This window comes from Arachis stenosperma, chromosome 2 (genome assembly GCF_014773155.1).
Source record: "Arachis stenosperma cultivar V10309 chromosome 2, arast.V10309.gnm1.PFL2, whole genome shotgun sequence".
Classification (NCBI taxonomy): domain Eukaryota; kingdom Viridiplantae; phylum Streptophyta; class Magnoliopsida; order Fabales; family Fabaceae; genus Arachis; species Arachis stenosperma.
This window is the reverse complement of record NC_080378.1, coordinates 96580003-96652091: the sequence shown is the minus strand read 5'-3', so window position 1 is coordinate 96652091 and position 72089 is coordinate 96580003. Positions and strand designations below refer to the sequence as shown.

Sequence of the window (72089 nt, the reverse complement as noted above, 5' to 3'; positions counted from 1 at the left end):
ATGCATAAAACCCTTTTCAAGCCCTCCCACGCGAACGCGTGCCCCACGCAGCCGCGTCGTTTTTCAAAAATGGCCATCCACGCGATCGCGTCACCCACGCGATCGCGTCACCCAGATTTTTGGCAAAATGCAATTCAAACAGAGAGTTGTGCGAATGCGAAGCTGCACTAACGCCACTAGCACAAATCAAGTGACGCGATCGCGTGACCAACGCGTCCGCGTCACCTGACCTTATCGCGCACAACGCGACTGCGTCACTCACGCGTCTGCGTCACCTGCACCGCACAGCTTATCCAGATCAGCCAAAAATCCTATATTTTCTTCCCCAATCCTAATTTTTCCTCCCTCCTTTCTTCCTTAATTCTTCTTCCATTCTTTCCCTTCTCATTCTTCTTATTTTTCTTTTTATTTTATTTTAATTTATTTGTATTTTTCATTCATTACATTTTAATTTTGTGCATTTTTTTATTTTCTTTTCTAAATTTTTTATTTTTCCATTGGAGATAAAAAATTTTTTTTCTTATTCAACTGTTGCATCTTTTTCTTGAATTTATTTTGGTAACTTGTTTTACACTGTGGGATGATATTAATTATCTGCCAATGCCAATCTTTTATGATACTTGCACTCCATTTGCATTGACATGAGCTTGTACTGATACTTCCATTACCCACACTCTCCTCCCCTTTGTTGCAAATTTTGCACCACTGGTATGCCATGGCTTCTATTGTTTTCTCACGTACATGTTGAAGCTTCCATGTAAATGAGACCCTTATCATTTTGGCATTAACCCACCCATACTTCATTTATTTTCTTATCTTTATTTCCGAGTTACTTCTCTTCCCTTTTTCTTTCAGGATGGCCACCCGGAAGGAAACTGGAAGACTTTTACATGAGGAGATAAACAAGTCTGCCACACATTCTTTGTAGAGAAAAGCATCAGTTGTAGCAGCCCATCCACTTATACATCCCAGCATGCACCGAGGACGGTGCAATCTTTAAGTGTGGGGAGGTCGATACCGATTTCCATGGGTTAGTTACTCTTCTATCTCAACACCAATGGTTTATTTTTCTTGTTCATCGTTGTATTTGCATGATTGATTGCATGATTATTTGATTTTGTGCATATTTTACCACTTGGTTAAAGTAATATTTTTTTTTTCAAGAAAGCTTTTAAAGTATTTCACTAATTTGAATAAAAATTTAATATTACACTTGTTTGAAGAAATATTATTTTGGAACATGGTTTAGAGTTCGAACACACAAAACCAGTGAGATTTTTTTAGCCTAATTGATTGGTTGCATTTGTCAACCAATAATTTATTTTTTATGTGTGTTTTTCTCTCTAAAATTGTGATCTTTGTCTTGCTTGATTCTATATTTCCATTATTTAATGTATGCATGCACTTATATGATTGAGGCCTTTGTTTTACTAAGCTTACATACCCATATGACCTTAACCCTTCATTATCCCTTGCAAACCAATTTGAGCCTATTTTTACCCCTCTGTTCTTTATTTTAGCACATCATTAACTCTAAGCGAAAAACAATAATGTCCTTAATTTGAATCCTTGGTTAGCTTAGACTAGTGAGAGTGCTCATGAATTAAGTGTGGGGAAAAGTGGGTTTGGAAATATTTGGTTTAAGAATTGGGCATTGTATATCTCTATGAAAATGTGAAAGAAATGTTTAGGACATGTTCATGCATTCGATAAAGAAAAGAAAAGAAAAGAAATATAGCAAATAATAAGGGGACAAAATGCCCCAAAGTAAGTGGTGAAAGCAATGCATATGTACTGTACTTGAAATTAGAATGCATGAATATGTGAAAAACATGGTTAATGGACAGTTAGGTTTTGTATTTTGATTACATGGATTGTCTAAAGTTAGGTGGAAAGTTTAAGTTAATTGAGGATTCAGATTTTAGTCCACTTGGCCAAATACAATCCTAGCTTGACCCTAACCCCATTACAACCCTTAAAAGACCTCTTGATATGTGTATCTGTGCATTAAATTTATGTTGATTGTTAGATGAAGAGCAAGCCTTAGAAAACAAGATTAGTAGAGAACTGAGAGATCGAACCTTAAACACTTGAGTGATTAGAGTGTATACACTTCCGGTGAGGGTTCGATGCTCGATTCTTTGTTCCCGGCTTTCATGAGCTATTTTCTTCTGCAAGTTTACTTGTACTTTATTTTGTGATTTGAATTAGTGAAATCCAGTTCATATTTATTCTTGGAGAATTTATTTACTTTTAAACCAAGTAGGGAAAAAGCATTCTGCATTTACCTACATTTAGAATAGATTGCATTGCATGAGATTCCACCACTTTAACCTTACCTTACTCTTTATCTTGTATTTAGCATGAGGACATGCTATTGCTTAAGTGTGGGGAGGTTGATAAACCTATCTTTTATGATATATTTTGTGCCTAATTTGAGTGATTTATTCAATCCTTCACTCACTTATCCATGTTAATTGCATGGTTTTACTTTCCCTTCCTTATTATGTGATGTTTGTGAAAAACATGTTTCCTATGCTTTAAAATTAATTATTTTAATTATCCCTTTTATTACCATTCGATGCCGTGATTCGTGTGTTGAGTAATTTCAGATCTTCTAAGGCAGGAATGACTAAAAGGATGGAAAGAAAACATACAAAAATGGAAGGAAAGCATAAAACGGAGTTTTTGGAGAAACTGGCAGTGACGCGATCGCATGGACGACGCGGCCGCATGCCAGTGCGAAGAGAGCGCGACGCAAAGACGTGACTGACGCGATCGCACGCCTTGAGCGAAATGCATATGACGTGGACGCATGACTGACGCGACCGCGTGACACAGAAAACTCCAGACGACGCGACCGCGTGACCCACGCGGACGCGTGACAGAGGCCACGCACCAAAAATTACAGAAAATGCTCCCAGTGATTTCTGAAGCCCTTTTGGCCCAGATCCAAGTACAGAAAGCATAGATTAGAGGTTATAAAGTGTGGGAATGCATCCATTCAAAGAGAGCTCGCCAATTTAGTTACTTTCCATGATTTAGATTTAGTTTTAAGGGAGGTTCTCTCCTCTCTCTTTAGGATTAGTATTTAGATTTAGGATTTTATTCGCTTTCAGGATTATCTTTTTATCCGATTCAACATTCCTTTTTAATTACTTGTTTTCTTAATCTAATTTATGAATTCTTCTATGTTTCAGATTATTATTTGAATTAATGTTATTTGAGGTATTTCAGTTTATTATTGCTTTCTTTTATTTATGCTACTATTGCTTTCAATATGAAGACATTTTTATTTCAGTAGATTTACTTTTTCCCCTTTTGGTCTTGGTTAAGAAATCAGTAACTCAGGAGTTATCAATCTCAACATAATTGATAATTGATATCTTTGCTAATTGACTTGAACTTCAATAATCACAATCTTTTCTTAGGAAATAAATAGGATTCGAAGATCAAACTAATTAGTTGCTTGACCTTCCTTTGCTTTAGTAAAGGTTAACTAAGTGAAATTAAGACTCAATTTTCATTATTCTTGATAAGGATAACTAGGCTAGGACTTCCAATTTCTCATACCTTGCCAAAAGTTTGCTTTACAGTTATTTATTTATTCTAATTTCCATTTAAATTATTTGTCATATTTATTCCTCATTCACAAAACCCCAATTTACAATCTTCATAACCAATAATAAAAACATACTTCCCTGCAGTTCCTTGAGAAGACGACCCGAGGTTTGAATACTTCGGTTATCAATTTTTAAGGGGTTTGTTACTTGTGACAACCAAAACGTTTGTAAGAAAGGTTGATTGCTTGGTTTAGTAACTATACTTACAACGAGAGTTTACTATAACTTCTAAACCATCAATCTTCAGTTCTTCAAAATGGCGTCGTTGTCGGGGAACTGCAATCATGTGCCTTATTATTGGTTATTGTAAATACTTTTCTTTCACTTGTTTATTTATTTTTGTTTTTCCTTTTTAATTTTTATTTGCTACTATGAATTCTCACCCCTCTCGCTTTGAGTTTGGTTCTAATTTTGTTGAAAGGAATGGAAGTTATAACAGGAATATGCATCAAGGTCTAAGCAATCAAAGATGGATGGAGCCAAGAGGATCTGATCAACCCTTTAGGCAACAACACCCTCCAAGTTATCATGGACAAAGACCATTCTACAATGCATATCAAGCTGATAGATATGGTGGACCCCCTTGTAGGCACCAACAAGCCCCACCCTATGCTCATAGACCATCCTCTCAACACGGCTTCAAATCACCACACTCACAATTACCTTTTCACCATTCACCGCCGTATGATCCTTCCTTACCCCAGTTCCAATCCAATCACTCCCAAGCACCACCACTTCCCTATGTATCACGTCCAAATCCATTACCCCGAGAGTCAGAGGTTCGCCTCAAGGAAACAGTAGATAAACTTCAAACAACCATTCGTCAACTGGAGCAAGCAGTAAGTCAATTATCTGCTAGATGTTCGAACATTCAAGGACCAACCACAGCCCCATGTGGACAATCTAATGAAGAGCGTAGCATGAAGGAGATACTAGAAACTCCAGTGTACAAGACAAAGCATGACTTCGTACTAGAACAAGTAGAGGAAGCTGTCATTATGCAAGAAGAAGAGTTGGTTGAAGATTTAGGAGACGTTGAACCTCCATGGGAATCCAGAACTGAGGAGAACTCCGTCAAGGACGTTACAGTTGATGCTAAGGAGGATAGTGCACAATCCCCCAGGCAAGTCGTTTATGAAGAACTAGACGGAATAACCCAGGACACAAATTCCCTTGATGATGATAGTCACAAGTCAAGTTCTCTTAGTAATGAACTTGCATTCGCAAGTGAATTCTCTGAGATCGAAGAATCTTCCTCAAGTGAGCACGAAGATGATGCAGAGGTAGATTTCTCTCAATCTCCAGTCAATGACTTAAGTGATGATGAAGACATAGAAGACTTTGATCAGGACACAGTTACAATTGAAGAATCTTGCAAGGAAGTGGAGGAATCCACAGAAGATTACCAGGGAGTAAAACTTACAGAACCACTGGAAACACCTACCCCAAGGCCATTACCACCTAATACAAGCTTCAAGTGGGTACAATCCTTAACCTTTAACTTTACTTTTCCACTTGAATATGGTTTGCTTGAAATAGATGGCCAGCTTAGAGCTCTCTGCGGCTTTAAGAGTAAGAGGGAATTGGCTCGTACTCAGAACTGGTGCACAAGGTTCAATAAGGTTCCACGCTTCAACTCGAAGTGCACGGATTGGCATCATGATCAATCGAATGGATCACGGAAAATGTTTGGTCACCATGGTGAGAATCTACTTTTTAAACTGCCCGAATGGAAACATATAGATCAAGACGAAGGCGGATTTACAAGCAAAGTTTGGGATCTTGGAATCTATTCTGACATTCGTCACCCCGGGAGCCTGAGAATTTGTCCGAAGCTGCTCAGAAGCTTCACATGCCTGGTTTGGGACCCCGGAGGCTACTGGAGATACAAACATTGGTGGAGATTCCTGGATGAGTTCAAGCACAAGCCACTATAACAGGAAGCTCATCCAATGTCCAACTTAAGGACTTTAACCAAAAGTGCTAGGTGGGAGACAACCCACCATGGTATGGTCGTTTCTTTTTCAGTTTTATTTCGTTTTCTTTATTTTATATTGTTTTATTTTGAACCTGGATGCTATTCATAACATTTGAATTTAGCACTACATACTGCATAATTACATACCTGCATATCTGAAAAAAAAATTTTGCACGCGACGCGACAGCGTCGACGACGCGTCCGCGTCACCAGTGCATTGGGAAGATAAGAAAAGTGAACAGAAAGTCACGCGAGAGCGTGGCTGGAGGCGTGCCTTTGGCACAAATCATCCCACGCGACCGCGTCGCTGACGTGCCCGCGTCATATGGGAGAATTGCCTCCCACGCTGGTGCACGAAATTGTGATCACTACAACTTCGCACAACTAACCAGCAAGTGCACTGGGTCGTCCAAGTAATACCTTACGTGAGTAAGGGTCGATCCCACGGAGATTGTTGGTATGAAGCAAGCTATGGTCACCTTGTAAATCTTAGTCAGGCAGACTCAAATGTATATGGTGGTAAACGAATAAAGCAATAAGATAAAGATAGAGATACGTATGCATATCATTGGTGAGAGCTTCAGATAAGTGTATGAAGATGCCTTCCCTTCCATCTCTCTGCTTTCCTACTGTCTTCATCCAATCCTTCTTACTCCTTTCCATGGCAAGCTTGTGTAGGGTTTCACCGTTGTCAATGGCTACCTCCCATCCTCTCATTGGAAATACGTCCCTGATGCTCTGTCACAGCATCGGCTATCCATCTGTCGGTTCTCAATCAGGCCGGAATAGAATCCAGTGATTCTTTTGTGTCTGTCACTAACGCCCCGCCCTCAGGAGTTTGAAGCACGTCACAGTCATTCAATCATTGAATCCTACTCAGAATACCACAGACAAGGTTAGACCTTCCGGATTCTCTTGAATGCCGCCATCAGTTCTTGCCTATACCACGAAGATTCCGGTTAAAGAATCCAAGAGATATTCACTAAGCCTCAGATGCTTGTAGAACAAGAATGGTTGTCAGTCACCTTGTTCATAGGTGAGAATGGTGATGAGTGTCACGGATCATCACATTCATCAAGTGAAAGAACAAGTGATATCTTGGACAAAGAACAAGCGGAATTGAATAGAAGAACAATAGTAATTGCATTAATACTCGAGGTACAGCAGAGCTCCACACCTTAATCTATGGTGTGTAGAAACTCCACCGTTGAAAATACATAAGAACAAGGTCTAGGCATGGCCGAATGGCCAGCCTCCCAATGATCTAAGAACTAGATGTCCCCAGATGATCAAGGGATCAAAAACAATCCAAAGATGAAAAATACAATAGTAAAAGGTCCTATATATAGAGAACTAGTAGCCTAAGGTGTACAAAGATGAGTAAATGACATAAAAATCCACTTCCGGGCCCACTTGGTGTGTGCTTGGGCTGAGCAATGAAGCATTTTCGTGTAGAGACTTGTCTTGGAGTTAAACGCCAGCTTTTATGCCAGTTTGGGCGTTTAACTCCCATTTAGGTGCCAGTTCCGGCGTTTAACGCTGGAATTTCTTGAGGTGACTTTGAACGCCGGTTTGGGCCATCAAATCTTGGGCAAAGTATGGACTATCATATATTGCTGGAAAGCCCAGGATGTCTACTTTCCAACGCCGTTGAGAGCGCGCCAATTGGGCTTCTGTAGCTCCAGAAAATCCACTTCGAGTGCAGGGAGATCAGAATCTAACAGCATCTGCAGTCCTTTTGAGTCTCTGGATCAGATTTTTGCTCAGATCCCTCGATTTCAGCCAGAAAATACCTGAAATTACAGAAAAACACACAAACTCATATTAAAGTCTAGAAAAGTGAATTTTAACTAAAAACTAATAAAAATATAATAAAAACTAACTAAAAGATACTAAAAACATACTAAAATCAATGCCAAAAAGCGTACAAATTATCCGCTCATCACAACACCAAACTTAAATTGTTGCTTGTCCCCAAGCAACTGAAAATCAAATAAGATAAAAAGAAGAGAATATACTATAGACTCCAAATTATCAATGAAACATAGCTCCAAATTAGATGAGCGGGACTAGTAGCTTTTTGCCTCCGAACAGTTTTGGCATCTCACTTTATCCTTTGAAATTCAGAATGATTGGCTTCTTTAGGAACTCAGAATCCAGATAGTGTTATTGATTCTCTTAGTTAAGTATGATGATTCTTGAACACAGCTACTTTATGAGTCTTGGCCGTGGCCCAAAGCACTCTGTCTTCCAGTATTACCACCGGATACATACATGCCACAGACACATAATTGGGTGAACCTTTTCAGATTGTGACTCAGCTTTGCTAAAGTCCCCAATTAGAGGTGTCCAGGGTTCTTAAGCACACTCTTTTTGCCTTGGATCACAACTTTATTTCTTTCTTTTTCTTTTCTTTTTCTTTCTCTCTTTTTTTTTCGTTTTTCTCCTTCTTTTTCTCTTTTTTCTTTTTTTGTATTCACTGCTTTTTCTTGCTTCAAGAATCATTTTTATGATTTTTCAGATCCTCAGTAACATGTCTCCTTTTTCATCATTCTTTCAAGAGCCAACAAATTTTAACATTCATGAACAACAAATTCAAAAGACATATGCACTGTTCAAGCATACATTCAGAAAACAAAAAGTATTGTCACCACATCAAACTAATTAAGCTAGTTTTAAAGATGAATTTGAAATCCTGTACTTCTTGTTCTTTTGTGATAAAAACAGTTTTCTTTTAAGAAAGGTGATGGATTTATAGGACATTCATAACTTTAAGGCATAGACACTAAGACACTAATGATCATAAGACACAAACATAGATAAACATAAGCACTAAAATTCGAAAAAACAGAAGAATAAAGAACAAGGAAATCAAGGAACGGGTCCACCTTAGTGATGGCGGCTCTTCCTTTCTCTTGAAGGTCCTATGGAGTGCTTGAGCTCCTCAATGTCTCTTCCTTGCCTTTGTTGCTCCTCTCTCATGATTCTTTGATCTTCTCTTATTTCATGGAGGAGAATGGAGTGTTCTTGGTGCTCCACCCTTAGTTGTCCCATGTTGGAACTCAATTCTCCTAGGGAGGTGTTTAGTTGCTCCCAATAGTTTTGTGGAGGAAAGTGCATCCCTTGAGGCATCTCAGGGATCTCATGATGAGAGGGGTCTCTTGTGTGCTCCATCCTTTTCTTGGTAATGGGCTTATCCTCATCAATGGTGATGTCTCCCTCTATGTCAACTCCAACTGAATAACAGAGGTGACAAATGAGGTGAGGAAAGGCTAACCTTGCTAAGGTAGAGGACTTATCCGCCACCTTGTAGAGTTCTTGGGCTATGACCTCATGAACTTCCACTTCTTCTCCAATCATGATGCTATGAACCATGATGGCCCGGTCTAGAGTAACTTCGGACCGGTTGCTAGTGGGAATGATTGAGCGTTGGATAAACTCCAACCATCCTCTAGCCACGGGTTTGAGGTCATGCCTTCTCAATTGAACCGGCTTGCCTCTTGAATCTCTCTTCCATTGTGCGCCCTCTTCACATATGACTGTGAGGACTTGGTCTAACCTTTGATCAAAGTTGACCCTTCTAGTGTAAGGATGTTCATCTCCTTGCATCATGGGCAAGTTGAATGCAAACCTTACATTTTCCGGACTAAAATCCAAGTATTTCCCCCGAACCATAGTAAGATAATTCTTTGGATCCGGGTTCACACTTTGATCATGGTTCTTGGTGATCCATGCATTGGCATAGAACTCTTGAACCATCAAGATTCCGACTTGTTGAATGGGGTTGGTAAGCACTTCCCAACCTCTTCTTCGGATCTCATGGCGGATCTCCGGATATTCACCCTTTTTGAGTGAAAAGGGGACCTCGGGGATCACCTTCTTCAAGGCCACAACTTCATAGAAGTGGTCTTGATGCACCCTTGAGATGAATCTATCCATCTCCCATGACTCGGAGGTGGAAGCTTTTGCCTTCCCTTTCCTCTTTCTAGAGGTTTTTCCGGCCTTGGATGCCATAATGGTTATGAAAAAACGAAAAAGCAACGCTTTTACCACACCAAACTTAAAGGTTTGCTCGTCCTCGAGCAAAAGAAGGAAGAAGAGAGTAGAAGAAGAAGAAATGAGGGAGAAGGGAATGGCTTAGTGTATTCGGCCAAAAGAGGGGGAGAAGTGTTTTGAAGGTTGTGTGAAGATGAAGGAGTGAAGAAGGGTTTATATAGGAGAGGGGGGAGATGGGGTTCGGCCATTATGGGTGGGTTTGGGAGGGAAAGTGGTTTGAATTTGAAGGGTGAGGTTGGTGGGGTTTTATGAAGGATGGATGTGAGTGGTGAAGAGAAAGATGGGATTTGATAGGTAAAGGGGTTTTGGGGAAGAGGTAATGAGGTGATTGGTGAATGGGGGAAGAAGAGAGAGAGTGGTGGTGGGGTAGGTGGGGGTCCTGTGGGGTCCACAGATCCTGTGGTGTCAAGGAAAAGTCATCCCTGCACCAAATGTTGCTCAAAATCACGTTTTGAGCCATTTCTGGCGTTAAACGCCGGGCTGGTGCCCATTCCTGGCGTTTAACGCCAGGTTCTTGCCCTTTTCTGGCGTTTAACGCCAGTCTGGTGCCCCTTTCTGGCGTTAAACGCCCAGAATGGTACCAGACTGGGCGTTAAACGCCCAACTGCTAGGCTTACTGGCGTTTGAACGCCAGCAGCATCTTCCTCCAGGGTGTGCTGTTTTTCTTCCTGTTTTTTCATTCTGTTTTTGCTTTTTCAATGGATTTTGTGACTTCTTATGATCATCAACCTACAAAAGACATAAAATAACAAAGAGAAATATATAAAATATAATCATTGGGTTGCCTCCCAACAAGCGCTTCTTTAATGTCAGTAGCTTGACAGAGGGCTCTCATGGAGCCTCACAGATACTCAGAGCAATGTTGGAACCTCCCAACACCAAACTTAGAGTTTGAATGTGGGGGTTCAACACTAAACTTAGAGTTTGGTTGTGGCCTCCCAACACCAAACTTAGAGTTTGACTGTGGGGGCTCTGTTTGTCTCTGATTTGAGAGAAGCTCTTCATGCTTCTTCTCCATGATGACAGAGGGGTATCCTTGAGCCTTAAACACAAAGGACTCTTCATTCACTTGAATGATCAGTTCACCTCCATCAACATCAATCACAGCCTTTGCTGTGGCTAGGAAGGGTCTGCCAAGGATGACGGTTTCATCCATGCACTTCCCAGTCTCTAGGACTATGAAATCAGTAGGGATGTAATGGTCTTCAACTTTTACCAAAACATTCTCTACAAGTCCATGAGCTTGTTTTCTTGAGTTGTCTGCCATCTCTAATGAGATTCTTGTAGCTTGCACCTCAAAGATCCCTAGCTTCTCCATTACAGAGAGAGGCATGAGGTTTACACTTGACCCTAAGTCACACAGAGCCTTCTTGAAGGTCATGGTGCCTATGGTACAAGGTATGGAAAACTTCCCAGGGTCTTGTCTCTTTTGAGGTAATTTCTGCCTAGACAAGTCATCCAGTTCTTTGGTGAGCAAAGGAGATTCATCCTCCCAAGTCTCATTTCCAAATAACTTGTCATTTAGCTTCATGATTGCTCCAAGGTATTTAGCAACTTGCTCTTCAGTGACATACTCATCCTCTTCAGAGGAAGAATACTCATCAGAGCTCATGAAAGGCAGAAGTAAGTCCAGTGGAATCTCTATAGTCTCATTTTGAACCTCAGATTCCCATGGTTCCTCATTGGGGAACTCAGAGGAGGTTGGTGCACGCCCATTGAGGTCTTCCTCAGTGGCGTCCACTTCCTCTCCATCCTCTCCAAATTCGGCCATGGTTATGGCTTTGCACTCTCCTTTTGGATTTTCTTCTGTATTGCTTGGGAGAGTACTTGGAGGGAGTTCAGTAACTTTCTTGCTCAGCTGTCCCACTTGTGCCTCCAAATTTCTGATGGAGGACCTTGTTTCATTCATGAAACTTTGAGTGGTTTTAATTAGATCAGAGACCATGGTTGCTAAGTCAGAGGGGTTCTGCTTAGGATTCTCTGTCTGTTGCTGAGAAGATGATGGAAAAGGTTTGCCATTGCTAAACCTATTTCTTCCACCATTATTGTTATTGAAACCTTGTTGAGGTTTCTCTTGATTCTTCCATGAGAAATTTGGGTGATTTCTCCATGAAGAATTATAGGTGTTTCCATAGGGTTCTCCTAGGTAATTCACCTCTTCCATTGAAGGGTTCTCAGGATCATAGGCTTCTTCCTCAGATGAAGCATCCTTAGTACTGCCTGGTGCATTTTGCATTCCAGACAGACTTTGAGAAATCAAATTGACTTGTTGAGTCAATATCTTGTTCTGAGCCAGTATGGCATTCAGAGCATCAATCTCAAGAACTCCTTTCTTCTGACTTGTCCCATTGTTCACAGGATTTCTCTCAGAAGTGTACATGAATTGGTTATTTGCAACCATTTCAATGAGCTCTTGAGCTTCTGTAGGCGTCTTCTTCAGATGAAGAGATCCTCCAGCAGAGCTATCCAAAGACATCTTAGATAGTTCAGAGAGACCATCATAGAAAATACCTATGATGCTCCATTCAGAAAGCATGTCAGAAGGACATTTTCTGATCAATTGTTTGTATCTTTCCCAAGCTTCATAGAGGGATTCTCCATCCTTCTGTCTGAAGGTTTGGACTTCCACTCTAAGCTTACTCCATCTTTGTGGTGGAAAGAACTTTGCCAAGAAGGCATTGACTAGCTTTCCCCAAGAGTCCAGGCTTTCTTTAGGTTGAGAGTCCAACCATATTCTAGCTCTGTCTCTTACAGCAAAAGGGAATAGCATCAGTCTATAGACCTCAGGGTCTACCCCATTAGTCTTGACTGTGTCACAGATTTGCAAGAATTCAGCTAAGAACTGATGAGGATCTTCCATTGGAAGTCCATGGAACTTGCAATTCTGTTGCATTAGAGAAACTAATTGAGGTTTAAGCTCAAAGTTGTTTGCTCCAATGGTAGGGATAGAGATGTTTCTCCCATAGAAGTCGGGAGTAGGTGCAGTAAAGTCACCCAGCACCTTCCTTGCATTGTTTGCATTATTGTTGTTTTCGGCTGCCATGTCTTCTTCTTCTTTGAAGAATTCGGTCAGGTCCTCTAAAGAGAGTTGTGTTTTGGCTTCTCTTAGCTTTCTCTTCAAGGTCCTTTCGGGTTCAGGGTCAGCTTCAACCAGAATGCCTTTGTCTTTGCTCCTGCTCATATGAAAGAGAAGAGAACAAGAAAATGTGGAATCCTCTATGTCACAGTATAGAGATTCCTTGAGGTGTCAGAGGAAAAGAGAAGTAGAAAGAAGAAGGAGAAGAAGAATTCGAACTTTAATTAGATAAGGTTCGAATTGTGCATTGAGAAGGAGTGGTACTCCATAAATAGAAGGATGTGAGAAGGAGGGAAGTAATTTTTCGAAAATTAATTAAAATATTTTGAAAACATTTTTGAAAAACACTAATTGATTTTCGAAAATAAAAGTAAGAAAGAAATCAAGTGATTTTTTGAAAAAAATTTGAAATTAGAAGTTAAAAAGATTTGATTAAAAACTTATTTTGAAAAAAATGGAATTAAGAAGATATGATTGAAAAGATATGATTTGAAAACAATTTTAAAAAGATATGATTTGAAAAACATTTTAAAAAGATTTGATTTTAAAAATTGATGACTTGCCTAACAAGAAAAGATATGATTCAAACATTAAACATTTCTTAACAGAAAAGGCAACATATTTGAAATGTTCAATCAAATCATTAATTGTTAGCAAGTATCTTTGAAAAAGGAAAGAAATTAATTTTGAAAACATTTGATTGAAAGGATATGATTTGAAAAAGATTTGATTTTGAAAAACTTTGAAAACTTGAAAAAAAATTGATTTGAAAACAAAATCTTCCCCCTAGCACCATCCTGGCGTTAAACGCCCAGAATGGTATACATTCTGGCGTTTAACGCCCAAAATGCTACCTTTTTGGGCGTTAAACGCCCAACCAGGTACCCTGGCTGGCGTTTAAACGCCAGTCTGTCTTCTTCACTGGGCATTTTTGAATGCTCAGCTTTTTCTGTGTAATTCCTCTGCAGTATGTTCTGAATCTTCAATTCTTTGTATTATTGACTTGAAAAGACACAAATTAAAAATATTTTTGGATTTTTAATAATGAGGAATAATCAAATAACAATGCATGCAAGACACCAAACTTAGCAATTTGTATACTATTGACACTAACCAAATAAGAATGCATATGAGAAACAACAAAACACTCAAGTCAATAGAATTCAAAGATCAAAAACAAGGAAATCATCAAGAACAACTTGAAGATTAATGAAGACACATGCATAAATTCGAAAAATGCAAGAAGAACAGAAACATGCAATTGACACCAAACTTAAAATGAGACACTAGACTTAAACAAGAAACATAAAATATTTTTGGTTTTTATGATTTTGTAAATTTTTTTGTGCTTTTTCGAAAATTAAGTGGAAAAGAAAATAAAGGTATCAAAATTCTTAATGAGAATTCCAGGAATCATGCAATGTTAGTCTAAAGCTTTAGTCTAAAGAAATTAGACATGGCCGGCCAAGCTTCAGCAGGACACTGCATTCAAGGGCTAAATTTGATGAGAATCAATCAGCCTTGGTGATGATAAGAACATCATCTTGAAACACTAGAATTCATTCTTAAGAACTCTGAAGAAAAATACCTAATCTAAGCAACAAGATGAACCGTCAGTTGTCCATACACAGAACAATCCCCGGCAACGGCGCCAAACACTTGGTGCACGAAATTGTGATCACTACAACTTCGCACAACTAACCAGCAAGTGCACTGGGTCGTCCAAGTAATACCTTACGTGAGTAAGGGTCGATCCCACGGAGATTGTTGGTATGAAGCAAGCTATGGTCACCTTGTAAATCTTAGTCAGGTAGACTCAAATGTATATGGTGGTAAACGAATAAAGCAATAAGATAAAGATAGAGATACTTATGCATATCATTGGTGAGAGCTTCAGATAAGCGTATGAAGATGCCTTCCCTTCCGTCTCTCTGCTTTCCTACTGTCTTCATCCAATCCTTCTTACTCCTTTCCATGGCAAGCTTGTGTAGGGTTTCACCGTTGTCAATGGCTACCTCCCATCCTCTCATTGGAAATACGTCCCTGATGCTCTGTCACAGCATCGGCTATCCATCTGTCGGTTCTCAATCAGGCCGGAATAGAATCCAGTGATTCTTTTGCGTCTGTCACTAACGCCCCGCCCTCAGGAGTTTGAAGCACGTCACAGTCATTCAATCATTGAATCCTACTCAGAATACCACAGACAAGGTTAGACCTTCCGGATTCTCTTGAATGCCGCCATCAGTTCTTGCCTATACCACGAAGATTCCGATTAAAGAATCCAAGAGATATTCACTAAGCCTCAGATGCTTGTAGAACAAGAATGGTTGTCAGTCACCTTGTTCATAGGTGAGAATGGTGATGAGTGTCACGGATCATCACATTCATCAAGTGGAAGAACAAGTGATATCTTGGACAAAGAACAAGCGGAATTGAATAGAAGAACAATAGTAATTGCATTAATACTCGAGGTACAGCAGAGCTCCACACCTTAATCTATGGTGTGTAGAAACTCCACCGTTGAAAATACATAAGAACAAGGTCTAGGCATGGCCGAATGGCCAGCCTCCCAATGATCTAAGAACTAGATGTCCCCAGATGATCAAGGGATCAAAAACAATCCAAAGATGAAAAATACAATAGTAAAAGGTCCTATATATAGAGAACTAGTAGCCTAAGGTGTACAAAGATGAGTAAATGACATAAAAATCCACTTCCGGGCCCACTTGGTGTGTGCTTGGGCTGAGCAATGAAGCATTTTCGTGTAGAGACTTGTCTTGGAGTTAAACGCCAGCTTTTATGCCAGTTTGGGCGTTTAACTCCCATTTAGGTGCCAGTTCCGGCGTTTAACGCTGGAATTTCTTGAGGTGACTTTGAACGCCGGTTTGGGCCATCAAATCTTGGGCAAAGTATGGACTATCATATATTGCTGGAAAGCCCAGGATGTCTACTTTCCAACGCCGTTGAGAGCGCGCCAATTGGGCTTCTGTAGCTCCAGAAAATCTACTTCGAGTGCAGGGAGGTCAGAATCCAACAGCATCTGCAGTCCTTTTGAGTCTCTGGATAAGATTTTTGCTCAGATCCCTCGATTTCAGCCAGAAAATACCTGAAATCACAGAAAAACACACAAACTCATAGTAAAGTCCAGAAAAGTGAATTTTAACTAAAAACTAATAAAAATATAATAAAAACTAACTAAAAGATACTAAAAACATACTAAAATCAATGCCAAAAAGCGTACAAATTATCCGCTCATCACACGCGCCCGCGTCAGTCACGCGGACGCGTGACCTGAAAATCGACGTCAAAAAGGTGTATGGTCGAAAGTTGTGCTGGAATTGGGCTGGACTCGTGCTAGAAGCCCAAGCCCTCCCACGCGAACGCGTGCTCTATGCGGCTGCGTCGTTTTTCAAAAATGGCCATCCACGCGATCGCGTCACCCATGCGACCGTGTCACCCAGATTTTTGGCAAAATGCAATTCAAACAGAGAGTTGTGCGAATGCGAAGCTGCACTCGCGCCACTAGCACAAATCAAGTGACGCGATCGCGTGACCCACGCATCCGCGTCACCTGACCTTATCGCGCACGATGCGACCACGTCACTCACGCGTCCGCGTCACCTGCACCGCACAGCTTATCCAGATCAGCCAAAAATCCTATCTTTTCTTCCCCAATCCTAATTTTTCCTCCCTCCTTTCTTCCTTACTTTTTCTTCCCTTCTTTCCCTTCTCATTCTTCTTATTTTTCTTTTTATTTTATTTTAATTTATTTGCATTTTTCATTCATTGCATTTTAATTTTGTGCATATTTTTATTTTCTTTTCTGAATTTTTTATTTTTCCATTGGTGTTAAAAAGTTTTTTTCTTATTCAATTGTTGCATCTTTTTCTTGAATTTATTTTGGTAACTTGTTTTACACTGTGGGATGATATTAATTATCTACCAATGCCAATCTTTTATGAGACTTGCACTCCATTTGCATTAACATGAGCTTGTACTGATACTTCCATTACCCATACTCTCCTCCCCTTTGTTGCAAATTTTGCACCACTGGTGTGCCATGGCTTCTATTATTTTCTCACGTACATGTTGAAGCTTCCATGTAAATGAGACCCTTATCATTTTGGCATTAACCCACCCATACTTCATTTATTTTCTTATTTTTATTTCCGAGTTACTTCTCTTCCCTTTTTCTTTCAGGATGGCCACCCGGAAGGAAACTGAAAGACTTTTACATGAGGAGACAAACAAGTCTGCCACACATTCTTTGTAGAGAAAAGCATCAGTTGTAGCAGCCCATCCACTTGTACATCCCAGCATGCACCGAGGACGGTGCAATCTTTAAGTGTGGGGAGGTCGATACCGATCTCCATGGGTTAGTTACTCTTCTATCTCAACACCAATGGTTTATTTTTCTTATTCATCGTATCATTTGTATGATTGATTGCATGATTATTTGATTTTGTGCATATTTTACCACTTGGTTAAAGTAATATTTTTTTTTCAAGAAAGCTTTTAAAGTATTTCACTAATTTGAATAAAAACTTAATATTACACTTGTTTGAAGAAATATTATTTTGGAACATGGTTTAGAGTTCGAACACACAAAACCAGTGAGATTTTTTTAGCCTAATTGATTGGTTGCATTTTGTCAACCAATAATTTATTTTTGATGTGTGTTTTTCTCTCTAAAATTGTGATCTTTGTCTTGCTTGATTCTATATTTCCATTATTTAATGTATGCATGCACTTATATGATTGAGGCCTTTGTTTTACTAAACTTACATACCCATATGACCTTCACCCTTCATTATCCCTTGCAAACCAATTTGAGCCTATTTTTACCCCTCTGTTCTTTATTTTAGCACATCATTAACTCTAAGCGAAAAATAATAATGTCCTTAATTTGAATCCTTGGTTAGCTTAGACTAGTGAGAGTGCTCATGAATTAAGTGTGGGGAAAAGTGGGTTTGGAAATATTTGGTTTAAGAATTGGGCATTGTATATCTCTATGAAAATGTGAAAGAAATGTTTAGGACATATTCATGCATTCGATAATTTAATCATATGCATTGAGAAAAAATATATATATATAAAGAAAAGAAAAGAAAAATAGCAAATAATAAGGGGACAAAATACCCCAAAGTAAGTGGTGAAAGCAATGTATATGTACTGTACTTAAAATTAGAATGCATGAATATGTGAAAAACATGGTTAATGGACAGTTAGGTTTTGTATTTTGATTACATGGATTGTCTAAAGTTAGGTGGAAAGTTTAAGTTAATTGAGGATTCAGATTTTAGTCCACTTGGCCAAATACAATCCTAGCTTGACCCTAATCCCATTACAACCCTTAAAAGACCTCTTGATATGTGTATCTGTGCATTAAATTTATGTTGATTGTTTGATGAAGAGCAATCCTTAGAAAGCAAGATTAGTAGAGAACTGAGAGATCAAACCTTAAACACTTGAGTGATTAGAGTGTATACACTTCCGGTGAGGGTTCGATGCTCGATTCTTTGTTTCCGGCTTTCATGAGCTATTTTGTTCTGCAAGTTTACTTGTACTTTATTTTGTGATTTGATTTAGTGAAATCCAGTTCATATTTATTCTTGGAGAATTTATTTACTTTTAAACCAAGTAGGGAAAAAGCATTCTGTATTTACCTGCATTTAGAATAGATTGCATTGCATGAGATTCCACCACTTTAACCTTACCTTACTCTTTATCTTGGATTTAGCATGAGAACATGCTATTGTTTAAGTATGGGGAGGTTGATAAACCCATATTTTATGATATATTTTGTGCCTAATTTGAGTGATTTATTCAATCCTTCACTCACTTATTCATGTTAATTGCATGGTTTTACTTTTTCTTCCTTATTATGTGATGTATGTGAAAAACATGTTTCCTATGCTTTAAAATTAATTATTTTAATTATCCTTTTTATTATCATTCGATGCCGTGATTCGTGTGTTGAGTAATTTCAGATCTTTTAAGGCAGGAATGACTAAAAGGATGGAAAGGAAACATACAAAAATGGAAGGAAAGCATAAAACGGAGTTTTTGGAGAAACTGGCAGTGACGCGATCGCATGGACGACGCGGCCGCATGCCAGTGCGAAGAGAGCGCGACGTGAACGCGTGACTGACGCGATCGCGCGCCTTGAGCGAAATGCATATGACGCGAACGCATGACTGACGCGACCGCGTGACACGAAAAACTCCAGACGACGCGACCGCGTGACCCACGCGGACGCGTGACAGAGGCCACGCACCAGAAATTACAGAAAACGCTCCCAGCGATTTCTGAAGCTTTTTTTGCCCAGATCCAAGTACAGAAAGCACAGATTAGAGGTTATAAAGTGTGGGAATGCATCCATTCAAAGAGAGCTCGCCAATTTAGTTACTTTCCATGATTTAGATTTAGTTTTGAGGGAGGTTCTCTCCTCTCTCTTTAGGATTAGTATTTAGATTTAGGATTTTATTCGCTTTCAGGATTATCTTTTTATCAGGTTCAACATTCCTTTTTAATTACTTGTTTTCTTAATTTAATTTATGAATTCTTCTATGTTTCAGATTTTTATTTGAATTAATGTTATTTGAGGTATTTCAATTTATTATTGCTTTCTTTTATTTATGCTACTATTATTTTCAATCTGAAGACATTTTTATTCCAGTAGATTTACTTTTTCCCCTTTTGGTCTTGGTTAAGAAATCAGTAACTCAGGAGTTATCAATCTCAACATAATTGATAATTGATATCTTTGCTAATTGACTTGAACTTCAATAGTCCCAATCTTTTCTTAGGAAATAAATAGGAGTCGAAGATCAAACTAATTAGTCGCTTGACCTTCCTTTGCTTTAGTAAAGGTTAACTAAGTGAAATTAAAACTCAATTTTCATTATTCTTGATAAGGATAACTAGGCTAGGACTTCTAATTTCTCATACCTTGCCAAAAGTTTGCTTTACAGTTATTTATTTATTCTAATTGCCATTTAAATTATTTGTCATATTTATTCCTCATTCACAAAACCCCAATTTACAATCTTCATAACCAATAATAAAAACATACTTCCCTGCAGTTACTTGAGAAGACGACCCAAGGTTTGAATACTTCGGTTATCAATTTTTAAGGAGTTTGTTACTTGTGACAACCAAAACGTTTGTAAAAAAGGTTGATTGCTTGGTTTAGTAAACTATACTTACAACGAGAGTTTACTATAACTTCTAAACCATCAATCTTCAGTTCTTCACTTATCCTATAGTTCTCTAGCCTAAGTTTTCACACAACTTTACATATTAAACACACGAAACCTAAACCATACCTTGGCCGACCACCGCGTTTGCTCCAAGGCAGCCACACTAGCTATACATATAGCCCCCACAAGCTTGAAAAATCAACCTCAATCTTAGTTCCAATCACCACCAAGCTTCCAAATGCCCACAATTCAATTCCAATGCATATATATGTACTTAATTCGCACCTAATACACATGTATATCTCAATTTCAGGTTTCACATAATTAATTCAAGATTTGGCTGGGATTTAGGTTGTCCTTACCGTATCCACACGCATAGCAACTCAAACCCGATAAGCTCCATAAGCTAAATTGAACCTAAAACACCAAATTGGCAAAATCTCACTATAAGGGTTCAATTTCAAGAATAGAAAAGGGGGTAGAAAATCTGAGATATAATTGGAGTTTACCGGTGAAGTTAATCCAACAAAAATGTAGAGCTCGACGCGTTGGACGCGTGACCACGACCGGTGCGGCGATCGGAACTCGGAGCCGAAAGTTATGGTAGTTTGATTAAAGGGGCTAAGATTTGGAAAGCTCTCCCTTCCTCCCTTCAAGTTGCAGCGTGGATCTCCTTTTGGAGAAGAAGGAGACGCCATTAATAAGGGCTTGTTGGGCCCATGGGTCCGATTTGGGTCCGGTTCAACTAGTTCGGCCCATTCGATTCAATCTTGGACTAAATTTTTTGAAATTGATATCAAAATTCTCGTTTTGAAGAGCTCTATCCTATTTTATTATAAAATTCACATTTTTAATTTTCTTTACTAAAATTTAATTTATTGACTAATTATTCGCTAATTTTATGGGGTTTACATCTCTTCCGACCGAAATATTGAACGGAAAGATTACAATAGTGATAATGAGGAAGAATTTGAAAGCAATTATAAAGTTGTTGGTCCAAACAGAGACGAACATCAAGGTAACGGCACTATGGAGGCAAATGTGACAGACGTGGCAAATGCACTCGCAAACGAACATCCGTTTGAGGAGCCATCTTTCATGCGAACTTTGGATTTGGAAGTCATGCATGCTCCGGAATTTCCAGAATATATGAATGCAGGTACGTAATTGCCTATATTTATATAAAGGATTAGAATTTCGTAATAATTTATATTGATCGATAGACTAAATAGTTACGTGACATGTGAAAATATACTTAATTAGCATTTGTTTATATGTTTATTTAGTTAAATTTAAGATAATATTCTTTTTAGTTAGTTATTGATTTAGTTAAATATTAATTAGTATTTATTAATTAGTATTTATTTATGTATTTATGTTTTTATTTTATTAAAATTGAGATAATAACTTGACATAAATTTTTTTATATTAATATTGATGTAGTGAGTATTGATTTTTTATATTAATATTAAAATAAATATTAATTTTGTGAACATTCATTCGACATATGAATATTGTACCTAGGTGAGTATATATATGTCACATTCGGTAAACTCTACAAAAACATAACAAACTATCAGTAAATTAATAATAATTACTAATTTATTATTAAAAAGTTAATAATTTTTTAATAATAGTAACTAATTTATTAGACTAATGCTAAACTTACCATAAATTTAGCTAATTTAATAACTAGCATGGATAAATACAATTAACCTACTAATTATTTAACTATTATTATTAAAAAAATTTTAAATTTAACTACACAAACCATGTTAATTAAGTATCTAACAATAATCATTAATTATTAAAAATACCAAAAAAAAATTGACTTTACTAAAATCCAGTTTACTAAACTCCACAATAATACTCATGTAACTTCTAAATTTTATTAATAATACTAATAAATCAACTGTTTGCATCCAGAATAATAATAATTAATAATAATACTAATAATTTAATTCCAAAATATTAATAATTCTACTGTTTCTTAAATTTTTATTCAATCGTGTTTCTTACATAATTATTTATTTATTTATTCATTTATAGTTTACCGGATAATAATTCCTATATCACTAATAATAAATACTAACTTACTGTTAATAATAACTAATAAATAAATCCAATTTTTATTTCACTAATAATGTATCACTTTATTAAAACTTCAACTACAATAATATATTTATGTCAATTAAATATCTAACAATAAATAAATAATTATTGCCAGAGCAAAAATATATTATATTTTACAAGATCTAATTATTAATCATAATTTTTAAAATTATTACAAAAAATTATACAACAATTAATATAACTCTAAAGTTAATTAATTATAATTCTCAAAATTATTACAAAAAATTCTAAATATATATTTTTTACTAATTTATCATATTAGTCTAATTTAAACCAGTACAAGAAAAAGTGTATTTTTCGACGCTAAAAATCGACAGCTATCTCTTCCGTCGATATTTTTCGATGGCTTGCTGTCGATTTATTAAAAACGATAATTAAAAATAAAATATTAAAATCGACAGCAAAGTCGTCGATTTTTTTGGTAATCCTTTAACCATTTTCTTATTATTGACACATTGTCGACGGAGTGTGAGCCGAGAATACTATTATTTTAAAATCGACGAACGTAGCGTCTATTTTATTATTTAAAATATCGACACATTTTGCCGTCGATAAATTTAAACAGTCTTAATCAATTTTCCAAATTAAATGGATGGCACAGATTTAATGTATAAAATCGACGTCAAAGACGTCGTTTTTTTTCAAATTAAAATCGACGGGTATGTTGTCGATTTTTATCAATAAAATAAATTTTCTCCCACTCACTCCTGCGTTTCCTTCATTTCCCCAAATTCACCATTTCACCAACCCTTATTTTACCCTTAATTCATCTCGCATACTTCAACCCTCCTTCTCCATCGTTGCCGCGCCGCCATCGCTCCGCTCCGCCGTCGCATCAGGATGATCTCTCCCTCCTCCTCCGCCTCTCCTCCGATGATCTCCTCAAATAATCAGGTTTTCCTTCTCTCTCTCTCTCTCTCTCTCTCTCTCTCTCTCTCTCTCTCTCTCTCTCTCTCTCTCTCTCTCTCTCTCTCTCTCTCTCTCTCTCTCTCTCTCTCTCTCTCTCTCTCTCTCTCTCTCTCTCTATATATATATATATATATATATATATATATCAATTCAAATCTTAAATTCACTTCAACTTTTTCTCTGTCTCGCGTTTTGAAATTTGTAAACAGAGGAGCTTCGGACATTGATTTCTAAAGGCTTTGAAGTAATTGGAGCGCGTGCTTACGGAGCCGGCGTCGACGCTCAAGCGGCAGTTCATGCTACTCACAGACTGAGGAAGCTTCTATACGGTGAAGAGGAAGGGGATAATCGACCGGTGATCAGAGCAGTCGCTGCCGGTTCTGCGAGCTGAAATTTTTCGTGTCGGAGAGTGGAAAATCGAATAGCCTACTCGAAGAGGTTGATTCAGTTGTTGAAGAAGAACATTCGGAGAAATGTGTGGGAGAATGGTTGCTTGATTCGTTGTGAACTTCCGATCAAGCTGCCAGTATATTATCCTCTCAAGAATACGAGTGGTTAGTGATGCACCACTATTTTGTGGTACACCTTGTGTTTAATTGAGTGGATTTTATCCACTATTCTCACACTTATTCATGTAAATTGTATGTTTTATATTTTCCTTCCCGATTTTGTGCTAAGATTGAAAACATGCTTCTTTGGTCTTAATTTAGCTAATCTTAATCAACTCTTATTACCATTCGATGCCATGATATGTGTGTTAAGTGATTTCAGGGATTACAGGGCAGGAATGACTTGGAGGATGGAAATGAAGCATGCAAAAGTGGAAGGAATACAAGAAGCCGAAGGAACTGTAAAGCTGTTAGCCCTGACCTCTTCGCACTTAATCGATCATAACTTGAGCTACAGAGGTCCAAATGAAGCGGTTCCCGTTGCGTTGGAAAGCTAACATCCGGGGTTTCGCAACAATATATAATTTCCATAGTTGACCTGGCGTTTAAGGATGCGCACGCGCACATTGGCAAAATGTCCATCGCGTGCGCATGAGCCGTGACCTGTACGTATCAGAAACCGCCCCTAGCAATTTTTGGGCTATTTTTGACCCAGTTCTCGGCCCAAAAAATACAGATTAGAGGCTGGGAGTAGAGCAGAATCATTCATTCATTCACACAACATTCATTATAGATAATTTTAGGTTTAGATGTAGCTCTTAGAGAGAGAGAGAGGCTCTCTCCTCTCTCTTAGGTTTTAGGATTAGGATTTATGATTTCTTTTAATTTTAGGATTGCTTCTTCTCAATTTCCAGGTTCAATGCTCCTTTTATTTATTTTTCCAATTTAATTTATGAATTTCCATGTTATATTTTATTTCTTTTGTTAATGCAATTTGAGATATTTGTTGTGCTTTTCGAGTTAAGATTTTGATTTACCTCTTTTCCTTCAAAAGCTCCTAGTTATAAACATTCTTTACAATACTACAATTACTAAATTTTATTTTTTAGAGGTCGTAATACCTCGCCACCTCTGTCTTATGACTTAAGCATAAGGCTCTGTGTGGTAGGGTGTTACAAATTGGACAACTAACCGGTCTGGTTTGATTTTGTACATAAACTTTTATAGTACCATCAATAGAGTAAATGGTCAAATTAATTCCTGAAAGATTATTCACTCTCCAAATTGGATCTTGAAAATTTTTTTAATCAAATTCGTCCTTTAAGATTTTAAATTAGCTAGTCATGTTAGTCCTTCCATCACTTTCATTGCTAATGGTGTCAAAGTTTATTTATGTGATACATTAAATAACATCACAACATATACCTAGTAGTCCTAATTAACTATTAACATGATTAATTTATAAAATTAGATTAAATCAATTCCAAATTAAGAAATTCCAATACCTTAAATTCTTCCCTTAATTAGGTTTTGATTTGATCTAATTTCATAAATATATTATGTTAATAGTCAATTGAAATTCTTAGAAGTATGTTGTGGTGTCACTTAACGTGTCATATTAACAAATTTTGACACTATTAACAAAAAAAAGTGACAAAAAGACTAATATGACTAATTTAAAATTTTAAAAGATGAATTTAACTAAAAATATCTTTCAAAAACTAATTTTAAAAAATGAATAATCTTTTAGATACTAATTTGATTATTTACTCACGACCAATGTCTATCACACCAAACTTTTGTTAAACATGCAGGTGTGACTGCATCAGTATACCAACTTTTCCCTCTAATGGTCCACCTCCCTTTGTCGATGATCACTTTTAATTCGTCCTTACCTGCTCTCCTTTCTCCCCAACTATATGCAACTGTTTTAGTGCTTTCTTATTTTATTTAATCATGATCAAGGTATCTGTGTCATTACCGAATACATTGTTGCTAGATTTGATGCACTTTTGAAAGATCGCACCTTAAAACTCTGGTCATAATTTTTAATTTTTTTGTTTTAGCATATTTGGATTAGGTTGTGGAATATCAATCAAATGTCGACACATATATGCTGCTTTCTCCCAGTTAATCTAATTCACATAATGAGTAATGCAAAAAAGTTACATATGCTTGATTCATTAGTGAAAGTTTGATTAATATATATAACTAAACATTCAAAGAGGATCGTCAATTATGGCCACACATAAACACAGGATATAGTCATAATTGGATGTTAGATAACATGATCTATGGAAGGGTGTGATGAAGACGTGCTCATTAAGTGGAAATGCGCAACATTTCTTCTTTTTTTTTTTTAACATTATCTTCTATTTCAACTGATTAAGAATTAATTTATTATAAATTTAAATTCTATTTATGAATATATCATCACTACTCAACAAATTAATCGTGTATACAAAATAAAATTTAAATTCTTGATACTTGTTAGTCACACAATTAATCCAAATTAATTCTTAAATACCATATATATATATATTTTGTATAATTTAAATTCTTGATACTTGTTAGCCACACAATTAATCCAAATTAATTCTTAAATACCATATATATATATATATATATATATATATATATATATATATATATATATATATATATATATATTAATTATTGAAGCTCCGATCCACATGTACCTATAATTACCATTTTGACACTCCAAAAGAAAATAGATCCTGACGATTAAATGTTTAATTTTCGATAATGTTATATGATTAAATTATTTTAGTAACTAATAACTTCAATTAAGGTAGTTCAATAATTTATTAACATAATAAAAATTAGTGTAAGAAAAAAAGATACATTAAAAAAAAGAAAAAAAAAGCTTAGTTAAATTTAATTATAAAAATAACTTGTTTACTTAAGGGCAATTTACATAAATAAATAAAGTGGGAGAATTATTTACGTAAATGTGCAAATCTGTTTGTTGTTACGATTTTGTGCAAAATTGAATATTATGTAAACCGTGGCAACCCACCACGGTTTTAAAACAAACATAAACCGTGGGAGGTCACCACGGATTAGGAAGACATTGTTTTGCATGTAAACCGTGGGAGGTCACCACGGTTTACGTTGGAGAAAGCTTGTTCATAAACCGTGGGGAGTCACCACGGTTTATGTAGACTAAAATAAGGTGGTGAAGATCTATATATATGTGGGTGATTGAAGCACCAGAAGAGATCATTCTCACAATGTGCATTATAATATAAACCATACATGAATACATGAAATACTCTGAATCAGGCACTCACTACATAGCAAGGTTGCGAGAACCGGACCGGTCAATGAACCGGTGAGGTCACTGGTTCAATGGTTTAATGGTTCGACCGGGATTCAACCGGGGTTCAACCGGTTTAATTAAATATTAAATAAAATTATTAGAAAACCTAAAAATAATTTGAAATATATTAATTTAGTAAAAAACCGTTAAAAAACCGGCCGGTCTGACCGGTTTACCGGTTAACCGACCGGTTCGACCGGTTTTTTACCTGTTTGTTGCTGGCCGGTTTTTGAGCTTACACGGATCGGTTAACTGACCGGTTCCCGGTTTTTCCGGTTGAACCGGCCGGTCCGGTACGGTTCTCAGAACCATGCTACATAGTCAAAAGATAAATATTATTTAACAGTAAGTCTGAAATACATAAACACTAACAATCATGCACATTACATAAAGAAATTAGCATGCTGAATACATAACGTAGCTACCAAGATCAATACATAACGTAACTAACATGATCAACACATAACGTAACTACCATGATGAATACATAAATAAAGAAACAAAGTACTGGACAGGAAGATATAGCATAACTAATCAGAATCCTCAATGGTGTCACTGTCATCGTCATCGAACTGGCCAAGCAAGTGCCCTCCGGTGCCACACAAAGTAGGACGTCTAACCCGCCTAGGTCGCTGATCTGGCGCTGGTGCTGTGGGGTGTGCGGGAGCCGCGCTGAAAGCGGAGGCAGGTGTACCTCCTAAAGCAAACCATGGGTCGGACGGCGAAACTGCTGGCTCGTTCAGGTCAACTGCCAACTGAGCCTGAACATCGTCACTGCCTGGCTGCTGCGCACGAAACTGGGCATCCTCCTCAGCCATCTGTGGCCTATAATGGGTCTGATCATCATCCCTAAGCATGTCAGCTATGTCTCGGTAAAACTCGGACTCAGTAACGGGATCAGCAATGTCCCCCCCAACAGCTGCGGTCGTAAACTCGGCATAACCAAATGGGCTCACGTTCGCAAACATATGTGAGCTAGAACCCACGTCGAACGTCGGCTGATCCATGGCTGATGCTGATCCAACTACGTCCTCAGCGGCGACGTGACCAGTGCCGCCCCCTGCTCGGATGGTCCTCCATCAGGCCCACCTCGACGGTCAGGCCGCGCAGGTGGCCGTCTGCCTCTACGGCGAGGAACACGGTAGTCCACTGGATCCCCAGCCTCAGCTCCAGGAACGTCCTGCTCCAATCGGTCGGCAAACTCCCTCCACTCGCGATCCGTGGTCCGGGTCCCAATACGGCGACGCCTATCAACTCGTCTGTTATCCGGTCTGTCATAAACATGAACTCTAGGAGGTGCCTGGGACGACCCTCTGTGACGAGCCTCCTCAGTCAACACAATCGGCCTCGGATCCTGAAATGCTACATCTGGGGATAGGAACCTGTGCGCCACACGGCACCACCACTCTAGGTAATCTGATGATGGACCAGGGTCGAGGACACGATCGACCCATATGACCGACTGATGCCGGTTCTCCCAATACTGGTGCCACTCCCGATAATATGAAGGAAATCACCGGTCCCCACCCCTACCATCCTTCGCATGTAGCCAATCTATGTTCAGAGCTACATCTGGGAGAGGCTGAACACCGCCGAACTGGGGTAGAACCCTATCCACCTGATGCCACTCTATCGCAGCAAAATATATGAGGCTAGTGACGGCCGTCCACAGCCGTCGGTGCTGATCAACTAGTATCTCCGGATGAATAATAGCAGTAACATCAGCAGAAGAGTAAGGCTCCCACACAAACTGCATACAACACAGTAAGACGTTCATGAGGCAGTGCAATGTAAGAAAAACTAGATCTACCATGAGTAATAAATAAGTCACTCACGTCGTGGACAAGCAACCGATCAAGTGCAAGGCGTGCGGAAACTAATCTCTGTGCCCCTGCATCGTTCCTCGGAACAAACTCCGCCCACCTACAATTTAAATTTACATGATATCAAAACAAACCATAACACAGTTGCAATTTTTACAATTTATGAACGCATATTTTTAAACCATACCTAGAAGCAAGCGGAAAACCAAAGCGGTCAAAACCAGTGGGCCTCAGAGTGGGAAACCTCCAGAAAATCCAAGACTGTAGTAGGTGTAGCGGCCCGGCCAAGTTAACGACGTTCCTGTTTGTACCACGACAAAGACACCTATACAACCAGGCTAGTGCAGCGGATCCCCAGCTATATCTGCCCAACTCATCCAATGATGCCAAATAAGGCAACCAGCGAAGGTGTACCCTGTTTGCATTCTTGTCCGCAAACAGCTGAGAGGACAAGAGCATCAGGATATAAGCCCGTGTGTATACACGAACTGTCTCATCAGTAGCATCTGCAGGGAGAACACGGAACCTCTCGTGAAACCAGGTGTAGCACACTGTCATCTGCTTCACTTTACTCTGCGGAGGCAACTCCCCGAACAACTCCCGGAACCACACCCATGCTGGTCTACCGTGTTCCATCAGATTCTCAAACTCAGTCAAGCACCCACTAACGGGTGCACCATCAATCGGCAAACCCAGTTGATACGCAACATCCTGAAGAGTAATGGTGCACTCACCAAACGGCATGTGGAACGTGTGGGTCTCCGGACGCCAACGCTCAATAAATGCGCTAAGCAGAGGCTCATCAACCCAGAACCAATGACTGTTTAGCCTAGCAAGATGATACAACTCCGCAGTCTCCAGATAGGGTATAATCCTGTCATGTAAGGGCATATTCTGCTGCCGCCTAACGGCTGTAATAACCCTACTAGGCTGCAAAACGTTCGTAATAAATAAATCCATTAACATACAACGATTACAAACAACAACATACATAATACTGGTGCTAAGATAACTGTGCACATTAGATTCATGGATTCTCTTATCCTGTACTAAATACTGAAGCTAACAAAACTGTGCACTCACAACAACAAATTAACAATTTAAATTCATGAATAAAACCTTTGAATAAAATACAATAATGATAACAACAAATTGTGCAAAAATACTAAAAACACAGTAAGAAGATAAATAAGCATAACAAATTATGCATTACTTACAAAACCGATAATATCATTAATATTTATGTAAATAATATTAATCAGAATCACAGAACAGGTAAACGTAATAAAATAAAAATATTTACAACCAATATTCCTACTAACATATCAATTGCTATATTAGAATTAAATTTAATTACAATAATAATAACAATAACAGTTACTAACCTCTTCGTCGATATTTCCTGCCACGTGAGCGATGCCATTTAGTCGGTACAATCGATCCTCATCCTCCTCCATTGGCCCCACCACCCACTTCTCCTTCACTACCTCCAATCCTTTTCACAAACTCTCTCTACCACAATGAATCCAACTTTTTTTCCAAAGGTAGCAAATGAATCCGTCCCAGCCTTCAACGGATTACATATATATATAGATACACGTAAACCGCGGTGGGTTACCGGGTTTTACGTTCAAAGTTGCACTCTACATAAACCGTGGTGACTCCCCACGGTTTATGAACAAGCTTTCTCCAACGTAAACCGTGGTGACCTCCCACGGTTTACATGCAAAACAATGTCTTCCTAATCCGTGGTGACCTCCCACGGTTTATGTTTGTTTTAAAACCGTGGTGGGTTGCCACGGTTTACATAATATTCAATTTTGCACAAAATCGTAACAACAAACAGATTTGCACATTTACGTAAATAATTCTCCCACTTTATTTATTTATGTAAATTGCCCTTTACTTAATATTTATGATGAGTTTTTTATTGTCTAAATTAAAACATTAACATGACATGACTATTTTTTATCAAATTTGTTTTTTTTATTTATTATTGATAATTTGATATCATTGATATAGTAAGTGTGAAAAATAATTATTTTTATTTATATAATATATTATATAATTATACATATGTAAAACATTTTTACAATGACGGACCAACTTAAAACAGAGTTTGTCTTGCTAGTGTTGAGAGTCATGAATTACACGACCCAATTTCAAGCACTTTAGGTTTAATTACTATAAAATTTTCAAACTTTTTCTAGAAACCAAAGTGATATTGAGGTGACCCTAATCTTTTGAATTAGCTTTTGACTTAATTATTTAAGAATTAATTAACATGGGCTCTTCACATATTAAGATTATCAATTAAAAAAAATTACAATATTTAAATTTTCAATGTCTTATTTTATTATTAGAAGAAAAATAAAATAAAAATCTTAACATATACTCTACTTAACCCTTAAGAGAAATGTCTAGTTAGAATTTTTCTTATGGTATCACACTACTGTAATTATAATTGTTAGTAGCCACCTTATAACCATTAAAAAAACTTTTAAATATATCGGTACATTGGTATTTCAGTAAATTTTAATCTTTGATCTTAATTAATTATATATATTTTTTTATAATTAAAATTAACGATTAAAAATTACTAAAATATCAGTATATTAATATACTTAAAAGTTTTTTTAACCATTAAATATTGCTCTTCAAGTCTTTGTTGAGCTAGCTTTAATTCCTGTTCAGTCTTTTAGTTAATAGATAAGAATTGTTTCACACTTTTTTTTTTAATTTTTGCTTTGATACTATATAAAAAAATAAGTGGACTTAATTTAAGCTAAAAATTAGCTCAAGACGTAAAGATTACCTATATTTATAAGGACTATCAAATTTTCAATTGTAGATAATGCGAGACTTAATAAGATGGTTACCAAAAAAATTGTTTTATTCGCACCATTCAAAAAAAATGGAATATGAAATATGATGTTTAAACAGTTTAAACAACTACCACTTGTATTGGATTTCATGGTTAAGGCTTGATACCATTTATAATTTTATATGTGTTATGCTAACTTTTGAATTTTAGTTATGATCACTAATTTATATATTATATAGTATAAAATTTGGCTTGATTGTACAATCGTTACACAAGTCGGGGTCATCAAATTTAGCGCTTGAAGTTCTTGCCCAGTGCTAAACATGAGAGGGTGTATTATATTAAAGTTTCACATTATCTAAAAATAAAGATTCAAAATTTTTTATAAATATAAAACAACTTTTACCTTGGAATTAACTTTTAGAATTGAGAAATATCAGCTTAATTTCTTGTATTTTTAAACAAAACTTGGCAAATTGTCAACAAATTGGTATAATAACTTTCATTAGCTTTGCTTTCTTTCACTTTTTTTTCCTTTCTAAAGGAAAAAAATGATTGCCCTTGTGTGTTTCAGACAAAACGATTTTCATTAGTACAAATATCTTCCTCTGATATATCAACATCATAAATATTTAATAATAAAAAAATTAGCTAAAAATATTAAAATTTATTATTTTTAACTTTATTTAATATACTCTGCTTTTCTGTCTATTTCTTTTTAATATATCTTTTAGAAAGAAAGAAAAGTTAAAAAACGATTGCCTTTATGTGATTGAGACAGAAAATTTTCATTAGTGAATAATATCTTCCTCTAACATATGATTATCCTCTCTCAGCTCTATATAAGGAGGTTCTCACTTCTCATGTATAGAGTATAGTTAATTATTTGTGTAGCTCCACTAATTAATAATTAAGCTAGTGAATTTCTACTACAGCACAACCTTAGCCGCATGGAGAAGAACACAATTGATGCAAAAACTGCAGAGATTGAAAATAATGAGATGAAATGGGTTCATGATTCTTCAGTTGATTATAAAGGACGAGTTCCACTCCGAGATTCAACTGGTTCTTGGAAAACTTCTCTCTTCATTATTGGTAAGTAATAACGACAACACTTCTTTTTGGTTAAACTAAAACTTCCTTATCGTTAACTAAACTGCTTTATCTGTTTATTTTGATTGTAGTTATCTCTGCCTTTTTTTTCCTTCTTTTTGTGGAAATTTTGAAATTCCATGGATCAATGGGTTAAGTTGTTTTCTTTTCCAAACATTTATGTATTCAATTTTGAAATAGAAATCCGAACTAAGCTGATTCTAATTTATGCATATGGCTCCGTCCTCTGTAGGTTTATGAACATCTTAAGCCAATACTTCCATGAGGCATTTTTTCATGATTCCAGATGTTGTGCTCCAATAGAAATTTCATTTATTTATTTTAATAAAATAAGAAAAAGAAAAGAATGGAGAAAAAAAAATGACGAAATTGGTAAAAGAAAATCATATAATAAATAAGAATAACTCTACTTACATTACTTACATACATAACTCACAATAATAATATAGAGGGGATTTAATTACATTTTATAAATAAAGTCAATTAAATAATAATAATAATAATAAACTGTTATGATACCAATTTTTTCAAAAACTTAAATTAATAAGAGAAAATATATGACTGATTATATAACATATTTTTTTAAATAAAAGTCTCATTTGAATTGACTGATTATATAACATGTTGTATATACTTTTTTTTTTTTTACTTTAACTGTTTTGTTTTTCATTTTTTAGATCACAAAAGATCAAAATTTAAAAATTTTTAAATTATAAAAATTCTGATATTATATCATGATATTAGTTTGTTTTTTAAATTTAATTTGATAAAAAAATACATAAATAATTATATCTTTATAAGACTACTGCCAAATAAGTTTAAAATCTATCTTAAAATTATAAAACTCTCTAAACTACGTACTTAACCAAAAAAATAATGGTCTTAATTAGTACTAATTCAAATAATAATGCAAAGAATTTATAAAATCAATTCAATTATACAAAGTCATAATTTTATAATAATTTTTATAAATTAAATTTTGATACACTAATAATAATTTTATACATACATAGATACAATATTAGTCACGTTAAATTACTAAATATTTTTTATAATCAAATCCAATTAAATGAAATATAATAAAAATTACTCACACAATATATATGTAAACCACAAAAAAATCTAAAAGTGATTTGTTTGCATTTTTTCTTGCCTTCTTATTTTTCATTTTCTTGAAAGTGTGAAACAACAAAAAGAAGAACATCGAAACAAAATTTTTAGTTAAAAAATATAAAAATTTTAATGATATAATATATAAATGATTTTAAATTGTACAAATTTTTTAATTGGATAACAACTAAACAACACATAAATCGTATAACACATAAATTGTTTTTAATTATGCAATTTTAAGTTAAATAACAAAAAATAATATATTTTTTTTGAAAAATACATAAATTTTAATTACATAACACTAAAATTGTCTTTTCTTTCTTTATTTTTCTTCAAAAAATTCTGTATTTTTTTCATTTATTTCTCATTAAAAAGATATGTTTATTGTGATTGAATTTTTGTATTTTCTTTCTTACTAAGTTTCTCTTCAAGAATAGTACGTGTATCCTTAAATTATTGCGTGTTTTATGTAAACCATTTATGTGTTTTTTTCTTGCACATTTTTATTTCTAATTTTGTCTCACCACACACATAAGAGTGAAAATAGATTAGGTCAGGTCAGATTTTGTTATTAGCCTATCATGTAGTTAACTACTTTGAGTTTGGCCTATTATTCAATTTGATCCGACATGAAACTTGTTAAAATGTTTGATAATTTTTTTTATAAAAATAAAAATATTATTTAAAAAAATTATTTTTTAATAAATATATTTATATATAATATATCATATTTAATATTTATAAAAAAATTTAAATTTTAAAATATTTAAAATATATAAAATTATTTATAATTAAATATAATAAATTTAAAATATCTCATAATTTTATTAATAATAATAAAATTATTTATATATATAATTATGTATTAATGAGTCCAGGTAGGTTTGACAGGTCAATAAAACTAATTAATAAACCTTGACTTAACTTATTAACATAATAAAACTTTTATAAGAACTTAAATTTGTTTCTATTTTGAGACACTCTAGTGTACAGATTAGAGTGATATAAAAAGAGAATATAATTTTTTTTATAATTATTTTATTATTATTCAAAATATAAGTCCTACTTTTATTAATCTCTCTTTTATTCTATTAAAAAAAAATCTATAAACTTACATCTTCACTATATAATTCACCTTTTATTTTATAACAGGCCAAACTACAAATCCTTGGTAAGCCACTTGACTTTTTTCCACCTCATTTTTCATTATTAGGACGGCAGGTTAATATGCGATCCTAAAGTGCATCTCGCTCCGCTTTTTGGTGTGGGCCAGTTTGTTAGAAAGATTTTTTTTCTAAAATTAAAAATAAAATAATACAAATATGTTTATCTAAAATTTTTAATTTAAAAAATACCGTTAATTTAAACTAATATAAATATATTTATTTATATATTTTTATTTAAAAATAATTCTAATACTCTTAAAAATCAAACATAATTATACAAGTTTTTTCTGCATAAAAGTTTATATTATTATGATATTTATTATAGTCAAGACAGTAATAATTTTTTTTTGATATTTTTAACCTCTATTTATATTTTCTGCCACATAAGCAATTCTATAATTTTAAATAAATATACTTGTATTAGTTTAAATTGATGTATTCGTATTTTTTAAATTAAAAATTTTAAATAAATATATTTGTATTATTTTAAATTAATGTAATAGTGTTTTTTAAATTAAAAATTTTAAATGAACATACTTATATTTTTTTCAATTAACGTATTCATATTTTTTAAATTAAAAATTTAAATAAATATATTATTACTAATTTTATATTTGTATAATCAGTGAATGTTAGATAAATATATTGTTACTAATTTCATACTTGTATAATTAGTGAATGTTAGATAAATGTATTATTGCTAATTTCACTCTCCAACATAGTTTTTTTTTTTTTCACGTAAATCATGGGTTTTCCTTTTGTTTTTGGTCTCGTACACATAAATAATGAGAATCTCTCATATTTTACTCTTTCTTGACATAAAACCCAGGTTGATGCCATAATTTATGCTCAAAAGGAGAATTTGGCCACTGCACACTATCAGTACATGAATTGTGGTATTTATATGGTTTTATATAATTTTTTGAAAACTTATAATAAACTCGTGATTTATATAAAAAGAGAAAAATCTTAAATGGCTCCGGACAATTATTTCAAAAGACGAGGTTCTCAATAAAAAAAATATTTTTCTATCCCTGATTTTTATTTTTATGAGACTGATTAGTCTCTCTGTCAATATTTTCTCTTTGTATTAACAGAATAAACCTATATGCCATGTTAAACTATTGATTTATCTATTAAAAATCAATTAAGATTAACAAATTATTTTTTATTGGGAGTCTTGTTGTCTTTTAAAGATAATTATCAAGACCGTTTAGTATACTTTTTTTAAATACATTAGCTAAATTTATTGTATAAAACTAAAAAATATTAGTAATTTTTAAATTATTTTTATTTATAAAAATCAAATAAAAAATATATTAGTAATTAACGTGTCATATAAATATGTTTTGAAAAGAAATTATTAACAAAGAGGTTAACCAATTTCACAAAATTAAATATTAAAGATAAAAAAATATATTCTTTTGTTTAAAAATCTGATATTCTTTCAAATAAATTATTAAAGACCAAATTGAGTATTCACTCATATAAAAAAAAATAAAAGAACAAAAATATTATCTTTTTCATTTAGAACAATTTGATAATTTTTACCCTCAATTAGTTTATTTAAGTAATTTATCCTTTTTATCATGTTAAACGGGTAGATGTAGTAAGCTGTGGCCCTCCGCCGCCCTTAATTGTAACTAAAGAAAATTATTTAAATATAACTTTTATGATAATAATAATAATAATAATAATAATAATAATATTTTAATATTATTATTATTATTATTATTATTATTATTATTATTATTATTATTATTATCTCTTTATATGCGTTTGCTTAAACATTATTAAAATTATGCTTTTTATTTAGTTACTTTTTCATTATAATAGTAAACCGTACCTTTTTGTTCATTTTTTGTAGTTAATCTACATGCTTGTATATCCGGTGTATGTATAGATATTATATATTTATACCCTTATTGGTACCCATGTAACACTTAGTTTTATGCTTGTTCGTTTGTAGTGTTTGAATTTAGTGAGAGATTAAGCTACTTTGGAGTAGCAACCAGCTTGGTCCTTTATCTTACAAAGATTATTCATCAAGACCTAAAAATGGCAGCTAAAAATGTGAACTATTGGATTGGTGTCACCACATTGATGCCGTTGTTGGGAGGATTCATAGCTGATGCATATTTCAGTCGCTACATTACTATCATTATATCATCCATTGTTTATCTCATGGTAATTCAAAAGAACTAGAACATTAGCTATACTCAAAAAGTTCTAAGATTCCTCTATTGAAGTATAAGCGAGTTTTGTTTCGTTAATTATCACATTAATCCAAGATATTTCTAATCATTTAAATTGAGAAAATTAAAGAGTCTTCCCCTGAAGTCTTTGAATATTACAAATGTTACTCCTCTGTTTTTAAGTATTGCATTTGTCTCTCTTATATTGTTAGAGATATATTTATTCATGTACATCGTTTTATTAGTTTAAGATTTTGGGACAAGTAATTTTGTAGCATTATTATATCAAAATTTTTATGATAAAAAATATGCAAAATTTACACAAATCTAAAAACAGCTATCATTAGTTTCTTATGAAAATACAGGGTTTGGTTCTTCTTTCTCTATCATGGTTCTTGCCAGCATTAAGGCCATGTGATCATCATAACATTAATAACACATGCACCAAAGCTAGGAGGGTACATGAAGTAGTGTTCTTCATAGCCATGTACTTAATATCCATTGGAACTGGAGGGCATAAACCTTCTTTACAAAGCTTTGGAGCTGATCAATTTGATGATGATCATGTTTCTGAAAGGAGGAAGAAAATGTCATTCTTTAATTGGTGGAGTTGTGGTGTTTGTAGTGGAGTCATTCTAGGAGTAACCCTAATTGTTTATGTACAAGATCATGTTAATTGGGGAGTTGCTGATATCATCCTCATAGGGGTTATGGCCTTTTCATTGATCATATTCTTGTTGGGAAGAAAATCTTATCGTTATAGGGTACCAAGTGGGAGCCCCTTGACACCAATGTTTCAAGTTCTAGTTGCAGCCATTTCCAAAAGAAAGCTTCCATATCCTTCCAATCCTAGTGAACTATATGAAGCTTCTAATTTTCAGAGTTGCAATGGAAGATTTCTATGCCACACAGAGAAACTCAAGTATGTATAGTACTAGTATAATATAACTAAGAATTAATTAGGGTTAATAGTCAAAATTTTTTCTAAAAGATCAAGTGTACACCAGTTTTGAATTAGTGCCGGAAAGATGCTACTGTGAATTAAATTGGTCGTCCTTTTATAAGCTAGATGATGATACATGGCATAAATTTTTTTAAGGTACGTCATCGTCTAACTAGCAAAAGGACCAATATAATTTAATATTGTATCTTTCAAGAACAAATTCAAGACATTTAATTTTTTGATGACCGAATTGATGAACATGTAATTTTTAATGTACTAGTTTAACTATTAACTAGAATTATCTATTATCTTTTGTTGGTGTTAAAATTTTATTTTCCATATAGTATATTTCATATAATGATTATTTCTCTCTTGATACCACTTTTTACAGATAATATAGTCTAGATGACCAACAATTTTTTAACTAATAACATCACTTTCATTTTTCTTTCACAAAAGAAAAAGAACATGTTGATTCGGTAGAAACATTGAACGTATCTAATCTTTTACTGCATTTATTATCTAAGATGTTAGAAGTATTTTAAGGATGTTAAATTATTCCTCATCTATAATTTATAATAATTAAAATATTAGTATGCATGTATTTCAGATTTCTTGACAAGGCAGCTATCCTTGAAAGTGATGATGATGGAAACATAGCAAAGAAACAGAGTCCTTGGAAGCTTGCTACTGTAACCAAGGTTGAAGAGGTGAAGCTTATTATCAACATGATACCGATTTGGGTATTCACTTTACCATTTGGAATATGCATGGCACAAACAACCACTTTCTTTATCAAACAAGGTGCAATCATGGATAGAAAAATAAGCAATAACTTTGAGATCCCTCCGGCTTCAATTTTTGCCCTTACCGCCACCGGAATGATACTTTCCGTCGCAATTTATGACCGGATCCTTGTACCGTCGCTAAAAAAGCTGACGGCAAACGAAAGAGGAATGAACATCCTTCAGAGGATCGGTACCGGAATGCTCTTTTCAATCATTTCAATGGTGGTAGCAGCATTGGTTGAAAGAAAGAGACTTAAAATGGTTCACCTTAAAATGAAAGTGTCTTGGTTGGTTCCACAATTTCTAATTATTGGTTTTGGTGACGGTTTTACACTTGTAGGGTTGCAAGAATATTTCTATGACCAAGTTCCGGATTCAATGAGAAGCTTAGGGATAGCACTTTATCTTAGTGTGATTGGAGCTGGAAGTTTTCTTAGTAGTTTGATCATTACAATTGTTGACCATGTGACAAGCAAAATTGGAAAGAGTTGGTTTGGTAAGGACTTGAACAATAGTCGCTTGGACAAATTCTATTGGATGTTGGCGGTTATGACCACATTGAATTTGTTTCTGTTTGTCTTCTTTGCTAGACAATATTCCTATAAGAATGTTCAAAAGGTGGTAGTGTAATTAAGGATAATGCTTTGATACTTTGATTTGAATTATTACTTCAATATTCTTTGTTTCTCTAAACACCCCCCTTTCTCCTCTCCCCCTTCTCTGTTTCTTTAAGGAACCATATGTATTCTTTTTATTATGATTATGTGAATTAGTTAGATATAAATAGATATAAATAATTGATGATGCTGTCCTGTATGTAAGTTATAATGTTCAACACCTACACCTATTATATTAAATAATAGAGTAAATTAGGGTGTTTACGAGTTCGAATAATCCAATTATCAATACGATTACTACAATATTTTGGGTCTATGATCACAATTTTTTTTGTCACGGTAAAAAAATCGTGATCATAGAAGGTCTTCTATGATCACGGTTTTTTACCATAACAAAAAAAGCTATGGTTACGGTTTTTGGAAAAATAGTGACTATAGATACTCTATAGTCACAATTTTTAAAAAAAAAAGGTGGCCTAAAAGGGTTTATAGTCATGATTTTGGAAAGTAACCTAAAAGGGTCTATGATCACAGTTTTTTACAGTGACAAAAGAGTTCATGGTCACGTTTTTTTAAAAAAGGGTGACCTAAAAGAGTCTATGGTCATGATTTTGGAGGGTGGCCTAAAGAGGTCTATGGTTACAGTTTTAGGGGTGACCTAAAAGAATTTATGATCACAGTTTTTCAAAAAAACAAAGTGACATAAAAGGGTCTATAATCACGATTTTGTGGTGTAACCAAAAAGTATGTATGGTCATGATTTTGGTGGGTGATCTAAAAGAGTCTATTGTCATGATTTTTTGAAAAGTGTGATCTAAAAATGTATATGGTCACAGTTTAAGGGGTGACCTAAAGGGGTTTATGATAACAGTTTTGGAGGGTGACCTAAAAGGGTATATAGTCACGGTCTTGGGGGGTGACCTAAAGGTATTTATGGTCATGGTTTTGGAGGATGACCTAAAAGAGTTTATGGTCACGGTTTTGGTGGTTGACTTAAATGAGTCTATGGTCATGGTTTTGGAGAGTGACCTAAAGGTATTTATGGTCACGGTTTTAGAGGGTGACCTAAAAGGATCAATGGTCACAGTTTTTCGAAAAAGGGCGACCTAAAAAGATTTACGGTCAGAGTTTTGGAGAATGACCTAAAGGGGTATAGTTACAGTTTTAGTGGCTGATTTAAAGGGGTTTATGGTTACGGTTTTATAAAAGAGTGACCTAAAAGGAGTTTATGGTCACAGTTTTTGAGAGTGAATTCTTTTAACTAAATCAGATTTTGATCATTTGAGTTTAAATTAATTAAGATTCTTATATATATTTTATGATTTTCAATATTTCATATATTTAAAATTTAAAAATTTTAATAATTGAAAACTAATGAGAATTTTATATGATTTAGTTTAAATATTAAAATTTAATTTTATAAATAAAAAATTAAGATGAATACTTTAAATTTAAATTAAAAAAATTATTTAAAACTTATAACTAATTAGTAAGTTGACAAATATATATTATATTTTTAAAATAATTTAAATAAATTATGGTTGATTTTCAATTACTATTTTACCTTCTAATTTTATTAAAATTCTTATACTATTCTAATCATAATCCTAACTCTAATCCTAATTACTATTCAAGAACTTTTTTGTAACTAAATTAGGTTTCAATCATTTGAGTTTAAATTAATTAAGATTTTTATATATTTTTTATATAATTTTAGGTATTTCATATATTTAAAATTTAAAAATTTTAATAGTTGAAAACAAATGAGAATTTTATATCATTTACTTTAAATATTAAAATTTTTATAAATAAAAAATTAAGTAAAATACTATTAACTTTAAATTAAAAAATTATTTAACTTTTAAAACTAATTAGTAAGTTGACAAATAAATATTATATTTTTAAAATAATTTAAGTAAATTATGGTTAATTTTTAATTACTATTCTACTTTTTAATTTTATTAAAATTTTTACACTACCCAAGTCCTAACCCTAACCCTAATTATTATTCAAGAATATTTTTGTAACTAAATCAAATTTTGATAATTTGAATTTAAATTAATTAAGGTTCTTATATATTTTTTATGATTTTGAATATTTTTATGATTTATTTGAAATATTAAAATTTTAAATCCAATTTTATAAATAAAAAATTAAATAGAATACTATTAACTTTAAATTAAAAAATTATTTAAAATTTAAAACTAATTAGTAAGTTAACAAATAAATATTATGTAACACCCTAATATTCAAATCCTTATGCTCGAGTCATAAGTCAATGATATTACGGTGGTACGACTCTCAGGTGGATTTTTAATATATAAATATAGGTAATTTTCGAAAGGAGTATTAATCGAGAAGCCTGAAAAGAGTAGAATAAAATCGCGAAGACGTATCACTCACGTTTCGATAACGAAAAGTTAAACTGTTAAGCCGAACGCGATATACGGACAAGGCATAAAGGAGATTAAGAGATAGATAACAGATAGATATTTATAGCATAAGTAAATAGCCACTAGTCGCGACCCGCGAAGTTTAGGCTGGCTAGGGTACAGTATGAAAGTAGTTGACAACAGTATATCCTAATCTCTCCCAAAAGAAACATAAGAGCCTCTATAGGCAAGTTCCAAAAGAGTTCAATACATAATATAATCTTTTCAAAACAAAGGTGGAGAGATTCTAAGCAAAACACAAAATAGAGAAACTAAAGATCTTCGCCGTCTCTCAGACGAACCACAGCTTACTTCTGAGCACCTGGACCTGTATCTGAAAAACAAGAGATATATACGGAATGAGAACCCCGGGCCCATGGGTTTCCAGTACGGTAAACGTGCCAAATAAATACAATGCACTGCAATAAAAACTCACTAAGCAATCCTAAACTTCTTCACCAAATATCCAGCCTAGATTCTCACTAATCCATGAATAGGCAACTATCGTAAGGGGATACTAAATCTAGTTCATGTTACACATGTTTCCCAACTCGCTGACTCTTCCACGAATCAGACTCAGAATCGTAAGCAAAACCATTACCAGTTGTTCTGCCTCAGCAACTCTATATCAATACATCATACCCTCGCCTGGAGCTAGTGAAATCACATCACTGCGTCTACCCAGGGGGTTCAAATTATCTCATCCAATGATCATCATCATCATACAATCGCATCATTAATTCATCTCATCAAGAACAGCCCTCAACCTCCACCGACACCAACATGAGGGGCCTCTCAGTTGTACAAATACAAGCAATATAGGCAAGTAATACACAATTAAGGTACAAGTAGAACAAGTAGCACATAATCAGGTAACTTAGCATATATAATGTAGAAATCCAAAACAAATAGGCAAACCCAAACAAATCAAACATATGCAAATGATGAATGCCTGCCCTATGGCTGATGATATCATCTGTCGGTTATCAAGCCAACCCGACGTGTCCGGTAGCTAACCCGGACACAGTCTCTCTGTTGCGTATTAATATCATTAGAGGGAATCTGCGCCCTGTCGCCATTAGAGGGTATCTGCGCCCTGTCACCATTAGAGGGTATCTGTGCCCTTTCGCCATTAGAGGGTATCGGTGCCCTGTCACCCTTACAACCAGAGAGAAAACACAAGTATGCTTACATTCAACATTTTCCATCATTATTCATTTATCATATTCGTTCATTTATCATATATGCCTTTATACTCAGCCATAATCCATAATGGCTTTACCGTAACTCGGCAATAACTCAGCCATCTGGTTCATAGTTCAATCCAGAACTAGCCAATTTATCAACATGGCTCCGCCGTATCCGGCAATAACTCAGCCATCCGGCTCATGGTTCAATCAAGAACCAACCATTTATCAATAATTATAGCCCTTCGGCTCATGGCATACACGGTACTTCCACCGCCATCCTCCGTATCTCATATAATCATCTTTGATCATCATTGATCACAACTTTTCCCCTTGCTTCATTCGCAAGTTACCACATCCCCTAACTCCTTCCTCTTTGCTAGGCATATCATAATGATTTAATACATAAGGGGTGAGATCGGAGGCTTAGAAGTATGAGATTTAGCTTTTAAAACTCACAAATCAACTTTGGGATGAAAACAGGGCCACGCGCACGCGTACTTCACGCGCACGCGTGGATGGCCACAAAGCTCATCGATGCGTATGCGTCATACACGCGGACGCGCGGATTGAAATACAGCCAGACGACGCGTACGCGTCAGCCACGCGTACGCATGGGTGCATTTGCGCCCCAGGCACAAAACTGGCACAACTCTGGCACAACTCTCGGGAAAATGGCTGGGCATTGGGTGCAGCGCATCGACGCGCACGTGCACACCACGCGCACGCGTGGATGGTGCCTTCTTGAAGAACGACGCATACGCGCCAAGTGCGCTTACGCGTGGAGGGTCATTCTGCTAAAAATTTTCTAAGTTAAAAGCTGCAGAATTCACAGATTCAACCCCCAATCTTCTGACGGACATAACTTCCTCATTTTAAATCGTTTTTCACCCGTTCTTCGAACGGCATGGACATCCTGGATCCAACTTCACTTCTAAACAAGTTTGGCACAAAACAGAGATCCAGAGTCCAAGTTATGTCCCATCAAAGTATGCCCAAAAACCATATTTTCATACAAAACTACAAGGTGCCCTTTTCAAAACAAGTCATTTTCAACCTTTTTTAAAATCAACCAAAACATGCTAGTTTCAACCCTTTTTGAAATGAATCAAAATATACCAAAATCAACATCAAGCCTCCTCAACTCATACATTAACGCTTTGCCACGATTCACAAAACTGCCATATAACCATTTTTACCCATTTCAAACAAATGGCTAAACTACAAACACATTAACATGTCATACATATTTCCTCATTCCAATTTCCAACAATACTATTTCCAATCAATCATCATTACACATAATCAATATTATACTCACTGTCACATGGTTTCACCCACAAATCAACCTTAATCATTTCTCAAGTATATATCACAACATACATATCTCTCATGCATCATCATACCATCAAGGCATCAATAATCATGATCACATATATGACCACATAACATACCTCAACCAAAACCAAACATACCTCATCTATATAATTTCACCCAAAATTACCAATTCCCACACTTCAACTCCTCAAACCTCATTATTCAATAACCAACCCAATCATTCATATATTCATTATCTGAAATTCATCCAATTACTTGTGTCATCATACAATGCACACATCAACTTACCTTCCTTACCTCTTTCCGGCCTCCGGCCCAAGTTCACAATTTAAATGCATAAACCACAAATCAATACTCATTGCCCAATACATCAAATTCTCATTACGCCAAGCATACAAGGCCACACAATTTTCAACCCAATCATTACTTCACATTACATACCAACTATGCATATTAGCACCAACCATTTACACAATCCAAACTTAATCCTAGCGGCATCTAGCCTAGGAATTCTCATCACACCACACGATACTTAAATGAAACTTAAACCGTACCTCTTGTAGCCAAATCAATTGAGCTTCTTCTTTGGAAGTCTCCACCTACCTTAGCCCTAAGCTTCACCAAAGCTCCTCAAGTAACACCAATCTCCCAATTGTGCACCAAAACCATCAAATGCACTAACATAACTAATATCACATACATACATCAACCTAGGGCTCATAAAAATGACAATTCACAAGGGTTGGAGGATTTCTTACCTTAACCCACTGAAGTTTGTGATAAATATTACCCATGGCTCATACTAGAGCACTCCTAAACAACCAAAATCACAAGGTTTCCTCAAAACCCAAACCAAATTTGAATTTGAAGAGGAAAATAAAAACTGGGCAGAGGACAGTGGATTACTCATCACAAAACTTAGATAGAATTGTAGAGGATGAGAAGAGCGACGCGTGGCTGCAAATGGCTCGTCAATCGGAGCTCCGTAGCTCAAGTTATGTGATTTGAAGATCAAAGAGAGTTAGGTTTTCTCTCTTCTCTTCTCTCTTCCCAATTTCAGCGCCCAACACCCCTTCTTTAGGGAAAAATGAGCTGAAACGCTCATAACTAATGTTTATATATGTTGGGTCTTGGGCCCACTTAAGCCCGGTTCACTTATTTTTGTCCGTTGGCCCAGTTTTGGACCAAAACCTTTAAGATTAGCGCTCTAAATCGCACTTCAAATATTTCTACCTCCCCTAGTTATAATACCTCTAAATCTTATTTACTCATAATCAATTTTCTCAGCTGCAGTACCAGACAGATCTCAGCCGGTACTTCCGGTAAAAATTCCACTGCGCGCTTTTACGCAGAAAACTATGTTTTTCGACTCGGAAAAATTCACTGAATCCAAATATCATATTTAAATCATCAAATTCCAATTGCCAAATCTTCCAACTATATTCGCTCCTATTTAACTTATTATTTAATTAATTTCGGTTAGACCGGGTATTACATTCTATCCCCTAACAGAAATTTTCGCCTTCGAAAATTCCATCCATCACTACGAGTACGCGAGCATAGTCTGCCTTTATATCAAACACATAACAGTTCCAAGGTCCTTTTTACTCTGCGCGCTTCTATTGCCGCGCTCTGATTTCTCTATCCCTGAGGGTCTCGGTCGTTCGTTCAACGTCGACGAACAGCCTCGTCCCTTACTTTTACCGTCTCATCAACTCACACCTTATTAAATCTCGAATCATGTCATCAATAAGATTGCCATCATCGTTAATCATAGCCATTATCTCACATCACTATAATCAGTCAACGATCATCACCACACCTTAATCATACTCCATCACTATCCTTTCTCTCTCTCTGCCAAGCCAATTCCTCTAATCACAGTTCAACTCCAAGCATAATCTGCAAACTTATTTTCTTATTCTCAAACCCTCAAATTTCTTCATGACTTGCTGATATAAAGTCTCTGACTTATCAATCAAAAACCCCTTTCATTTCTAGAAATCAAATGAGTTTGGAATAGCAAGTTAACAAAATCATAAGAGTCCGCATTTTCTTTAATAATCTATAAAAACATTTGAAACACATCTCTTTTGTTAAAATTACTCATATCAAAAATCATCTTTAAAACCAAAACCAACACTCTTTCAAATTCTTGGGGAAAAATTTTCAACAGTACCTCCCCAAAAATTGGAGTTTACCACCTGTCACGGGTTCCCTCAAACTAATCTCAGTACCGCATCAACATTTCGATTTTATGGTTTTCACATTCGTCTTTCAAAATCAATCATTATAAATCTCAATCTAAATCCAATTGTGCATCAATGATAATTTCCTCATCCGCTTTAGAACCATCAAAGCTCACAGCCGCAATCAATTCCAACTATTTGGGGATCATTACTTGCAGTAACCCGCTTAACCCTTCTAGTATTCAAACATAAGATACTATAGTAAACTTTTATAGCTCCTATTCGTAGCTATCATGTGTTACTCCTTCCACAAGTTTCCGCTGCTTTATTCTGATCTCTCGTCTAGTACGAGCTCTATCACTTACTCCCCCAAGTACTCAACCACAACTTAGCATGACTGGCATTCACTAGATTTCTATCTATGATAGCCAAAACTACATACCAACTTAATCGTACTTTTAGCACGTTGTTACCAATCTTTCGCTTACCAATTCCTAAACCGTCAGATCTCACGGTATCACCCGTTGTTGTAGTGAACACACGACCTTGTTGTTGGTCCTTGGTAGTATTCTGGTTGACCTTCTTAGGACGTTTCTAGGACACATGTCCAACTCCTCTACAACCATGGCAAAGTCCCAATCTACCTCGACACGGAGTTCCCGGATGATGGCTTTGACATCGCCACCAGTCATTCCACTCTGAGGTTGCTTTCCGTTAAAGGCCTACCTAATCATTTATGCTCACCAAACCTTCTATTAAGATAACTTAGGGTTATCTAGAACAGATCATAATTTTTTATTCGACCATGTATTATGAGTGAATACCAGCCTTCAGCATTATCTAAAGTGGTAAAGAATTAAGTTATCAGTTTTTTTATTACCTCAGGTACGAAAATCGGACCTGGAAGTCTCCCGGTCCTTCCGGTGTGGGCAATCTCTGACCAAATATCCTAGCTTTCCGCAATTGTAACACAAACCCGAACAATAACGACACGGTCTATTTGGGTGATGACCTCCACATCTCTGACAGCTCAAAACATCCGAAGCAGCCACTATTTGTTTTTCCCTACCTTTTCCTTGGGAATTCTTATTCGTCGCAAGGTCATTTCGCCTTTGAGAAAAACGTTGTGGGTATCCTCTTCTCTTAAACTCTTGACCCCTTGTTGGGTATTCTTGATTGTGCTCCCCGCGGTGGGACTCCCGACAATCATTCTTCGCCTCAACAGCCTTCCTCACACATTTTTCAGCAATACTGCTCTTGTTCACAAGTTCGGAGAATACCCTAATCTCTATTGGTCCAACGGAGCTCAGGATTTCACTTCGAAGTCCTCCATCATACTTAATACACTTCCATTCCTCGAAGTCTCTCGGGATTCCTTGACACATATGAGAAAACCTGAGTAACTTCTCAAATTTATCCGTATACTCAGATACGGACATTGTACCCTGCTTCAGCTGCAGTAATTCAAGTTCCTTGACCATTCTAGCAGAATTCGGGAAGTACTTCTTATAAAATTTCACTTGGAAGGCACCCTAGGTGATAGGATCATTCCCCTGCTGCAGGAGACGTCGAGCCCCTTGCCACCAATGTGATGCTTCCCCCGTGAGCAGATAGGTAGCAAATTCAACACACTGCTCTTCAGGCACCAACTGCGCTTGCAGTGCTCACTCCATGGCCTGAAACTAGGTGTCAGCTTCAGTCAGATTAGTGGTTCCCTTGAACTTAGGTGGATTAACCTTTAAGAAAGTTGCCAGTGTCATCGGACCCTGAGCTCCACTTCCGCCATTGCCATTATTGTTTATCTGTTGCCCAAGAGCCTCCGCAGTGGCCTGCATAGTAGCAGCCATATTCTCCAACGCCGCCATAAGGTTTACTGGGTTATTCGGGTTAATTTTCGGTTCCTGAGTACTAGTACGATTTCTCTCACATCCCCGACCGGGTCCACGAGGCGCCATCTAGTTCCTATACACACCAAACAATCGATATCAAGTTGATCAGTCTCAATATCGGAAGTGTAGTTCTTCAAAGTACCAAAGGTACACTCATGAACTTCATGCTAGATGTATCGGTTAGATACCCTAACTAGCACAGGCACAGACTCAGAGTATGCATTGAAGCATAAGCAATTCCATCCCTCAGGCTCACAAGGACGAACTGCTCTGATACCATAATGTAACACCCTAATATTCAAATCCTTATGCTCGAGTCATAAGTCAATGATATTACGGTGGTACGACTCTCAGGTGGATTTTTAATATATAAATATAGGTAATTTTTGAAAGGAGTATTAATCGAGAAGCCTGAAAAGAGTAGAAATAAAATCGCGAAGACGTATCACTCACGTTTCGACAACGAAAAGTTAAACTGTTAAGCCGAACGTGATATACGGACAAGGCATAAAGGAGATTAAGAGATAGATAACAGATAGATATTTATAGCATAAGTAAATAGCCACTAGTCGCGACCCGCGAAGTTTAGGCCGGCTAGGGTACAGTATGAAAGTAGTTGACAACAGTATATCCTAATCTCTCCCAAAGGAAACATAAGAGCTTCTATAGACAAGTTCCAAAAGAGTTCAATACATAATATAATCTTTTCAAAACAAAGGTGGAGATATTCTAAGCAAAACACAAAGTAGAGAAAATAAAGATCTTCGCTGTCTCTCAGACGAATCACAGCTCACTTCTGAGCACCTGGACCTGTATCTGAAAAACAAGAGATATATACGGAATGAGAACCCCGGGCCCATGGGTTCCCAGTACGGTAAAAGTGCCAAATAAATACAATGCACTGCAATAAAAACTCACTAAGCAATCCTAAACTTCTTCACCAAATATCCAACCTAGATTCTCACTAATCCATGAATAAGCAACTGTCATAAGGGGATACTAAATCTAGTTCATGTTACACATGTTTCCCAACTCGCTGACTCTTCCACGAATCAAACTCAGAGTCATAAGCAAAACAATTACCAGTTGTTCTGCCTCAGCAACTCTATATCAATACATCATACCCTCGCCTGGAGCTAGTGAAATCACATCACTGCGTCTACCCAGGGGGCTCAAATTATCTCATCCAATGATCATCATTATCATGCAATCGCATCATTAATTCATCTCATCAAGAACAGCCCTCAACCTCCACCGACACCAACATGTGGGGCCTCTCAGTTGTACAAACACAAGCAATATAGGCAAGTAATACACAATTAAGGTACAAGTAGAACAAGTAGCACATAATCAGGTAACATAGCATATATAATGTAGAAATCCAAAACAAATAGGCAAACCCAAACAATTCAAACATATGAAAATGATGAATGCCTGCCCTATGGCTGATGATATCATCTGTCGGTTATCAAGCCAACCCGACGTGTCCGGTAGCTAACCCGGGCACAGTCTCTCTGTTGCGTATTAATATCATTAGAGGGAATATGCGCCCTGTCGCGATTAGAGGGTATCTGCGCCCTGTCGCCATTAGAGGGTATCAGTACCCTGTCACCCTTACAACCAGAGAGAAAACACAAGCATGCTTACATTCAACATTTTCCATCATTATTCATTTATCATATATGCCTTTATACTCAGCCATAATCCATAATGGCTTTGCCGTAACTTGGCAATAACTCAGCCATCCGGCTCACAGTTCAATCCAGAACTAGCCAATTTATCAACATGGCTTCGCCGTATCCGGCAATAACTCAGCCATCCGGCTCATGGTTCAATCAAGAACCAACCGTTTTTCAATAATTATAGCCCTTCGGCTCATGGCATACACGGTACTTCCACCGCCATCCTTCATATCTCATATAATCATCTTTGATCATTATTGATCACAACTTTTCACCTTGCTTCATTCGCAAGTTACCACATCCCCTAGCTCATTCCTCTTTGCTAGGCACATCATAATGATTTAAAACATAAGGGGTGAGATCGGAGGCTTAGAAGTATGAGATTTAGCTTTTAAAACTCACAAATCAACTTTGGGATGAAAACAGGGCCACGCGCACACGTACTTCATGCGCACGCGTGGATGGCCACAAAGCTCATCGACACGTATGCATCATACACGCGGACGTGCGGATTGAAACACAGTCAGACGAAGTGTACGCGTCAGCCACGTGTACGCGTGGGTGCATTTGCGCCCCAGGCACAAAACTGGCACAACTTTCGGGAAAATGGCTGGGCATTGGGTGCAGCGCATCGACGCGCACGCGCACACCACGCACACGCGTGGATGGTGCCTTCTTGAAGAATGACGCGTACGCGCCAAGTGCGTCTATGCGTGGAGGGTCATTCTGCTAAAAATTTTCTAAGTTAAAAGCTGCAGAATTCACAAATTCAACCCCCAATCTTCTGACGGACATAACTTTTTCATTTTAAATCGTTTTTCGCCCGTTCTTCGAACGGCATGGACATCCCGGATCCAACTTCACTTCTAAACAAATTTGGCACAAAACGAAGATCTAGAATCCAAGTTATGTCCCATCAAAGTATGCCTAAAAACCATATTTTCATACAAAACCACAAGGTGCCCTTTTCAAAACAAGCCATTTTCAACCCTTTTTAAAATCAACCAAAACATGCTAGTTTCAACCCTTTTTGAAATCAATCAAAATATACCAAAATCAAAATCAAGCCTCCTCAACTCATACATTAACGCTTTGCCACGATTTACAAAACCGCCATATAACCATTTTTACACATTTCAAACAAATAGCTAAACTACAAACACATTAACATATCATACATCTTTCCTCATTTCAATTTTCAACAATACTATTTCCAATCAATCATCATTACACATAATCAATATTATACTCACTGTCACATGGTTTCACCCACAAATCAACCTTAATCATTTCTCAAGTATATATCACAACATACATATCTCTCATGCATCATCATACCATCAAGGCATCAATAATCATGATCACATATATGACCATATATCATACCTCAATCAAAACCAAACATACCTCATCCATACAATTTCACCCAAAATTATCAATTCCCATACTTCAACTCCTCAAACCTCATTATTCAATAACCAACCCAATCATTCATATATTCATTATCTGAAATTCATCCAATCACTTGTGTCATCATACAATGCACACATCAACTTACCTTTCTTACCTCTTTCCGGCCTCCGGCCCAAGATTCATGGCCTCCGGCCCAAGTTCACAATTTAAATGCATAAACCACAAATCAATACTCATTGCTCAATACATCAAATTCTCATTACGCCAAGCATACAAGGCCACACAATTTTTAACCAAATCATTAATTCACATTACATACCAACTATGCATATTATCACCAACCATTTACACAATCCAAACTTAATCCTAGGGGCATCTAGCCTAGGAATTCTCATCACACCACACAGTATTTAAATGAAACTTAAACCGTACCTCTTGTACCCAAATTGATTGAGCCTCTTCTTTGGAAGTCTCCACCAACCTTAGCCCCAAGCCTCACCAAAGCTCCTCAAGTAACATCAATCTCCCAATTGTGCACCAAAACCATCAAATACACTAACATAACCAATATTACATACATACATCAACCTAGGGCTCATAAAAATGACAATTCACAAGGGTTGGAGGGTTTCTTACCTTAACCCACTGAAGTTTGTGATGAATATCACCCATGGCTCATACTAGAGCACTCCTAAATAACCAAAATCACAAGGTTTTTTCAAAACCCAAACCAAATTCGAATTTGAAGAGAAAAATGAAAACTAGGCAGAGGACAGTTGATTACTCACCACAAAACTTAGATAGAATTGTGGAGGATGAGAAGAGCGATGCGTGGCCGTAAACGGCTCGTCAATCGGAGCTCCGTAGTTTAAGTTATAGTGATTTGAAGATCAAAGAGAGTTAGGTTTTCTCTCTTCTCTTTTCTCTTCCCAATTTCAGCGTCCAACACCCCTTCTTTAGGAAAAAATGAGCTGAAATGCTCATAATTAATATTTATATATGTTGGGTCTTAGGCCCACTTAAGCCCGGTTCACTTATTTTTTTCCGTTGGCCCAATTTTGGACCAAAACCTTTAAGATTAGCGTTTTAAATCGCACTTCAAATATTTTTACCTCCCCTAGTTATAATTCCTCATTTCTTAATCTTATTTACTCATAATCAATTTTCTCAGCTGCAGTACCAGACAGATCTCAGCCGGTACTTTCGGTTAAAATTTCACTGCGTGCTTTTAGCAGAAAACTATGTTTTTCGACTCGGAAAAATTCACTGAATCCAAATATCATATTTAAATCATCAAATTCCAATTGCCAAATCTTCCAACTATATTCGCTCCTATTTAACTTATTATTTAATTAATTTTGGTTAGACCGGGTATTACATATTATATTTTTAAAATAATATAAGTAAATTATTGTTAATTTTTAATTACTATTCTATCTTCTAATTTTGTTAAAATTTCAACACTACCCTAGTTTTAATCCAAACCCTAATCCTAATTACTATTCAAGAACATTTTTGTAACTAAATCAGGTTTTGATCATTTGAATTCAAATTAATTAAGGTTCTTATATATTTTTTATGATTTTAGGTTTTATACATTTAAAATTTAAAAATGTTAATAATAACTAATGAGAATTTTATATAATTTACTTTAAATATTAAAATTTTAAATCTAATTTTGTAAATAAAAAAATTAAGTAGAATACTATTACCTTTAAATTAAAAAATTATTTAAAACTTAAAACTAATTAGTAAGTTGACAAATAAATATTATATTTTCAAAATAATTTAAGTAAATTATGGTTGATTTTTAATTACTATTCTACTTTCTAATTTTATTAAAATTTTTACACTATCCAAGTCCTAACCCTAACCCTAATTATTATTTAAGAATATTTTTGTATTTTTGATCATTTGAATTTAAATTAATTAAGGTTCTTATATATTTTTTATGATTTTAAATATTTTTATGATTTATTTTAAATATTAAAATTTTAAATCTAATTTTATAAATAAAAATTAAGTAGAATACTATTAACTTTAAATTAAAAAGTTATTTAAAATTTAAAACTAATTAGTTAGTTGAAAAATAAATATTATATTTTTAAAATAATATAAGTAAATTATTGTTAATTTTTAATTACTATTCTATCTTCTAATTTTGTTAAAATTTCAACACTACCCTAGTCCTAATCCTAACCCTAACCCTAATTACTATTCAAGAATATTTTTGTAACTAAATCAGGTTTTGATCATTTGAATTTAAATTAATTAAGGTTCTTATATATTTTTTATGATTTTAGGTTTTATACATTTAAAATTTAAAAATTTTAATAATAACTAATGAGAATTTTATATAATTTAATTTAAATATTAATATTTTAAATCTAATTTTGTAAATAAAAAACTAAGTAGAATACTTTTAACTTTAAATTAAAAAATTATTTAAAATTTAAAACTAATTAGTAAGTTGACAAATAAATATTATATTTTTAAAATAATTTAAGTAAATTATGGTTGATTTTCAATTACTATTCTACTTTCTAATTTTATTAAATTTTTTATACTACCCAAGTCATAATCCTAACCCTAATTATTATTCAAGAATATTTTTGTAACTAAGTCAGATTTTGATCATTTGAATTTAAATTAATTAAGGTTCTTATATATTTTTTTATGATTTTAAATATTTTTATGATTTATTTTAAATATTAAAATTTTAAATCTAATTTTATAAATAAAAGATTAAGTAGAATACTATTAACTTTAAATTAAAAAATTATTTAAAATTTAAAACTAATTAATAAGTTGACAAATAAATATTATATTTTTAAAATAATATAAGTAAATTATTGTTAATTTTTCATTACTATTCTATCTTCTAATTTTGTTAAAATTTCAACATTACTCTAGTCCTAATCCTAACCCTAACCCTAATTACTATTCAAGAATATTTTTGTAACTAAATCAGGTTTTGATCATTTGAATTTAAATTAATTAAGGATCTTATATATTTTATGATTTTAGGTTTTATACATTTAAAATTTTAAAATTTTAATAATAACTAATGAGAATTTTATATAATTTACTTTAAATATTAAAATTTTAAATCTAATTTTGTAAATAAAAAATCAAGTAGAATACTATTAACTTTAAATTAAAAAAATATTTAAAACTTAAAACTAATTAGTAAGTTGACAAATAAATATTTTATTTTTAAAATAATTTAAGTAAATTATGGTTGATTTTTTATTACTATTCTTCCTTCTAATTTTATTAAAATTTTTACACTACTCTAATCATAATCCTAACCGTAATCCTAATTACTATTCAAGAATATTTTTGTAACTAAACCAGGTTTAGATAATTTGAATTTAAATTAATTAAGGTTCTTATATTTTTTTTACGATTTTGAGTATTTCATATATTTAAAATTTAAAAATTTTAATAATTGAAAACTAATAAAAATTTTATATAATTTAATTTAAATATTAAAATTTTAAAATAAAGTACTTAATTAAAAATTAATTAGCAAATTGATTATTAAATAATATTTTTAAAATAATTTTTATAAGATTAAATTAGATCTTAAGTTAATACTCTATATCTTAATTTAATTAAAATTATCAAACCCTAATCCTAAAATTCAAAACACAAACTAACTCTCACAACTCTATCCGTCACTTACCTTTACCACCTCACCACTTACCCACGGTTAGAAATCAAGAAAGAAAGAAAGGAAGGAAGAAAATAGAAAGAGAGGGAGCAGGGAGATAAAGAGAGGGAGGTGACAGCGTCGGCGGGGATGGGTGCTGTTGTCGTTGTCAGAACCGAGAAGGAGATAAAGGAGACATTGAGAGAGAGGGACGTCGTCGAGTCAAACGCGCGAGAGAGAGGGGGCAGTAGCAATCCACGCCGCCGTTGGAAGGATCGTCGCATGTCGCTATTGCCGTCAAGATCACCGTCGTTGTTGTCTAGTGTCGTCGTCGCGTCACCATTGAAGAAGAGAGGGAAAAGAGAACGCAGGCCAGTGGCCCAGGAGAAGAGTTATCGCCGTTCGTGCATCTCGTCGTTGTTGTTCCCTCGCCATCGCCGCTGTTTGGGTAGTCACCGGAGAGAGCCGTGGCTATCAGAGATGCTGCTCTATTCTGTTAGTCTTCTTTGTTATAGTAAGTTGTTCCCGCTCCCAAACTCTTGCTGTTGTTGGGCAGGCGAGTTTCAGCTTCGGCCTTGTTATTTCTCTTTCAATTTTATTTCTGTAAATTATTAGTACATCTTGAATTTGTTGTTGAAAGTTGAGTTTGTTGCTAAAATTATGATTTAGCTAATTTTGTTTAACTGAATAATATGAATTTAAAAATTATCATAGTTAAATTTGTTGTTGCAAATTATGATTAAGATGAATTTATTGTCATATGTTGAATTATTGCTGAAAAATGATGGAATATTGACACCATTGGCCATTGAATTAAGTGTGCCACATCCTGGTAGGGACATATTTGATACTGTTAGCAGAGTTGTTTTACCTGCTAAAAAAGGTGCTAAAGGTACTATTTGGCTTCTTGCCAAGGTTTATCTCGTCTTCAATGACTTATGCTATCATCAACTCATGAGCCACTGGTATAGCTCTCTTTTTCTTTTTTCAAATTTCACTAATTAATATTCTTATTTGAGTAGTCATTCCTAATTTTTTTTCTTTTCATGTAATAAAAGAAATATTATTCTAATATAAACATTAATAGAAATCTAAACATAGAATAAAATTATCAAATAATTTAGATAATGAATATAAAGAATATGAAAAATCTAATAAAATAATAATGATATACTATAGAAATAATATGATATACTATAAAAAAGTATATGTATCTTATCTGAAAGGTTCTATATCTATAATGTTCGTTATAATACTGAATAGAAATCCAATCCATTATAAATAGAAAAAGAATATATAAGATCTAAACAAAAAAGTCTTTTTTAAACCCCTAATCAATTAAAGGTTGAATACTCATGCTGCAATGGAGCCATTTATCATTGCAATATACAGGCATCTTAGTGTGCTCCATCCTATTCACAAACTTCTAAAACCTCACTATTGCGACACCAGGAATATCAATGGACTTGCAACACAGTCCTTGATTAATGCATGTGGTATCATTAAGTTGAGGTGAGTTTCAGCTTTGGCTCTATTATTTTTCTTTCAATTTTATAATAATTATTACATCTTGAATTTTTTGTTGAAAGTTGAGTTTGTTACTGAAATTATGATTTAGCTAATTTTGTTTTGCTGAATCTAGGAATTTGAAAATTGTCATAGTTGAATTTGTTGTTATAAATATGATTGAGATGAATTTGTTGTCGTATGTTAAACTATTGCTTAACATATCACAGAGCTTTACTTTCTTGTTGCTGGATAACGTTATTGAATATTGAGTTGAATTTTGTTGTTGGACAACATCACTGAACAGTATAATTCTTTCCACTATATAACCAAGAATTTTATATATAATAAATTGTTACATGTAGAGATTAAAGTAAACTAATATTCACTATATAACCAAGAATATATATTTTATTTTTGTAATGATCTAATTCTGAAATTTGTGTGCTCTCACTAGTTTATGATGGTTAATTAATGTGAATATGTATCAATCAATTATCTATAAAATAGATATGCTTTGTATATTAATACATATATCTCCATTTTGAGCACTTGCTGCCATATTTTTTTATTGTAGTTCTGATATATTCTAGATGTTGTCATAATAATTTAAGAAGTTAAAGAGAGTTCCAAATTTAAAAATATGCAGAAAAATAGAACAATGCAATCAAGATACATATCTTGTATCGAGAAGTTTAATTTTTGTATGTGTATCATAAGTTACATAAACATCAATATTAAAAAAAAAGACTAGAAACTATTAAATTGTAGATAAACTTCTTAATTTAATTTTAAAAAAATTATAATTCATAAATAAAAAACAAATCAAAGTTTCATGTGTATGCAAGTTAACGCTAGCTAAGTACCTATTGATTATGTTTGTAGTTGACTAGTTGGTATGAATTATGAATTGATGGTGGGTTGTCAACCATTCTTTACAGAATATGTGTAATGAGTTTAATCTTAAAGTTAATTTGGCATTATTTATGTTGCGTTGTCTGAATGAGTACCTTTACAATCATATGAGTAAAATAACCTAGTTTGTGGGATTATACGATGCATGATGTTCCAAACTCTTTGATAGTTCTGTCTTGAAACTTTCATTTAGATGTGTTGTTGATTGTGATTAGCATCACCTTTTTTCCTTTCATTGTCATTGAAATTTTTTTTACGGGTACCTTTCTATTATTGATTGACTTATTAAAATAGTCCTTTCTAATGTTGATTGACTTACTAAACACGCGTCACATATTAATTACTCAACTGTACTATGTCATCGAAAGTATTTTTACTCCGTTCTAACATGTTTATTTCTTTTGCTAGCAGGAAGACTTGATGTGAAGAAAATATTATTTTTCATAGAAATATGAGATGGGATGGGATGGGTCTCATATATACTTTAGTTATCTAAATGTAATATTTTCATGCCTTTTGTACTTTTTTTAAGAGACTTTACTCGGTATTACATGTAATAGATAAATTACGCACTATTTTAATTTGTGTTGTTTGGACTAAACATATTTAGCTTATAATGTAAATTTTATGATTTAGATTTCTTGAATTTTTTATTTTTTAGACTTATAAATGATTATAATAATTTTGGGATGTGATTATGCTTTAAAAATAAATAAATATAAGAAAATATAGTAAGCTATGGTCGCAGTTTTAAAATAGGGTGACCATAGATACGCTATGGTCATGATTTTTCAAAAGGGTGACCATAGAGAGAGCTATGATCACAGTTTAAAAAAGGAGGGACCATAGAGTAAGCTATGGTCACGATTTTAAAATAGGATAACCATAGATAAGCTATGGTCACGGTATTTTACCATGACCATAGATAAGGCTATAGTCATGGTTTTTCAAAAGGGTGACTATAGAGTGAGCTGTGGTCACAGTTTTAAAATAGAGTAACCATAAGTAAGCTATGATTACGCTAAAACTGTGACCATCAATCAGCCTATGGTCATGGCTTTACAAAAGGGTGACCATAGCCTAATCTATGGTCACAATTTTAAAATAGGGTGACCATAGATAAGCTATGGTCATGGTTTTACAAAAACGGTGACCATAGATTAGGCTATGGTCACAGTTTTTACGTGTGACCATAGAGTAACCTATGGTCACGGTAAAAATACGTGGCCTAAAATATCATAATTTAAGCACTGTAACCGTGACCATAAAACCCATGACTATAGATAAAAAAATTGTGACCATAGACCTATGGACACGACAAAATTGACCACGGTGGAAAAAACGTGACCATAGGTCAAAAACCGTGACCATAGACCTATAGTTACTCTTTTCACTAGCTAACCGTGACCATAGACCTTTTTTTGTAGTGGATCCGATTAAATTAGTTTTAGAACCAATAGATAATCGAGTATAATTGGACTCAACTCGATGCACTCGATCATAATTGGTCCAGGTAATGTTTCTAGGGGAACAGAATCCAAACCAACCTGTAGACCCGAATCCTTTTTTATTAAATAAAAAATATAAAGTTAAAAAATATATATTATTTTTGCTGAAATACCTAACTCTAAAACCAAAGTACCAAACACAACAGCCACCCCCACCCCATTGTATTATTATTTTCTCTCCCCATTTCCCACCCCAAAATCTAAATTCAAGAAAGCCCTAGCAGAGGTCAAAGCCTCTTCACACCCTTACTCACCTCCGTCATTAACGGCGAGTATGGAATCACTCGCTCACGATGGTAGCTGAAGGTTGAAGGCAAGCTTACCCCCTCATTCACGACAACCACTAACTCACTTAAGGAAGGCCGTAGCAATATCGTCGTGTCACTCACAACACTGCAGCAACGTCGTCCTCTTCAACAGCGACGTCCTCTCCAGCATGACAACGTGTGTCGTCCATTTGAGCATGTGTCAGCGTCACCCTCTCAAGGCAACGATGTCATCGTCGCTAGCATGCATTGTGTAGTCGTCAACAGCATCGTTCAGTTGTCAACAACGTCGTTCTCCTCCGATCTGTGGTGACCGTCTTCTTCGGTTAAGTAAAAATCCAATTTTTTTAGGGTTAAGTGTTGTTAATTTTTTTATATACTTTGTTAATTGGTTTGTTATAAGAATTGGAGGCTGTTCTTTTTAATCTCTGTTAAAATTTTTGTTCAATTCATTTGTTTTGAAATTCTAAGTTTAGAGTTCTTGTTGAAATCCATGTTACTGACAAATTATAAGTTCTTGTAAAATGTGTAAAAATTCTGAGTGGTTGATGTTTTGACAGTTTTGTTATGTTTTTTTGTAGTTTAAAAAATGGCAAAAACTAATCTTGCTAGTGACACTGTTGTTGGGGACTGAAACCCTAAAGGCACTATTTATATTTGAGCATGGCACCCATTAAACCCTAAAGCCTAAATAAAATAGTATCTAAAGTCCAAAAGATAATATATCTAAAATTCAAAAGATAATTATCTAAGGAACAAAAGATAATGTCTAATTTTATTCTCATTTAATTCCAAATCAAAAGTAATTATGCCTTATTCAACTTAGCATTTATAACAATAAATAAGATCACCACTATATAAGTCATTTAATTTAAAATAGCATAATTTGTGATTATAATTAATATATATATATTGCCCATAAACAAATTAGAAAATTAAAATAATTTCCTAACATTATATCCATTTAGAAGTTGAGTATGATGAACAATTGTATGTCTTTATGTTCAAATAATATTGTATTTTGCTTTCTTGTTTGGTTGTAACTTATTTTCCCTCCTTGGTTTGGACCTAGGGAATGAACAACTATAAAAAAATAAAATAAAAAAATGCTTTTGCGTCTCTAATTAATGAAATTCAACTCTTCTATACAAAAAATAAAAAAATTGTTCCTTTTTATTAGTTTTGGATTCAAATTATTTTTAGTAATTTTTAATTGAAGTATTTTATTAGAAAAATTATTGTGAAAGAACAATGTGGATTATATTCATGTCTTATTGTTAGTGGAGACATGAAAGAGAAGTTCATCACATATTGATAATGAAACTTTGAATGGTTAAAGTTGAAAATGACCTAATGAGAGGACAATCCAAACCAGCTTATTATCGTTTGTTATTTGTGATTAATAGTGTTAACATACATTATATAGTACAGTTAGAGTTAAATCTCAGAGTGGTCCCTGAACTTGCACTCGAGTCTCAAAGTCGTCCTTAAACTTGCATTGGCCCCAATATTGTCCCCGAATTTAACACAGGTGGCTCACGGTCGTCCTTAAAGCATTTTCCGGGAATATTCCTAAACGGCGCGATGACGTGTATGGAGAGGCGCCACGTTAGAGAGGTAACGGCTATCTGACGTGGCTATTATCTTTATTTAACTCAATTTAGTCCCTGAAATTATTTATAACCCTAATCCCCAATTTATTATTAGAAACCAGATTGTTTCTTCTTTTCTGCTCTCCTTCGTCTTCTTTGGCACTGTTGAGCTTGATTTGAGAGGTTCATGATGGGTGGAGGCAGCAACCATGTTAGTAGCTCTAGTAACCGGCGATCCGAGAGAAGTTGTGGGAGGAGAACCATCAGAAGTAGTCACGAACGACTTCTAGATAGGTGTGGGTGTGGTTGCCGACCCGTCCTCAAGTGGTCAAGAACAGAGGCGAATCCAGGGAGACCATTTTATGGTTGTCCTAACTACAATGTAAGTAATTTTGGTTAATGTATATACCTAGCGACGTTACTCATTCAATTTGTAATAGTAATTCTCCATGGGCATGAAATGTGGTTGCAAAGTGTTGGCAAGAGGTAGTGTGGTCTTTTTATGTGGGCTGACAAAGTTGCTGATGAAGAAGAAGTAAGTGACAGAGATAATCTTGGCTTTGAAATGGAAGAGTGAAGAATGAAATTTGCTTGGAAGCTTAGAAGCTTGGAGTTTGAAGTTAGGGCTCTAAAACTAGGATTTTGTGTATTGTTGGTTGTTTTGTAGTAATTGTGATTGTTGTTTGTGTAGCATAGAAGTAGTGAAGGCCATTTGGATATTGTGTAAAACAAAAGTTGTGATTGCTGTACCGTATAATGAACAAATGAATAGATTTGTGTAATTCTATTTTATCATTGTTGTTGCTAATTGTAATTTAGGAATTAAAAAATATGAAGCTAAGGAAGTGTAATAAAATTTGAAACATTCAACAATAACATTCACACATTGTTAATTATTTTCCAAAGTTGTCTGTGTCAAACTAGACACGATCAAAAGACAACATAGAGTACTTAACTACCATAATCCAAAACACATGCACCCTGACACATGGATCTCAAAAACCATAAAGTTTAACGTTTAAAAGCAAAATATCTTAACAGAAAAATAGCAAAATGTTCATTTCTTGAATTTTCTTGGTGGTTTCAACCCCAGAGTTGGTACAAAATGCACGACGTTATGCAACCTTGAAGCTGTAGTTGCAGATGCACCAACCATTGGATCGATACGAGCAGTTGTTGGAGGTAGAGTATTTAAAATTAGAACAGTGGCTGGTGGAGGAGCATTTGAAACACTTGGTGGAGGAGCACTGGTTGCTACTGGAGGGATTGAAGTTGGTGTAGCTAGTGGAGGTTGTCTTCTTTTTTGTGAGAGTTTTGGTGGTCTTGCCTGGGGTTGCAGATCAGTTGTTGTAACCTATAGGACAACGTTTAAGTTGGTTCAAAATAAATATATAAAATAACAATAACAAAAACAATTGAAGTACCTAGTGGGAGTCTTCATTTTCATTTTCTGACACAATTGGTTGACTCATGCCTACCTCAATCTTAGTAGCATTGCCCTCATCTTGGACTTCAGGTGCAGCAGGGGGAGGTTGTTGCTGAATTCCTGTATCAGCTTCACTAGCAGCAGCTGCTGCTGCAATAGCTGCAGCCTCGTCGTCAGTCTTCTTCTTGGCACAATTTCTTTTGTCGTGACCGTTGCCACCACAATGACGGCATGAACCCTCTTTATATACTCTATTTATCTTGGTTATCTTATGCTTCTTGCCTCCAACCGGGCCTTCGTCAGCCTCCTTTCTTCGTTTCTTCTTGGGTTCCCCTAGCATCTTCTTAAACTTGGGTGCTTGTGGTGTGTTGTAAAGTGACTCCTCCCATAGTTTCTGGCTAGGAATAGGATTGATATGGAATGCATATGTATCATTGATGCATCCATTGTCAACTATCTATGACATAATTTTTCAGGCTGCTTGCCTGCCCTAGCCATTGCAGCACAAGCATGGACATAGGGCATCCCTGTTTCAAATCAATAAAATGCACCCAAGTTACTAAGTAACCAATTCCAGTTCCAGCATGCAATCCACAATAAATTAAGGAAACACAATTACAATATCAGAATAAGTATTGGAACAACAACTAACGTGTAATAGGAATGACATTTACTATAAGAATAGTAATGACAATTAAATTAATACCACTCAGTTGCCAAAATCCACAGGTGCATAGTCTCTTTCCCAAGTCCACTACCATGTTGGTTGGCCATCCACGGACCTCGAATTATTCAAAGTCCACATCTCCGGACCACATTTGCACCCAATTCTTTGAAGCATTCATGATCTTTTCCAAGCGGCTACGTTGAATAGGGGGTAGTAAGCCAACATGGTTCCTGAATTTTATTTTGTTCTAGGCTATCGTCTTCATGATATACATTCTAACCTCCTCAAGTAGTGTGATAATTGGTTTAGCCCTTGCTTCCTTGATTCTGCATTGAATACTTTGCTAGCATTATTACATATGTTGTCACATTTTGGTTGGTAGGAAAGAAGGCCCGACTCCATGCATCTCTTCACCATTTGGAAAGGTACTCCCATGCTTTCTTCTTAGCTCTCTGAATTTTCATCATCCCCTCAATGAATCCCTCTTGAGTGGTAGATCTTGCACACTCCCACAGTAATCCTCTGAGTTTGTTGTCTTTCCATTGCTTATTAAAGTTTCTCCACAAGTGACATACACAAAATCTCTGGTGGACATCAGGGAAGACCTCCTACACAGCTGTGATTAGTTCCTGCACGAACCACTAAAATTAATAACTTACAATATCAGGACCCAACATGGTCCCTCACCTTACATAAGTGACATAAAATTAGTCCCTACATATACATAAGTGACGGCAAATTAGTCCCTACACATGTATAAGTGACAGCAAACTCATCTCCACAATTTATTAAGTTCTACTCCTATCCGATTCTGTCAATACAGGCAACAACAATGTGTGAAACAAACCAGTAGATATCCTGCACAGAATCATGAATGCAAAACATGGCAACAAAAAATACATCAACCTAAAGAGTTCAACCCTTACTAAAATATAATAACTAGTAAATAACAAATTCGTCGTTACCTTTTACATGTCCGAAATGAAACACCACCCATTTTGGGTGTAGCTTCCTAGATCCTCATGCAGCAACTCAAGGAACCACCTCCAATTATCCGTGTTCTCCACTAGTACAATGGCATATGCAATTACATAAATGTGATTATTGGCGTCTTGTCAAATGGCTGCCAAGATTTGTCCACCAAATCTGATTTTCAGGAATGCTCCATCAAGCCCTATTAGAGATCTGCATTCCGCCCTAAACCCTTTCTTGCATCCATCGAGACAAATATACATCTTGTCAAAAGTGGGCTCTTCTGCGGGGTTAGAATGAAGAATTATTGTGATGCGCACAGTAGAACCAGGGTTGCACTTCAGGAGAGTCTCCCCATAGTCTCTCACCATCCTATATTGTGTAGTAGCATCACCATACACAATGTGCCTTGCATCTCCAAGTGCTCTTGTCAGGGAAGACTTGTTCAAGTCCAAGTCACATTTGCTTCTGAAGTATGTTAAAGCTTCAGAGTGCTTTAGATTTGAAAATTTCCTAAGCTTTTTCACCAACTTGCTAGCTAACCACCCTCTGTTAGCTAATCTATTTTTTGTCTCTCTTGGGCAGGTATGATCATCATTGAAGGTTTTAACTTGTCAGCAAACATTCTCACTATCCTTAGAGGCATAGATAACCCATGGATAGTCCTCACACTTACATAAAGCCTTGCATCATACATTATTATTTTTCTTGAATCTAACTCTCCTACCTTCTTGGATACAATACTCCTTCACATCCTCCTTAAAATCCATCTTCGTGTTGAATTTCATCCCTACCTCTAATTGGAGTTCCCCGAACCTTGTTCCTTCTTTGAAAACAGTAAAGGCATCGTCATCCTCAACTTCAGCAAATTCATCCTCTGAGTTAGGGGGCCTCTTCATTTCTTTGAAATACCAAAAATCTACCCCATCTGACTCATCATGAGCATCATGCCCTCTAATATTAAGACTATGGTTTGTCGTTGGTCCAAAAAATAACTCATCCTCTTCACCCGAATCATCCTCAGGTACTAATCCATCATCAGGTTGTAGTATCTCCTTCCACAATTCACTGAGTTTAACTTTTTTAAGATGCTTCTTGTTTACCTCTTTCCTTTTTAGCGTTCAGTGTTGTATTGGTGACTTCTTCATCACTGAAACTCTCCTCAGCTCCGGGCTTGTAAGCACTATCCTCTACACTTTCATAACTGTCCGAAGATTTTGATTCTGATAACACAACCGTATCAGCTTGCTTTCCCTTGCCCTTAGTTGTTTGTCTCGCCATATGACCTTTGGCTAGACCCCTGGTTATATATCTCCTATTCAGTGTTGTTCTTGGTTTGCCTTTCTTTGCAGTTTTTTCAAAGCAGCACCTTTCTTCTCTGTCCCATTCTTTGAGGGCACTTTGGGTTGAAAAATCTTACCCTGTTGGTGGTGCTGGCTTTAGCGTTGTTAGCACTAGTATTTCTTGCTTAGTTTAACACCCTAATATTCAAATCTTTATGCTTGAGTCATAAGTCAATGATAATAAGGTGGTACGACTCTCAGGTGGATTTTTAATACATAGTTATAAGTATAATCGAAAGGAGTATTAATCGAGAAGCCTGAAAAGAGTAAAAATAAAATCGCGAAGTCATAAAACACATGTAACCGATAATTAAAACTGAGATAAAGCTTTATCACAAATGTCATAAAGATAAGTTCTTAGGGAAGAATAAGATAAGACAAAATATTGATATACAACATAAATAAATAGTTACTAGTCGCGACCCGCGAAGTTTAGGCCGGCTAGGTACAGAATAAAAAAATAGTTTGACAACATTAGGTCCTATCTCTCCCAAAATATACATAAAGCCTCTATAGGCAAGTTCCAAAAGAGGTTAATACATAATATAAGTTTTTCAAAATAAAGATAGAGAGATTCTAAACAAAATATAAAGCAGAAAAATACAAAGAGTCTTCGTTGTCCTTCAGACAAACCGTAACTCACTGTTGAGCACCTGGACCTGTATCTGAAAAACAAGAGATATATACAGAATAAGAACCCTCGACCCATGGGTTTCCAGTACGGTAAAAGTGCCAAATAAATACAATGCATTCTAATAAAAACTCACTAAGCATCCTAAACTCCCTTCGTCAATTATTCATCCTAGGTTCTTACTAATCTATGAATTAGGCAACCATTCTAGATGATACAAAATCTAGGCCACACCTCATCTTTCTCTTATTTTCAAACCTCTTATCACTCAATTTATAACAACTATAACCAGTAATTCAGACTCAGTACTCCAATTACCAATTGTCTCATTCTCTACCTAGAGCAAGTGAAATCACTTCACTGCACCCAGAGAGCTCAAATTATCTCATTTAATAATCATTATCATTATTTAATTATATCATTAACTGCGATGGTACCTGCAAGAGACTCCGATGCTTAAGTTAGCACGGGCTTTAGGCAGATTTTTTGTGTAGAATCAGAGTATGAGTTATACATGGGTGCTCTAGTGTATTTATAGTAGTGAGCTCCTATAAGATAAGTTTAGTTATCTTATCTTATCTTTGAGTGAAGACATTTTATCTTTAAGGGAAACCGCCTTTATCTTTCTAGGCTTTGGCTACCTTTAGATTGGGTCGTGTTCCTTTGTTTGGGCCTGCTTTGGGCTCCTCGGTGCGACCCAACCTGAAGAGGTTGGTCACTTATGTCTTTTGCCTGGGTCGTACAGCTCGACCCAGGGTATGAATAGTAACAGTGCCCAGGGATGTAGGATATAAAACCCCGGGATGCCAAAGGCAATCCTTGACTCCATATCCATCACAAGAATTTAAACTTAAAGCATTCTAACCAAAACAGCATAATAGGAAATTCCTTAAATGCAACTTAAGCCGTAGTACCATAACAGGGTAATCTATCTTAGGAAATTTCTACTCTAATCAAACACCGCTGTCCCACGGCCTTCACCAACCGATCCGCCATGCAATCCCATCGCCACCGCCTTCTGAACCTCCTCAACTCCATCAAAGCACAAGTATATACAATACAAGTAAAACACAAGTAGAGACATAAACAGCAATTAATACAAGTAGCAATTAGACATGTTTAACAGATAGGGGAAAACAATATTAAGTCGGCAAAGCATACAAACAGGTACAAAATGCATATGATGAATGCCTACTCTACTGGCTGTGATATCACATTGTCGGTTCAACTGCCAACCTGACACATCTCCATGGAGATGTTGCCCTTCGGATTCATGGTGTGCGAACCCCCGAGATATAGTGCTTGGATCACTATCCAGGATTTTGCGCCTGTACGCTCTGATGATCCAAAGGGATGCGAGCGGGATCTATTGCCACCGACCACACATCTAAGCCTAAGCGGGATGAACCCCAAGCGGGATGAACCACCGCCCTTACGCCGCCGCCGCTACCTCGACAGGCGGGATCCAACCTCGGCCCCTGTCGAGCGCTTAGCGTCTCATAATCTCAATGAAAGGTAGTGCAGTGGTTTTCAAAAACATTTTATTACAGGATGGATCCATCACTTTATTCAGAGCCCTCAACTCTGTTCAACCACTGTTTCTTAATTCGCATATCATCCATCAACCATTCATCACATATCCTCAAGCCTCCCTCAGTACACCAGAAACCTAATACTCCGTTTGCTAACTTTTCCAAGTAATAGCGTCTAAAACCCTTAAACCATTTCCCATGGTTGAGTATCCAAAAATATGTCCAAAATACTTAAAAAGGTGTTATAGAAGCTTACAACCCCGTCGGAAAGATGAAATAGTTGAAAACAAAGCAAAATTTTAGAAACAGGGCGTGTGCGTCCGCACAGGGGTGTGCGTGCGCACGCCCAGAAAATTTTTAAAAGTATGCGTACGCACAGCTCAAAACATAAAAAGCTCTGTTCACTCGCACAACCTGTGCCAGCACTCCCAATAGACTGGCCTCCCCAACGTGTGCTTGCGCACATGTTTGTGCGTACGCACAAGTTACAATTTCCCCTTGGTGTGCGCGCGCACAAGTTGTGCCAACGCTGTAAGCAGACTGCCTGCCTCTGCATGTGCGGACGCACAGGTCTGTGCATGCGCACAGGTCACAATTTTCACAGAGTGTGCGTGTGCACAATGTTGTGCGTGCGCACATACCAGAAAACTCAGAATTCTGTAACTTTGCAGAATTTCAAGTTTTCAACACCAACTTTGAATGATCATAACTTCCTCTACAAAATTCAAAATTTCACAAACTTTATACCGATTTAAAGGATTTTCAAAGATCTTTAATTCTAAACAAATTTCGACCAATTTTGAAAATTAAGGCAAAAGTTATAATCAGAAAAAGTTCACCAAAAATTAACTTTTACCCAAAATCATAATTTTCACAATTCCTTTCTAAAACATACCCAAAATCAAACCAAACCATTCCATACTCCAATTTCATCAAAATCAACCCTCTATGCATACTACTCCACATTTACCACATTTTCCTTCACCTATCCTCATCTCCTACATCACATCAATATATCTCATATATCAAATTTCATTAACAAATTTCCAACTATGATACCAATCAATCAACACCAACATCACATTTATCAACATAATCCACTACTCAACTTCACAAATCATTCATCCTCCTCATATCACTATTAATCATCATTATCAACTCAAAATTCATCATTTCATCAAACATCTTCATACAATAACATCCAACAATTCATCAACCATTTAAATCCAATCCTATCCTATGGGTCACTAGCCTAAGTGTCCATGAATATTATATACTACATAGAGAAAACTGAAACCATACATTGGCCGATCCCCAATATGCACCAAAACCTCAAAATAGAACAAGTTGAGTTTCCCAACACAAGTAAGCCACCAATGTAATTCCAATAAGCACCAACAAGTTCCAAACGCACAATAATCAAGCTATATATGCATAAACCATTACAAATCAACCTAGGGTCCCACTTAAACATAAAATCACAAGGGTTTAGTGGCTCTTACCTTTTCCAACATATTTGGTAGCAAAAATTCAATGCTAAGCAAGAATTAGAGCAAACCTAAACATCCAAAATCACAAAAACTCATTTAATCCAAAGCCCTAATAAACCCAAAATTTTGAAAAGGGAAACTGAGAGAGATTTGAGATTTCATTACCAATTTCTTATATGGGTTTTGTAGAGCTCTTCACAAGGAATGCGTAGCCGCTGACGACAAGCAAATCGGAGTCTATAGCTCAAGATATGAGCTTGGGAAGAAGATGATGAATAGTGAATTTTTGGAACCCTACCTCTCTTCTCTCTTTTCACGTTGCTGCTGCTTGTGTGGTGTTTGTTTAAGTGGCTGAAATGGCCACTTAATGAACTTATATAGTGTTGGGTTTGGGACCAACTTGGGCTCGATCCAACCCGTTAGTGTTTTTAGCCCGTTTGGCCCACTTCTGGGCCAAACTTTTAACACTAACGCCCGACTTTTCATCTCTAATATTTTTCTAAGATTTTTTTACTGTTTTTACAGCTTTTCGTGCAGCACCGAACAGACTTGAACCGGTTCAACCGGTTCAACTGACGGTATGCAGTTTTTTACAGTTTTTCGCAGAAAATACATTTTGTAAACCCCGCTAAAATCAAAAAATAATTAGTCAATAAATTGAATTTTAAATTAGAAAATTAAAAATGCAAAACTAGTATCAAAATAAGATAGAGCTCGTCAAAACGAGAATTTTGATACCAATTTTGAAAATTTGGCCCTAAATCGGACCGGAAGGGCCGAACCGGTTGAGCCGTAGCCCGAACCGGGCCTGTGGGTCCAACCGGACACAAACACTTAAAGAAGACAGCAGCTCCTTCTTCCCCCATTTGCATACAACGCAGCAAAATAGATTTGGGGAGGAAGAAGAGCCCTCAAACCCTTAACCTCCTTTAATCCGCCATAACTCTTTCGTCCGGGTTCCGATTGCCGCACCGTTCACGGCCACGCATTCAGCGCATCGAGCTCTACATTTTTATTAGATCAATTTCACTGGTAAACTCTATTTCTGTTCCAGAATCTCTACCCCTCTTTCTGTTCTTGAAATTGAAACCCTATGGTGAGATTTTGCCAATTTTGATGTTCTAGGTTCGATTTAGCTTGCGGAGCTTACTGGGTTTGAGTTGCTACGCGTGTGGGAGCGGTAAGGTTTCTCTAAACTTTAATTTGGTTTTAATTCTATTAGGTAAAATCTGATTTGGAACATATATGTGTATTATGTGAGAGTTAAGTTCGTATATATATGCATTGGAAGTAAAAAGTGAGTATTTGGAGGTTTATTGGTGATTGAGGCTTGGTTTGTGGCAGTTTCTTTGAGCTTGGAGGGCTGTGTTCTTGCTTGTGAGGCTGTCTTGGGTTTAAAAAAGTGATCGGCCAAGGTATGGTTTAAGTTTTGCACGTTTAATATTTACGGTGTTATGAAAACTTAGGTTAGAGGAGCCATAGGATAAGTTGAATTATTTGTCGTATTTAATGATTAGCCTTGTAATGTTGTTAGAATAGATTTGTTGGTGGATATATATTGAAATTATGAGGTGTGAAAGTTATTAATGGTGTGCTCTTATATTTATTTATGATGGATTAGGATTGGTGTTTGTTAATAAGGATGTAGAGTTATGTTGTGGTGGTGTTGCATATGCTGTAACTAATTATGTAATGATCGGAATTGTATGAGACCAAGTTTGGGCTAAACTTGGGAATATAAGGAACTAAAATGAAAAATTTGGGACCTTTTTGTTAAATATACAATTTATGACAAATTTTTAAAGTTAGGTTGTTAAATCTGTCCTGCAGCAGAAAATGTCAAACAGGGCAGCAAATTGTTTGTCTTGCGGCGAATTCTACGAGTTGAGTTTTGGAAGGAAACCAATTTTTTTTATAAAATTTGATTAATTTAATTTATTTCTCTAAAACTTCAGAATTTTAAGAGTTGATGATTGGGAGTTGTGAATTTTTGAATATTGGTGGTCAAAGCTGAAAAGAAACAGATTTCAGCAAGCTATGCATCAATTTCCAATGCTTGTAACTCTTAGAATTGAATAGAAATTGGGTTGCAACTAAGACACACTTGTTTCCAGATGAGATAGGAGTTCCCAAACCAAAATTTAGCTTAATTGGAGTTTTGTAATAAAAGTTATTCAAATTGAAAGGTACTAAGCTTGTTGGTTTCTAAAACAGATTTTGACTCATTTTTACTTAACTTCCAGGTAATGTAACTTCTTCATTAAAAATGGTATTAACTCAAAATTAATTGAGAAAGAAACTTGGATGAGTAAAATTTAACTACATTAATTTTTAAAGTCATTGGATTTAACTTGAATTTTATATTGAATTTTGAATATCACATGCTGCTGCTGTTTTTTTGGTTTTATGCACTGCAGAGCAGTCACGGTTTTTTCTTTATTCCTGAAGCTACAGAAATCAGAAAATTATGATCTTTGGTTTGTTAGAAAGCTTATTTCAAGATAAACGCATGGACATAAATTTTGTGCAATTCTAAGTTCATGTGTTATATTAAAAACAGAAAAGAAAATAAAGTGTCGAGGATGTCTTAGTGATAGTCATGGGTTCGAGAAGTTAAAGTTTAATCTTCGTATGATGTGATTGATTTATTGTTAGAGTTGGGTTGATTTTAAGATTATTAGATATTAAGAAGGTTGAGAAGAGTTTGATAAATAGTTTGGTCAGGACCCGGAAAGGGTAATCAAGATGAATTATAAGGGAATGATGATGAAAACTGTGAAAGGGAGGTTGTTAATAAAAGGAGTTAACATTCCATGGCTTGATGAATGATTAAATAATGATTATGACTATGAAATGGCTTATGAATGATGATATCTGAGATACGAGTTTCCTTGGGTAAAAATCGTGGCTTGCCACCACGTGTTTCAGGTTGACTCTCGATACTCTGTTAACCATAAGTCGTAAGGGTGACCGGGCACGTATAAATTCCCGGGTATGGATAACCCCCATTGAGTGATTTATATGATGATTGAATGTGAACTCTATGCATAGACTCTTGAGGATGCGTGACAGGGGACAGTCTAAGGTTTTCGGACATGTCGGGTTGGCTGGATAACCGATAGATGGGCCCCATCAGCCATAGAACAAGCATGCATCATATGCATT

At 35.3% G+C, this 72089-nt stretch overlaps 1 protein-coding gene and 1 non-coding gene across 4 annotated transcripts; both read left to right on the top strand.

Moving 5' to 3' along the window:
- Nucleotides 1-12187: 12187 nt before the first annotated feature.
- LOC130964893 (small nucleolar RNA R71) lies at nt 12188-12295 on the top strand. The gene has a single exon (XR_009080959.1). It is a non-coding gene; the product is annotated as a small nucleolar RNA R71 (small nucleolar RNA).
- A 19907-nt stretch (nt 12296-32202) lies between these two features.
- On the top strand, nt 32203-39367 carry LOC130961134 (protein NRT1/ PTR FAMILY 5.6-like). 3 transcript variants are annotated; one of them, XM_057886849.1, is made up of 6 exons: nt 32249-32451; nt 34735-34753; nt 35578-35644; nt 36718-36935; nt 37309-37865; nt 38497-39367. In XM_057886849.1, exons 3-6 carry the CDS (start codon nt 35635-35637, stop codon nt 39302-39304), a joined length of 1593 nt encoding a protein of 530 aa, XP_057742832.1. In that variant the 5' UTR covers nt 32249-32451; nt 34735-34753; nt 35578-35634; the 3' UTR covers nt 39305-39367. The 3 variants fall into 3 exon arrangements, with proteins under 3 accessions (XP_057742831.1, XP_057742830.1, XP_057742832.1); XM_057886847.1 differs by lacking the exon at nt 34735-34753 and having other exon boundaries at nt 32218-32451; XM_057886848.1 differs by lacking the exons at nt 34735-34753; nt 35578-35644 and having other exon boundaries at nt 32203-32451.
- Nucleotides 39368-72089: the final 32722 nt, after the last annotated feature.

Coding starts and splice junctions, on each gene's coding strand:
- LOC130961134 (XM_057886847.1), top strand. CDS start 32,371: ATGATTCTTCAGTTGATTATAAAGGACGAGTTCCACTCCGAGATTCAA. Junction 32,452..35,577: donor AACTTCTCTCTTCATTATTG/GTAAGTAATAAC, acceptor CATAAAACCCAG/GTTGATGCCATAATTTATGC. Junction 36,936..37,308: donor CATCCATTGTTTATCTCATG/GTAATTCAAAAG, acceptor ATGAAAATACAG/GGTTTGGTTCTTCTTTCTCT.